Here is a 60410-nt window from a genome sequence, read left to right as displayed (position 1 = left end):
TAATAGCAAATAAATTGTTGGCACCCATGATGACCCAAATAAGGAACCATGGATTTATCAAAGCGCAAATATGTTTCATTCGAAACAAATTTCATGCATTGGGTTCTTTTATGAGATGTCGCAACTAAGAACAAATCTTGCAAGTTATAAAATATAATTTCAAAGCTATCACGTCGTCATGACATCACTAACAATTAGGCTACATTATGTGCATCTGTTCTCTGAGCATTTTTCAGAGGGATTCTACAGATGTAAAAGGTAATATTAGTCCTGCTGTTAGGTGATTGACCTGGTGTTCCAGAAATGAAACATGCAAAATGTGTAGTTAATAAAAAAAAATACAATCATAACTTTGTTAGTTACTTTTCACATCTCCATAGCATTACTTATACAGAGCTAATAGACAAAAAAATAGTTCAGGAAAGTTATATTCATTCGCCTTCAGTTGGGTCCTCAAACATTCAGAGAAAATGTACATCACTTTTTCAAGAGGCTGCAGCACACACAATCTCTGCATGCTGTGACTAACTCTGAGCACAATCTCCAGAAAACTGTGTGCAGTAAAATGTGCAGTGCTGTGGTGGCCTTAATCAGTAGGATATAAATAACTCCCATGGGTTGATTGCTGCTCAAATAATGGAATAGATAGGTTATAAAAATCTCCTGACTTATATGAGAAAAGAGTCCTTGTAATCACAACAAATCAATAAAGCAGTCTTAGTCTTAGAATGTTCAAGCTTTTAATAGTGTACTAGCAGCGATCTTTTTAGCGGCCCCTGAAAGGGAAAAAGACGCTATTAGTTTTGTGTGAAATGTCTGTCGTCCTGTTTAGATCTCGTAAACTAGAAAAGATAGTGAAAATCCGACATGCTAATATAATATTTTAGTCCATTCATATTTCTGATACAACGGCTACTTTTTTCTTTTCTAAAAGCGAAAAATCTAATTTTTTAAATAACTTATGCAAGCAGTTTTTTTCATAAAAATACACCACTTTTACAACTATTAATAGTAACAAATACGGGAGGTTTTTTTAGTAGGGGAGAATACAATAAACCATATTTTAAACACATTTATGCAAATGGTTTTTAAGACTTTTTGTTGGAAAATATTTTTTTTTTCATTTGTATTGCTACGTTATGTGAGTTCTGTTCTACTAACTACTATATTTACCCAAAAAATATGTTTACTTTTTTTTAAGAGAAAAAAATCTATTTACTATGCATATAAGTTGGACATAATTTAAAACAACAATTAATAAGTCGGTTTTCATATTGTCACGTGAACTGCAGTTTTGCGTTACTGCCATAGGACACTTAACTAAAGGAATGGAAATGTTTTTTTTAGGATTTCAAGAAGAGATTGACCCTTTACAAAACAATTCATTATAAGACATCAGTTAGGTCAGGTTCGCATATTGCTACAAATTCCCTTTCACCTATCCTTTGGTCTGCTGGACCGCTGGGGCAACACACAAGATCTGTCAACCTTCTTTCTCCTTTCTTCTCTGCAATTTGTCTTTGATAGAATTTAATTCTGATGTTCTTGCTGAAAATATTGATACCTGCCTAGGTGGACCACTTTGGGGGGCCGATTTTGAGTTTGTGTTTCCACACAAACTGTCTTTGTAACCTTGTTATAATTGTAATTAGCTAGGAAATTAACAAACAACATTAAAGCACTGGACAAAGAGATCAATGCAAAGATTCAGTATTAAAATTTCTTCTTTTAATAAAACAACAATGTTTGGTACTCTACAGTTTTTATTTCAACTTATCTCCCTTGCATTAGTACATTTTCAAAGCATTTCTCTTAAGGTAAAACATCTTCAATCCCAATGTCCAAACACACACACAGAGACCTCTCCTTAGTACATGTATAGAATCTCTTTTTACAGTCAGGTATCTAATAGTAGGCCACACAAAACATGTCAAAATAAAAGCATTTAAAGTTGAAAACCTTAGAGTGACTACAGTACATACATAGAGCTAGAACTAACAGTTTGGTAAACAACAATGAAGCAGAACCAGTTCAGAAGAAAAACCAAGAACCTAGGAGTCAGTTCCAACAAAGAAAAACTAGAAGTCAGTTCCAACAATGATGACAATGACAATATGTGTGTACCAAGTTGAATGTTCCAGAAGTAAAATGACAAGCGAATGTACATTGAAACAAATCCCAAGCTTTAATACAAGTAATAGGAGCAATTAATAATGAATGGAAAACAAAAATCTACACTCTAAAACCACATATCTATATAAAACACTCACACAAAAATGGGTCATTTGGGGGGGGTATTAAATCAATAGAAATGTTATTTAAATGAATGTGCATTATGCCAAAGCCCACACAAAGTAATGGTAGAATGGAAGTTTTCAAACACAAGTACATAAATGATGAGAAATGCATGCTCATTTTATAGCAGAAATGTTTTTGCTACTGTCAATAAGTAATGTCAGCAAATTAGAAATGAACTTAAGTCGCAGTTCACATGTATGGAAACAAAAACATGACAAGAATTATTGTGTGTGGGGGGGAACTCAGCGTGATAACTTTGGCAACGTCACTACTAACATGGGCTGATAGTGACCAGAGAAGATGATGGCTATTATGTGTTCACTGGACAAAATCTTCAAGGCAAATCTCAAATCAAAATCTCTTTAAGTTATAATATTTAACATTGGAAAATATTTTTATTAAGATGCATTCAATGTTTAAATGATTATGACTACAGCTCAATAAGAAGTTTAAAAAAAAAAGGACAAGAACAATAGATTTTTAACATTTTTTACAAAAAAGCTTAAGTTGAATAAAACTTAGACAATCAGCAAGACAAATGAAAACAAAAAAACTTTCTTACAGGATTTTTCAATTCATACACACACTTAAATATGTCTGGGTTTAATTGATTTTATTTTTTTCATCTTAATGTTTCAAAGTTATGATTAAATTTCAAATTTAAGATCAAATAGAAAATAATGATGTCACATATAAAGTTTACCCGTTCATGTATCGTACACTTCACAACGGTTGCTAGGGATAGAATGGGGGACAACTCCATTTCCCCCAATCTAGTCAACTGAAGACTATTAAGTGCAGGAGTAACAATGCCAGTGTTGACATCCGGCTCTTTGGAGCGCCATACTTAGGCCCTTCCACCATTTTCTCATCTCTTTCAAAACAGATGATAAGATGAGAGAAGAAGAAGATAATCTGTTTAAATCAGAATTAGTACAAGTGTTTGTTAGCATTATTTTGAGTTATTAAATAAATAGATTAGTTTTAAAACGCGGAGGTAGAAACAGCAACAAAAGTACATTGGACACAAGTTTGACAACTGATTGGTTGGTGTAGAAACTAAACCAATGACAGGTCAAATGTTGAGAAATGACATGGCATTTTCTTTTTCCTTTAAAAAAACAACAACAATACAAGAATTTGATAAATACTTACAATTAGAAATACTAGATTTTTTTCATAATTAAAATTATTTCTCATATTCATTCTTCAAAGACTTAATTAATTAATGTTGTTGAAGGGAATGAAATAAATAGAATACTGACATGTTTGAATTAAGCTCAAAAAGAATTTTTTTTAAAATTGCAAGATATCTAGCTGACTAGGGGAGACAATAGTTAGTTTATAATGCATGAGCCTTTAAATAGTGAAAAGTTGCACCTTATTGTCACAGATGTAAATGTCTACATCTCCAGATAGTTGATGTAATCTGATGGTAGCGTTTTTATGTAACGAAAACAATGTAATGGGGATTTTACACAAGCAGAACTGACAACTTGAGTTCCTGTTTGAATGTCAGGCAGCGATGACAGCTGCAAAGACTTCGAAGCATCCTTGAATCTTATAACTCAAACTCAAGACTCTTGGCATTCAAGCACTTCACCACGAGGCTATTATTAAATATGCTACATCAAATGTGTCCTCTATGTAAAAACTAAAGCCTGTGATAGTTTCTCCATGAAATAGCTTTAAAGAATAATTGCATTTCTGATTGGCACATAGTCCAACTCTCTCTATCTTCAATGACTAAGCAATATACTAACTGCACTGGAATGATAGCTAGAGTTTTGTTGTCTACAAGGACATCACAAGAGCCAAAACACTCATGCTATGAACCATTAAAATCTGCCCATGTGGAGTGTCATGAGAGAATGCTGACCATGTCCTTCACATCTGCATTCTTTACCAAGAGGCCCGAACAAGACACTGGCCCCAATACACCCCAATAGAAAGAAAACTATATGGAGAGCACCCTGATTTGAAAACCGCTGCGCAGTTCATCTTCTATAAGTCTAGTCATCTGAACGCTCCACCATTTAAGAATGAGAACGAGGAAGAAGACTTATGCTATCACCAGCACATTAGCCAATCAAAGTGTTTGCTGCTGCCTAAAACAATCAAAATGAAATGACCATGTGTATCCATTGTGTCACTAAATGAGTCATAAACAGAGAACCAATGATTCAGCTCCTGTTAAAGTGTCTAGGTGTATTTGTGCACAAGAATCAACATGAAAATATAATTACCTATTGTTTGAAATTAATTTTTCAAGACAATAAAATCATTCCCGACCGATAGAAATGGTTAGACTAAGAACCAATGTAAATGAATCAATGATAAAAATGATATTCAACAAAATAATGCATCCAAACCACTAAAACATTTGTAAACAAGTCGAAAATGTCGATGTTTAGGTATATAATGAAAGTAGAATCAAATGAAATGAAAGAGAATATAGTAAACAAGAGTTTCCTTTAAATTCAATATATTCATATTTTAAAAAATAATTTACACAATTTCTTAATTTAATGTAATTTGAAATACAATAATTCAATCTAAATAAAAAGTCAAACAAGACTTCTATGCATTAGACAGACAACCTAAACAAAGATGAAGAAATATTTATAGGGCAGCCATGTTCTAGCCAAGTACAATGGTATGGGAACAGAAAACAATGCAATGACGAAATATAAATGCAAATTTTGTTGAGATCTGTTTGAAGAGATTGCTGTACTGTCTGAACCTAGATCTAATCTTAGTTGTCCCAGAGTGTTTCCTACTTATGCTACCCATTGGGTTCTCCTGTTCCTACGACTTGAATGATTTCAATGTTTTTAAATCCTTGTTTTAAAATCACAACCATTGTAAGTGCATAAAATCTAGTTGTCTCCCTCTAAACATTGAGGCTATTTATATCTAGAGACTTTGCTTTTTAAAAAATTTAAACAGGGGAAAAAAAACAACAGTTTTTACATAAAAGACTTATTAAAATATGTTGCTCACAATAATAGAACACAGGAAAATTTACTATAAACATTCTTAAAATATATTGCCCCAAAAACTGAAAATCAAATATTTTATATTTATACTAAAGACATATAAATAAGCTCAATAAATAATCACTAAAAGAACCCTTTTATAATTCAAACTACATTGTCACTAAAAATAAAAAATGCAATATCTGCCAGTAATTAGCAAAAAGTAGAAGAAATTTGAACGAAATAAAACATGAAAGTAATGTCAGTTGAGATGCACTCGTAGTAATTGCCTGAACAGCTGGACAGATCCGCTTCATTCCTTTCATCTCATTTTACAATATACTTGGACATTATGGCTCCACCCTGTAGTGCGCAAAGCCTCTTCATTCCAAGTCCTAAAGCTTGAACTGACTTCCTTAATAGGGCCCTGAGTAGTGCGTCATACTCAGTACCATACCCTTATAAAATAAATCCCATTAAAAGGTTTAGCTTAAAAAAACAACAGTTTCTTAAATTATCCATGTTCCTTTCTTATTCTATACTTTCTTTCTACTTTAGATATCCACCCTCCTTGTAATGTAATTAAAAATCTATTTATTTTGCCAGCATTTGATTCTGAATGCTGGCCATTGTGCCAAAACTTGTTTTCTTTTGCTAACAAGTTCGTCAAGTTATTTAGTGTATTTCTTGATGTTTTTCTTGATCTCTACAATGTCCATTGACTAATTATGTCTACAGCACAACAGCAAAAATTATTCCACTTTCTTCTCCTCTGGCACCACCATGAGAAATCTCTGTAGAAATATCGTCATTTTGTCTGGAACAAAAAAAAAATTATTTAATTTATAGATAAAATATTTTATATCATAAAAATGTGCTTCTGTATCTTTTTTTAAATATAATTATATCCTAAACATATCATATGTTTATCTAGTCATGCATGTTAATTAGAGGCTCCAACTCTACTAATTGTTTTTCCTGACAGATTCAGGTAACCCATTATTCAATTTATTTAGAGATTCAACACTGAAGTAATCCACAACTCATGTACATATTTTAAATGCTGACAATATACAAGCATTAATTAGACCAAGTTTACAAAAGTGTAGACTGGAGTATCCCTCAACGTTTGTATTGTCTTTATTTATATTTGACATTCGGCTGAGATTTTATTTATTAATTATTGTAAAACTGAATATATTGATTCCACAATGATAAGATTATATCTTTAGACACAAATGAATTTTATGACTAGTGCATTGTAACATGTATAAAGTAATCAAGGATTAGCAACTATGATCAGAAACATGCCAGTTTCGGTCAAATACTGGCCTTACAATATTTGAACTAGAATACTGGCCTTACACTATTTGAACTAGAAGAATACTGGCCTTATAATATTTGAACTAGAAGAATACTGGCCTTATAATATTTGAACTAGAAGAATACTGGCCTTATAATATTTGAACTAGAATACTGGCCTTATGATATTTGAACTAGAATACTGGCCTTATGATATTTGAACTAGAATACTGGCCTTATGATATTTGAACTAGAATACTAGCCTTATAATATTTGAACTAGAATACTGGCCTTAGGATATTTCAAGTAAAGAGTGCTTACCCATGAAATTGGTGAACACCTTGGGCTTGGATGACCATGCAACAAAAATGAAGTAGACAGGTATGCCAGTACAAATGATAGCCACTCCAATACCTAAACATTGAGATGAAATCAAATGATATCACATACAGTGTTTTACAAGGACAACTTGCAATAAAATTTTAGCCTAACAGCTGAAATAATAATTAATATCTATTTTTACACTATTTATTGTATCTTAAGTTAAATAATATCATTTCTACTGTATTTATGTAATTATGCAATGAAAAATAATACAGAATAGAGATGCCTGATGATTGTAGGCAGAAAAGAGATGTCTGATGATTGCAGGCAGAAAAGAGATGCCTGGTTATTATGCAATGAAAAATAATACAGAAAAGAGATGCCTGATGATTGTAGGCAGAAAAGAGATGTCTGATGATTGCAGGCAGAAAAGATATGTCTGATGATTACAGACAGAAAAGAGATGTCTGATGATTGCAGGCAGAAAAGAGATGTCTGATGATTGCAGGCAGAAAAGAGATGTCTGATGATTGCAGGCAGAAAAGAGATGCCTGATGATTGCAGGCAGAAAAGAATTGTAGACAATAAGAGTTAACGTAGATGATGATATTGCTGCACCATGTTTTCATGAGCTCAGTGTGGGGAGACATCCCTAGACTAAGAACCAATGTAAATGTTTAGGCTAACAAGGAGAAGGCAAGAGCTTCTCAGGGTTAACACAGTGCAGAGTTTATTGCATGCCATGGGGATGTAAGTGAGGCCTGTTACCCCCATGACCCAAGCCTACCAGGTTTTTCTTGCAAAGGCCTTTTCCCAATCTGTCTACAGCCTTATCTGTCTACAGTAATGAGTGGAACTTAAGGGGGAAGTTCAGGTAATAGTTGGAATTAAATGAGCTCCCAATTGATGCGCACTCTAAGACGACAGTTCTGTCCCAGACAAAAAAAAAAGATAGCAGCAGAACTCAACAAGGAGCACCCACATTTTTTCTACAACAAAGAGCGCTGATGTTATCATGGTAAAAACAAATAAAAAATTCAATAACTACTTACCTGTCTCCATAGGGCTGGCATACAGCGGTAAAATAACCAAATATATTGTGACAATAGTGTAAATGATTGGCCAGGCCAGGTGAACCTGCAGAAAATATAGGGAATTTTTAACAAATCATATTACATTTCATATTATGATAAAAAAATATATAATGTTTTTACAATGAGCAATACTTCATGTTTGAAATAGTCAAGCATTAAAGGTACATCTATGACTTAATGGTTAAATACAAGAGCTCTTTGCCATATAAACTATCCAATAATAAACATTTGAAGTCCTATGTAAGACTTGTAAGTCTTTTTTAAAAAGTATTTCTTATATAATTGTAGAAGCTACATCATGTTTGATCTAGTTCTCAGAGTGTTCAAACAACTATGGATCACTAAAGAATTTGACATCAAAGGGAAAAAAAAGTAACAACTAGAAAGTCTTTATAAAACAATTAACCTCCAATGACAATGGTATACCCTAATCTAATCACTATCTCATTTCAAATTGAAAAGCAAGTTTGATAAAAGTATTTCAATTTTAGACTCTACAGTTAAACTATGATTAAAGAATTCAATCTTACTTTAATAGGCCTGTGCATATTGGGTCTCTTCCATCTTAAGTATAATAACACTACCACAGCCATGCCGATAGACAGCCATGTAGCAAAGCCTACATAGTTGATAAGGGCATAGATATCTGACGAGGCCAAATAACACAGTGACAGGGCACCCTGGTAACAGGAAATAAAAGTAATTCAATTTTATGTCAATATCATAGACTTAAATGTTATATCTAGACTGGACATGGAGATCTTGTAACACTACAAAAAATGTCGTGAAAATTTTTTTTTAAGTTGAAACAAGGCGTTGTTTTGTAAAGTAGCTAGAAGAAGTAAGATCTTTTTTTTTTCAAGCCTAACCTATGTAACATATAATTTAATTTCTCATCTCATCATTATGATAATTATTATTTTGCAATTTTTAGATACATAATCTAGAAAGATCTAGGTAATCAATCTATTTAAATGTACATAAGATGATTAAAATCAACAGACGTGAATTATTTCGATCTAGGATTTTTTGAAACATTATCTCAATGGAAACTAACAGGAAATGGCTTTATTTCATATATTTGCGTGAATATATAGTTCTGTGATTAATAGCCCATTCTAAAGAAAATCCGAGAAATCATTTTGCATTATTTCTAAACTTTGAAAACTAAAGATCATTAGTTATCTACGAAGGAAAAGATTAATTAGTGCGACTTCCCTTAGAGCTTGAAAAATAGTTACATACATAAAAATCTATATAAATAGATCTGTAAATCGATCAATTGCGGTTAAGAATTTGTTTCCGGTTTCCAGTCTAGATATAATATATTTGTCTATGGTCAATATTTTTAAAAAAGCAATTCAAACAAGCATTTATTTATTTTTTTTTAAAGTGCTACATAGATTAATTTCTTACATTGAATATAATGAAACAAAAAAGTCATTTTTCAAAGAGTAACTCTAGCAAGTCCATCTAGGGAAATTAAATAAATTACATTACGATACATCAAATACATGACAATTTGGTGAAGAATTTTAAAAAAGGCAATACTTACCATAAACAGACAAGCTGGCATGGGAGTTAATCTCTGAATCTGGACCATACTGAGAATCTGGGGCATGTGGCCTTCACGACCTCCAACGTAGAATAATCTAACCAAACATATATTCAAATGTAATTACTGGATAATTTATTTTTTATCAAGTATTGTGTGACCTAAGAAACTAAAAAAAAATTACATCAAAAATCTTTTTGCCAATTTTGTAGATTTGTTGAATATTTAGAAAAGTTATAGCTGATAAGTAAAGAACAATAACCCTTTCATGACTTGCAACTCAGTTAAAAATTAATTAAAATTTTTTTGGAAATAACCCATAATAATAGAAACTGATTTTTTGTTTTAAATGTTCAGATGTTCCTTCAGCTTTGAGAACAATTACAACCTAGTCCCAACCTCCAGCAAGAGGATGGGAGGACAGTAAAGGGCAGGGTTTAAACCCAGCACCATGGATACCACCAAATGAAAGTTCAGAGCACATATCTCATGACCAGGAAGCCACCCAGAAATTATTGTTTTGTCAGGACAAGCCTTAGGCATAGGTAAACTAGGCAGTTGCCTAGGGTCTCCGATTGGTGGGGCCCTTGCACAGGACTCTCTAAACACGTTTTTTTTTAGAAGAAATAATGAAACTTGTCCCTGGTGCTATTGTTGGAGTACTCCAGGTTTTAAATAAAATTGCGTCATTTATAATTTATTCACTGTTTATTTTTTATCTCTCTATTTCATTTCGGGTCACCCAATTCACTTCATTCGGGCCTCCAATATTCTAAGGCAGGCTCTGGTTTTGTTCTATAATCCTTGGAAATACAATGACAGCTCTAATCTCATGAAGAGAATCTCATACCTGGAAGTGGTGAAGAGGATTCCGTTGACGCCACCAAAAGTTGAGAGGGACACAAAGACAGGCATGCACCACCAGAACATACCATACAGGCGTTTGGAGAACATCTGCAGAGCAACATTGCAGTGATGATATCAACAAATGATTATATCAACAATTAATTATATCAACAAATGATTCTATCAACAATTAATTCTATGAACAAATGATTATATCAACAATTAATTCTATTAACAAATAAGTGGCCTGCAAGACTGATGGTAAAAATTCATTTCAAAGTGATCATGGGAGTGGGTAAGAATTATTTAGCTAACTGGGGCTCTATTGGCTCCATATAATGGAAAACAGTCCTAATCCTTCTGCCCTGATAAAAAAAAAAGTCATGACACAGGTCCTCATCATATTTTACTTGTAAATACTTATAAGCTGATATATAATCCATATCTTAAAAGTTGGTTGGTTAGAAGATTTAAGTTGGTAAGTGGGGGAAAAAAAAATAGGTCTTTACTTAGAGTCTTGGAAGACACACAAACATGATACAGTGACCATCTATATATGGGTTTTAGGTCTAAAAGAAAGCTTTTTTTTACTTAGAAATGCTGATACAACGTGAGGGATTCTTCATAAACAGAGTCTTCAGAATATCAAGTCTTAGAATCCAGAAGTATTGATAAACTAGCTATTTTAAAAATCAATGTTATTAAGCACTTTTTAGCACTTTCTTACTTTTTAGTTGGCAACAGTAATCTTTCAATATTGCATCCTTTGTCCATATATTACACTGTCCATTTATTTCAAAATCTTTCTTTTGTAATTTCTTAAATGTTTCTCTAGGGTTTCATCATATTGCACCCCATATTTCTTCATATCGTTTTCTCCCCCCCCCCCCCCACTCCTCTTGGTGTTTTTAATTATTTAAAGCATGGAAACCAGGCCTCAGAAATCAAACTATAAACAAAAAGCAGATTAATGTAACTTAAGTAGAAATATAGCCTATCAATCTTGACTTACCACTGCGACTGCGGCACCACCTAAGATCTCGTCTGGACTAACAGTTGTAAAGTAAGCAATGTTTGTCATGACATAGACAGCAGTCACCAAGATAATGGAGATCCAGATGGCTTTGGGCAGGTTTCTGAACATTACACAAATGTATCATTGATATGTGAAGGCAAATACAAATGTTAACTGACATACATTTTTATAACAAAATTAAGGATATTCTCTAGGCCATGAATTAGATGAATAAAAAAAGATATTTACTTGTAAGGGTTTTTCAGTTCTTCTATCACAAAGTTTAAGTAATTCCTGAAAAGAAAAAGGAAAATGGGATGTAAATAGAAATCTAGAGCTACACCCAGTGTTAACTCTTTCTCTCCTAACTGACGATACCAACGTTGATTCCACCAGAATGTGGTAAATAATTACGGAGAGAAAGAGTTAAGAAAAAAAAAGTTTTAAATTGTTGAATTATGAAAGTGTGTTTGAAGTGTTGAAGAGCAGGAGACCGCTTCAATCCAAAAGTTCTCCTTTTTGTTTATTTAATGTTTAAACACTAAAGGATATCATCAAACTAGGCTATTTCCAAATTTCTTGTTTTAAATACCGAAAAGAACTTTTAAATTCTTAATGAAAATAATAGGTCAATGATAAATTATTTGAGTGGTTTTTTTTTTTTGTTTTTTTTTTTTTGGCAAAAATAATTTCTCTTCTCTCTGTTACATTCTCACATTATTGAAATATTGTTTAGGATCTAAATATACTTTTATTTACAGTTTCAGACAACAAGGTTATGGAGATACCCCCCCCCCCCCAAAAAAAAAAAAAAAAAAAAGAAAAGCCTTCCTTATCTATGTTTCATCATACTTTCTTCATCATCTATTATTATATGTTACATGTCATGTTTATAATTTAATCTGTTTCAGTACTAAAAGTTTCAAACTCAGTTTAATTACTATTATTTCGAAGCTGTAATTTGTTGATATCTTGTAATTGCTTGAGAGAGAGAGAGAGAGAGAGAGAGAGAGAGAGAGAGAGAGAGATGCCATTTAAAATACACTTGAACCAGGTGCATTGTGGTAGAAATTTCTCTTGAACCACAAATTCCTAACAAAGATCGTCCTAGAGACGTTTATTACACTAGATGAAGATGTTAGATTGGATGGGTGATGATTACCACATTGGCCCAGCAGATTAAGAGAGAGGTAAGGTGTAATTAGTTTTTCAGAGAGATCGTCGGAATCTTTATTTATTATTTACGTTTTATGTTAACTTATACAGATCCTATACATTAGGCGATATAAAAAAGATTGATTCGGTATTTGGTGTGTGTGTGTGTGGGGGGGGGGAGATAACTCGAGTCAGCAGACGTGAGAAAGACATTCATTGGAGTTGAACAGGCTAGTCGAACTAATCTACTCCAATGACGTTAGCGCCACAGCTTGAGCTGTTCAAATCTTGTTCGTTTTAGGTTTGTGATTGCATAACATCGAACATCTCGCGTTCCCGCCCACTTATAGCATCAGTACTTTACCACACGCAGATCCATCAATCAATACTACCCCCCACCTCTTTTTCACTAACACGCCGTTGCTTGGCATTGCATCACCCTTGTTGTTATACCAAATGTAGGTCAACTCAAATAGGAAGCGACATAGCGCCAACTTTTTTTCCCCCTTCATTCCAACACTTTCATAGCAATTACATCAGATATAGCCATTCACGAAAGCCCCCAGAAAAATCTTCCCTAGGGGTTAAACCGGTATGACATGTTTCAGCACTGAACCATTGCGACCTCGCGAGACTGTCCCAACACACTAACTCCACGTGGTAGACGTGTAGTAGTGATACATTCAGCTCTCCACGCCCTTGACACACGCGGGGAGAGTATGTTACGAGCTCTCTCTGTTTATTAAAATACATCCGGTTCAGATGTCAAATCAGATTGTAGAAAAGACACTTGCTGCCGGGCAAGACGTTACGCCATTTATTAAAGGATTGCTTACTTCGTTTAAATAATATTTTTAGTGGTTCTCAACCCAGGGTTATGACCTCGCATTGGGGTCGAGTGAGGTCAACAATTCTCTAACATAAAATAAAAAAAAATTACCGCGTAAGAGTGATATGCTTTGCTTTATTAATTTACCGACATTCGTGTCTAGTAAAACTAAATACAGGATATCTGTGTTATAAGTTGCACTCCTCGTACTGTTACCGTTACATATATTTTCTGACAAGGTAATGTCAGCGGAGGAAACTATAACAGTAGTCCGCCCAATCTTAAGGAGTTAAGTTCCTTGTTAAGGAGTGACGCCATTTCCAAATTGTCTAATACCCTTGGCCACTTTCACGTTCTAATCAAGTCTGCAGACATCTTCCTTCATCAAACTCAGGCAGTCGTTGACTGTAGGAGAAATAATGAATGGCTTCTCCCAATACTTCTCCGGATCAATTATCAAAGGCAAAGCAAACATTAAAACATGTCTTTGACGGACTGGGCTATCAACACATGTTTTGATCAGCATGTGGTGACGCGCGCGCACACACAGACACACCAAGACGACATAACCAGGACTGTCAGTTGTATCAAAGCAGTTTGTAATAAATATAGATCCAGATCTAGTAGCACCTCCACTGAGGCTATGAATAGAATTTATTTTTTTAAACAAAACTAGTGACGTATATCCATATTTCAATAACGCATTTAGACTGTTTTTATTCAGCATGCAAGGCAATTAAAGCTATCCTGCTCTAGTGGCATGCGCTGTGGACTGTCGTTCCGTTGTACCCATAGTCCCAGGTTCGAACCCTGCCCGCTTCTTCACCCCGTGATTATTGGGTATCTATTTCTATGGCCGACGGTTAACGGTGATCCCATGTGTCCAGCACAAGATCTTAACGTTCCCCAACTAATATTAGGTACCTCTTAAGAGGTGCGTGGACTCGAGTGCCTAAAAAAAATATCCCGGGATTCGAACCCGAGATCCTATCGGTTGAGAATCCAAGCGCTTTACCACTCGGCCACCACGACCTGGGAGCTAAATACTATACAGCAAGCTATGTAAAGTGGCGGCCGCTTTAGAAGATTATTAATTCTTAACCCAAAAAATTCCAGAAGACGACGGAAACAGAGAGGCGTAGTGAGCAAAACGTGAGCCAGAGGCAAGGTACTTTATTGGCGCCCCCATTTACCATGAACATCACATAAAAATATAGGATAGCGCCTGGGGAATCGTGCCGCCCCCCCCTCACTACGCCTCTGGACGCAAAGGTGAGCAGTCCACATCGCTTAACCCACTACTTCATGGAACAAGCGCATTGCTATTTGTATTTAAAATATATTTATATATATATAGGCCTATCGTTTTATGAATAGATGCGATTTTGTAGGGAAGACATTGCATAGAGCTAGATCTAGTATGGGACCTGATTAGATCTAGGGCTATGTGTCTTAGTTACACTTTGTGTGTGTGTGTGTGCTTTCATCAAATTGCATCAGATATGACGTCATACGGTTCAATGGCAGAAGTAAGTTGGGAAATCTCCAATAATAAAGTTTGTTTTGTGTGTGGCGGCAAAGGGTAGTTGAAGTACTATGACCTATATATCTGTATCCTATGTCACAACTGGATATCATACCAGACCAGGATGTATTTAACAAATCCGTGACAGATAATTAAACATGCCCGGAGCTCTTCTTTTTATGGAATCCAACGTCTGCACGCGAAAGAAGAACAAAAAAAAAAATTCATACATTGGTTGAACGTAAACTTCTAATGGATTAACCCTTTAGCTGCCACGCGTAACAGGTACAAGATAGTATCTTCTAGGGCAATTAAATAGTTAAAAACTGTACTTAGAGAGAGTTAAACCTTTCATTATTCAAACGTTGAGAGGCTCCAGAGAAATAAAATGCGCATTTTTGTTCACATGATTAAATGAACGCTGTAATAGTTTAGACTTACCGATACTCGTGAGACATGATCTCTATCAACTTAAAGGGGGAAAACAAAATATAAAAAAGGAGGCTTATCTAAGGGGAAGAAATACACATTTACAGCCATATATCTCAATACTGTCAGATTTATTTACCCTATTTTATTTCGATATGATACAAATTGATTACCACTAATTAACTAATGTGTTTTAAAAAAAAATACTTGGTATTTCGTTAATAACATTTTACAATTGTGCGAAGTTTTTAACTTGATTGAAGTGTGAGAAATAGCGTGTTCAAAATGTGTACCAGACAGACGGAGAGAGTTAATATAAGCGTTGTAACTAGAACAAGATACGTTGGACCGAGGGAAAGAGTTAACATGAAAAGGAGAGAAAATTTCGTGCTGTTTCTTTAAGCCTATTCTAACTCGACTCTGTTCTGGCGCTAGAGCCAACACGATAGTCAAATAAAATGGCGGGAAAAACAAAAATTGTTGTGGTTTACGGCAGATCTATTTTTAAGAGTTATTGCGCTTAAAAATTGTGTGTGCGTGTGTCCCTTAGAGGAAGTTATTCTGTGTCGTCTGATTTCTATCGCCATTAGCCGCTGACCTTGACATTGACGTGTGGTGGGAGCCATGATCAAAGAGACTCCATACTATTAGAGACAATGAATTGCAAAATACACCTCGAGCTATTCACCCAGAAATTGACGAATATGAACTGACGTAAGCACAACAAAAAGATGTTGGATTACAGACACATAACATAAAGACAAGATCGAGATCCTTGTATGAAATGTACATTTCCTTCTAACAATGAATTAATTCAAGGAAATTTATTTCTTTAGATGTGTTTTTTACCCGTTTTGTCCTCAAATATTTTAATTGGACCAACACGGACAGTCGCGGATTAAGTAGTTCAGTTTATAACTCTGGCTATAGTGAAGTCTAGCTACCATACTAAGACTATAGAAAAACACATTTTTGGCAGTGCTCACTCACACATACTCTTCAGCAAAACAGCTTGGCGACAGTGCTACCTTACACGAACTCTATAGCAAAACATTCTGGTGACAGTGCTACCTTACATAGACTCTAAAGCAAACATTCTGGTGACAGTGCTACCTTACACAGACTCTAAAGCAAACATTCTGGTGACAGTGCTACCTTACACGAACTCTAAAGCAAACATTCTGGCGACAGTGCTACCTTACACGAACTCTATAGCAAAACATTTTGGTGACAGTGCTACCTTACACAGACTCTAAAGCAAACATTCTGGTGACAGTGCTACCTTACACAGACTCTAAAGCAAACATTCTGGTGACAGTGCTACCTTACACGAACTCTAAAGCAAACATTCTGGCGAAAGTGCTACCTTACACGAACTCTTACAGCAGAACAGTTTGGTGACAATGCTACCTTACAAAAACTGTATAGGTAAACAGTTTGGTGATGATGCTACCCTTACAGACTCTAGCAAAACAGTTTGGTGACAGTGCTACCTTACACAGACTCTAAAAGCAAAACAGTAAGAGGAGTGCATTCTATTTCTCTCGCCTATTACTTAATGTGGATACACTTATTTACATTTCGATGCGGACTTTGAGCCCCCCCCCCTTTTTTTTAAAAATAGTTTTAATCAGCAACCCCCCTCTCTCCTACACACACAAAGAAAAGTTCCAAAATAGAAATGTTCTTATGTCTGGACTGAACTGCTTTATCAAGCGCGTTCGTGCATGTCTGTTGACTTGAGGGGTTAGTCTAAGGACACGCCCCCATCCACGCGTCAACAGCATGAAATCATTTGAAGCTCAGTCAGGTGTTGAGAGGAATTGGGGCTTGATGGCTGTCCAGGCATTTCTTATATGTTGGGACTCAAACCTTTGGTCGACTGATCTCATAATTAAAGGAGAAAGACTTTTCTGTGCACTTAGTGTGTGTGTGTGTGGGGGGGGGGTCAATGCGTAGGTGTATATAAACTAACGCAGGAACACTATTATCGATTTGTTTATGCCTGCACATCAAGTGTGCTGTACACGTGTCTATCTCACAAGGCTCACGATTGGTCAAACTGTAACAGCCTACCTACTGAGTAAATATATTGAACGTGTACTGTGTACAATGATGGGGGGGGGGGGGGGTGGGGGGTGGAGGGGGGAGGGGGGCAAGGGGAGGTACAGTGTAGTAATTAAAAAAAAAAAGGGGGGGGGCAATCAATTCTTACACGTATGACAGAACTAATCCAAGAAGAGTATCCATTGTTATTAACAATTCAACGGTAGTTAAAGGCTTTGCTTATTCCTTACAGTGGTACAATAAACAAATAAAGAGTTTCTTGTACTATATTGCCCTCTAAGTTGTCCCATGTAACTAGAAACACGTACCCTCGCATGATTTCACTTTTTTTTTTAATGCACGTAGAGCAATGACGTCATTTGTTTATGCATTGTGTAATAATCTCTAACTTCATGCGTCTCAAACTCTTTAATAATAGTCTGACGACTGGGAAATCAAGTTAGGCTTTGGCACACGAATTAACCAGCTCACTCAATCCACAGAACCACTTTCTGAGAAGCCGTAACTATTGTAACCCAACTAAAAGGTCACATCGCGTACCGCTATCTAATTGTTTGGAGATCTAGATCTAAGTGTCTTCTGTTGCCACGCATCTTCAAGCTATTATTTAAGCGTCTGTAAGTTATGTCACAGCTATGGGGGGTATGGCGTTAGAGAGTATGTAATTCAGTATGTAATTACGTCATCAAGTTAAAGTATGTTTTAAATTTAATTTATGTGAGAGAGAAGGTCTCTTAAATTTCTTTGAAAAAAAAAAACATTAAAAAAAAAGTACAGCCATAAAGAGCTAAAAAAAATAATAAAATCTAGGGCGGTCCAGCAGAAACCAGGAAGGTCAAGGCTACTCACCAGCCATTGTAAGCAAATAATCCAGAATAGAAGGCTAAAGAGATCTCTCCTATATCCGTTTCTGTGTTGGCAAACGGCTCTTGGAAGTATTCGAACTCTCCTGTGAAAGAGATATAATTATTGTAAACTGCATGCAGAAAAGCAGACTAACGTAACATTTTTTTAGATGGCCAACTCACTTTAACAGTGGGCCTTTCAAAGCAAACTCAAAATGCCGCCATCTAAAATACAAATCCTTCATCATAGTGCATTTTGTACATGTGTATATTTATTATTATTTATATGTTTGCATTACCTATATCGTTATGCCCGTTTCGAAATGTACACAAACCCTTATAATTGTATTTAGATTAATTTTGCCAATGGCCACAGATCTCGACCGAGTCTAGAAGGCTTAGGATTATCATGTGATACACATACAGCCGCTACAACGTCTTGGGGTTTAACAGAATGACATGGGGTGGCAAAAGATGACCTTATGATATGTCCCTAGAGCAGTGTTTCCCAAACTGTGTTCTGCGGAACCCCAGTGTTACGCTAGGCCTGAATAAGTGTTCCGCGAACTACTGGAATCATTAACTAGTAGGCCACCACGTGAATTAATCTCTTTGAAAAAGAATCAAAGTGTTCCGCTAAATATGTGCGAAGTGTTCCGTTAAGGAAAAAGTTTGGGAAACATTGGGAAACCTTGGAGAATGCCATGTCATCCAAAGATGCAAAGGTTATCGACAACCCGACACTGGTCCCAAAATACTCCCAGTATAAAACAAGTCATCTGAAACCCTCCAGCGTCATAATGAGAAGGCAGAAGATGAAGTACAGAATGGTATGAGATTAAACAAGTAGAGAGATATATCTATGAAAAGGAACTGATGGATCACACAATTTGGAAAGACAATGTCAACAAGCTAAGCATTTCCCGTGTTTTGACGAACGCGCCAATTCATAATGAACTTTTAAGACAGCTGACGATTGGGCAGATGGAAATGTACAACTAGTAACGCGAAAGCCCCAGCTTTTACAATACCTCTTTTAAGTCAGAACTCCAGATGCTGGAGTGTGGAACCTGGACACGGATCTCAAAAACGGACAAACAATTTTTCTAGAAATTTAACAGTTGAAGAATATCGCTGAATAAAAAAAAATATTACCAGCTCGTTGGCCACACGATGAAAACTCTAATTTGATCGTTATAATTTTTTTAAAGTAAAAAAAAATAAAAAAAAATTAAATTTGGCTAGAGAATGTGGTCTAGATCTAGATACAGTATCGGTTTTGAAAGGCCTATCGCGTTTGGGAATTTCCGATAGTAAAGTATTATTGATTCAAGAGTTCAATAAATTAATGCTCAGAAAACATTTGCGCATCGTCTTCTAAGTCTAGATCTAAAGGCCTGTCATTGGAATATTAACCAATAAAGTGTAGCAGATCGATACATTCCGAAGGGGAAGGGAAGCAGGCTGAACATTTTTCCTTTGATTTTTAAACTGACTTCATTAGTTATCAAGAGAGGAAAATAAATCGCTCTACAAGATGTATTAAGGAGGTATTGTCTTTCATGAAAATGTACTTTTAATGTTTTCCTTGTTTCATACTAGAAATGTTCACCTTAAAAGACCCAAAATAAACCCAATACTATACGAAGTATGAACAAACGTCCAGAGACAAAGTGACCCATGAAGAGACTTACCTCGGCCCAGCTGAACGAAGCCAGTGATGATGATGAGACAGAGGGCAATCAGCTTGGCGTAGGTGAACACGTCCTGGACCCTTGTGGCCCACGTCACAGAGGCGCAGTTCACGAACGTGAGAATCACTGGGGACAGAGAAAAAGAAACATTACCAATGTGTTTTATTAAACAATCGTATGTGGGTTTAATGAAGGTTCTCTTCTCGTAGAGGGCAACCAGTTCTAGATTGTTATCATCTATTGACTCTTTCTCTCCTAATTGAGGATAGCATCTTTCCTTATACTACAGTATATTATTTTTTTTTTGGTTTATAGACATTAGATTGTGGTTATAAAAAGGGTATGCATTCCCATTTAATTCCATACCAAATAAAATATTGTCTGATAACAAAGTTATTGAAGTTTAATCATAACACGGAAGTGAACTACGAACGAGCCAAAAGAATAATTCTGTTGGATCATGGAAAATAATAACGGAGAGAAAGAGTTAATAAACAAGGGGGTGTACTTTTTCGCCCTCCCCGACCAAATGAATTAGGGCAATTTTCGGTATTGCATGCGTGTCTACACATCAAGACAAAAAAAAAAAAAAAACATTAACAAATAAATAAACGCAGTCGTAGTCTCATTTATCAATACCACAGAAGACACATGCATGTTTATTAATTATTTATTCTTTAAGTAAAATAGCATCATCATTCATATCATTCCATACTATCCTATTTTTTTCTGTATTTAAAAAAAAACAAACAAACAAGAGCAATAACTCTACGTAGAAGAATTATTCAAACCACGTGCCCTTGGCTTATCGATTGAGAGCGACACCTAACGATGTGTATACAAACATAAACAAGGGCACGCACAAACTAACCCAAACTGATAGCAATCTAAATAATCACTTCATTACAGACTCGAAGAAGGGGGCGAACTAAAATAAGTACAAACTAAGTCAATAAGTAGTCTTTGTGTTAATGGTTGTTCACGCAGACGTAGAGGACCAGAAAACACAGCCTTATTAAAAAACCAGTTCCGAGGAGCAAAATGAAGCGGGGGAGGGGGGGGGGAGAGGTCAAATACAACTAGTTGATTTGAAAGAGGACTCCACTGAAGGAGAAAAGGACTCAGCGGGGTGACAAGAGCCACGGAATTCTAAGTAATCTAAAACAATTAAAGCCGACCTTAGACTTGGACCAGTTCGCCTCTGGGAATTTTTTTTTTTTTTAATAATGTCTAGAAGGTGGTTGGTTAATTTGACGTCACACAAACAGACGGACACTAGAATGCTCTAAGCCTGGGAGTCCAAAACTATGCTTCCCGGGACCTTATTAACACAATATGAAATTTTTGTCTTTTAGTAATATAGATATTTCATTTTTTTTTTACTAGGTCCAATAGTATATTATAGAAAGGAGAATATTTCTATATGCTAAATTTTTCCCCACACACACAATCTTCTAAGATGTGAGAGTCATTGTTTGAATCAAGGAGTGGGTGGAAGTGTGGAGTCTGCCTGCAAGCTGGGTGATAGGAGAGAGAAAAGAAATCAATGAGGATTAAAGGCACATTTTTGTCCTCGCCAGGCGGCTCAGCTTTTCATAAGACATTATTACGGAAGTGACGTTCAGGGACGTTTCCATAATAAGAGAGCTCCAATAGCAGTGGACGTAAACAGACTGGCAGACGATATCAAATGAAATGTAGAGATCTAGATTTACTAAGAGCTGGCCTAATTACAGATAGCCATCAATACGAGAAATTGTTTGCAGGCGTTTCTGTGACGGTGACAACATAACCAGCCACTAAAGGAAGATGGTCCCATGAAGATGTATAATAATATATGTACTTTGATCAGTCACATTTCAATTCATGTACTTGTAAAATAATGTATGTACTTTGATCATTCACATTTCAATTCATGTACTTGTAAAATAATGTATGTACTTTGATCATTCACATTTCAATTCATGTACTTGTACAATAATGTATGTACTTTGATCATTCACATTTCAATTCATGTACTAGTACAATAATGTATGTACTTTGATCAGTCACATTTCAATTCATGTACTAGTACAATAATGTATGTACTTTGATCAGTCACATTTCAATTCATGTACTTGTACAATAATGTATGTACTTTGATCAGTCACATTTCAATTCATGTACTTGTACAATAATGTATGTACTTTGATCAGTCACATCTCAGTCAGTTCACGAAATTAGTATGCCACTATATTTGTACTTTGATCAGCGTTGTTTTTTTTGCATGATTCCATGTCTTTGATTTTTTTTTACAATAGCAAAGCAATGTCAAGGACAGCCACGATTGTATCAGTCAAACATTGACCTATATATAGACACGGCCAATGAACTAGAATAGATTGTTTTATTTAAAGGGGAGAGGTCATCAGCGAGTCTCAACATATCAAGTTCAGGAGTGACTAAATGTAGAATTGATACCTATTGCGCTTGGCTATAGCATACTAGAAGATAAAAAGACTACAACCAGAAACCATTGTCACAACAAGGGGACCACGGTAAGATCGATATGAAACAGAAGAGAGAGAGAGAGGGGGGGGGGGAGAGGGAGAGAGAAGCTGGTGATGTCTAGAGATTGTCGGCTGACACACCGCTACATTTCAATTAAGTCAGACCTCTTGTGTTGTGACTGGTTTGGTATAGAGAATCATTAAGTTTCGCACTGGGTTGGTATAGGCCAGGGCATCATTACGTTTCACAGTGGCTGAGAACTGAATTAATTAGCTGTGGGGACAGACATGCAGCTACATGGAAGTAATTACAGATAGCAGTTGCCTAGTAAATAAGTCACTTTCTCACGAAAACTCCACACGTAGTGTTTAATTGAAATAACTCCACATGTACAGTTTGAGTTAAGAATATTATATGTATATTGCAGAAATTCGTTAATTAAGATCTAGATAAACTTATGTTTATATAAAAATATAAAGTGGTGGGAACTAAAGAAGAAGGGGGGGGGGATACATTTACTCCCAGAGTCCTGAACTAGAGGGCGCTCCGTTAAAATCAAATCAACGGAGCGTGTGATATTTGTTTAAAGTGTTTGCAGCTTCCAAGCAGGATGGCATTATTGATTAGTGCCAGTGTGCACTGATGTCAGTCTGTACTGTCAGACCATACGAGACATCGCACACTGGACACGGATTTGTTTTTTTCTTTTGAATGACACCATTGTTTTTGTTTTTGACAAAATTAAAGTACAACAACATGCGACGAGCATTTTTTTAAAACTCGTTCATCATTGCACCTTCACCTATCCGTCGGTCTGCAGGGCACCACACACAAGATTTGTTGACCGTCCATTCTTTTTATGCTGTCTTCCCATCGCTTTTATTTTCTCTGTCTGCCTCTTCTTCTTTTCCTGGTACTGTTCCCTGAAGGAAGGTCTTTTGCGAGTGCTGAGGACCTTGTGATTTGGTCATAGAGTTAAAGTTTGCGTCTCTTTGACAGTAGTTAGGAAATTGAGATTTTATTACTACATATGTGGTTTCAGTAAATAAATAAATCTAAATTATATTTAAATCTAAACTGATGTATTTCCATCCAAGTTTTTTTTTTTCTGAGTGTTCAGTCCGCACAGTCGAGTACAGTGGCGTAGCTAGGGTGGGGGAAGGAGGGGGGAGAATTTGAAAAACCCCCAAAATGAGTGTTTTCACATTAAAAAATTAAATATTTCGCAAAATGCAAGGGCCCCCCGAAGAGGTCAAGCCCTCACCCCCAGGCCCCTGTACGATGGAAAACTCTTAGCTACGCCCCTGGTCGAGTATCACACTGAGTATGTGTTGTGTGTAAGTTAACTGTTTGAATTTAAATTCAGCATATTTAAAAAACAACAACTTTCAATCACTAAAAAATAATATGGAGGAAATAAAAAGTTTAAGACCCAGACGAGATGGATTTCGATTAGTTCCCCCCTTTTTCGTTTCCTATAAAAGTTGGCAACAAAGGGAGGCTATCTGTTCAATTAACTAGAGTGCTGCCGAATAGAAAACGTTTTCTCAAAGTTTCCCGCTAAACATTCAAAAAAATAAACTCTATAGACTTCACAGTGGATTCCTGTTTTACTCTTTCAGTGCGGGGGGTTACTCTCAGGGGGTAACTTTGCTAGCGCCGCTGGTAACCCTGATCACCTTGCAGATTTTAGTTCGCTTAGGAAAACTCAAAATTTTTTCAATCAGAAACAGTTGACAGAAACGAAACAAGTAATGATTATAAGACATCTGTGAAAGAACGGCACTACGCTAGATTTTTCGTTTTAAGTTTTAAGGCCTCATTCCCTTTGGTGCTACGAGAGACAGTCACGTGATAGCCATCTTTGCGCACCATGCTTAGCATTTCTACAGAGTGTTACGGCCAGCGTCACGTGACACGAGCTATTTATTGCCTCCGAAAGGTACTGAGTAATGATAAGATAATGATCACAAATATTTAATTGTGTGTTGGTCAATGTGCAAGGTCAACAACTTACAGCAGACGATAATGATGTCGAAGAAGAAAACTTTTTTAAAAACTTGTAATATAAATTATAAAATTGGAAACGATGTGAATGAATATACTGTTTTAGGATTAGGGTTACAATGACCCGGTACAAAGGCCGGTCATGGACGGATAGAAATGCCCACCCTCACTGTTTCTACCGGAAGTTTGTAACCCCCCCCCCCCCCCGATGTGTGCTAAGTAGTGTTCCTCTTTCAGACCTTGCAGGCCTCAGAGTTGGCTGAGCTAAACTTCACTTGCCAACATAAATATTTTTTTGAGATCATGAAGGAGAGATAAGCGTGAAATAAAAGGAACTTTTGTGTCAAATAAGAATAGTGTAAGCACAGCCAATGACGCAATACGTTTGTCGACTATCGTCTGCTGGACAAACCCAACTTCAATCAATTCTGGATTAGACAACAACAAAGTGGACTTTAAAAAAAAAAAGGAACGTATGCAACAAGAAGCATGGTATCGATTCTAATCTCCTGGCTTAAAGATCCCACTCAATACAGAAAGATTACAAAACGAACAGTATATAGAAAGACCTTATTTATAGCAAATATCGATACCGCACATTACCAAAGTTTTCTTGTTTCCTAAGTTGAAACAAAATATTATTCATGAGGCTGGCCCACGGAAACTGTAATGTCGTCTGCTGGACGGAGGAATCCCAGGAGATGGATGGACAGTTCGTGAGGAGTGCACAGACTTTCTTGGAGTTGGAAAAAAATATCTAACCGACACGGAATTCATCTTTTAATGCCCAATACAGTAATGTATGCATGTATGTGATCCGTAGCAATATCCAGAAAAGATAATATCACTTGGTGTAAGAGTCAATGCTGCTTTTTGTTAATACATTTCTTCTCAAAGATTCAAGTTTCTACAGTGAATAGTAGATATATCAAGAAAAATTAGAAATGAACAGTTTTTATGTATTTCCGCTAAGCGAAATATCGATCTGAAAACCTTTATGTAGAGAACTTGCTACAGGATCCGAAAATCGGTCTGTTCAGCTTAAAGGTTGTATGAAAAGTCTACTTTTGCAAGTTAATTATAGATGTAGAATTATCCAGTGCATGATTGCTTAATATATAGTACACACTGTGTTTTATGTTTTCGCATTTTACTTGAAGAATTAATAGTTTTGTTTGGTAAATTAGAATTCTGTTAGTTCTTCATCAAGATTCCCGGCATGCATTAGAAATTGGGTCATCAAATTTCACTTCTGAGAGCACCTTGGCGTATTCTCATCCATATTCAGTTGTAGAAGATACATTTACTGAAGAAATTATTCCCCTTACACTTACATATCATATGATAACATGTGCAGAATAAATAAACTAGGTGATTAACACACACACAAAATCAGTTTTATTTTGGGACTGGCTTTTAGGAAAAGGAAAAGAAAATTTTCTTTACAAATGGAATACTAAAAAAAATATATAGTTTTGTTTCGCAGTGTAGAAAATAATAACTTCATTTTTCCAGTCAATATGGCGGCCAATTGTGAAAATGAAAACACAAGCCAGGTTAGAATTTCTAATTAGAAATACAGCGATTAATGCCCCATCCTCGGGGCAGGATTTACTTATGGGCTACACAAGCTGTAGCTTAGGGCCCCCCAAGAAATATTCAGCACTGAATATGATATGGGGGCTTAATAATTGGGCCCAAAATGTCACATAGCTTTAGGGCCTTGACAAGTCTCAATACGGCACTGCCCATTCTCTTGTCAGTGCAAGTGTTACACACACTTCTCTATTCCACAACTCTTTAATCAATACAAGTACATCTTCAGTACACTTTTGATTAATACAACGTTATGGCACGATTAGGAATTACTGATTTGTTTCGTAAAAACAGGCAAAGTTTTGACCGTGAGACAATGACGCAACTAGTAAAAACAAGAACAGGAATTGAAGACATTCGACGGTTCCCTTCGTTATTAGTTAACTTATTCGACATTCAACATCAGCGTCGACTAACCCAGGGAGGAAAATATAAAAAAAAAAAGCTGGGAAACGTGAAGGCGGGGAGATGGGGGCAGACACAACGGCAACAAAACTGACCTAATTCTCTATCTTAACATTCCGCTATCAACAACTTTATTTATCAATTCATAATATCGCCCATTAAAAAAAAATGTCTGACTTGTTCCAAACATTGGTTGGATTCACAGACGAGACGATGCAGACGACACTATAATATTTTTTTTCCTAATTTCTTGGGAGTGAAGATTGCAAAATGCCCGGATTAGTTTAGTTCGCGGCAGAGCAATGGATGCCAAGGCAGGGACACTCACTACGCCCTGATATAGAACTCGGAGACGTGCTTTCAACCGGTGGGGAATGGGGCGTGGGAGGACTGATTAAGTCAATGTGTAAATAGCCACAAGCACGAATCAGCACGCGTAAATTAGGACCAGCTCGTGGGCAGGCATTAATAAAAGATTAAAGTGAGTCCAATTTTTGTTAAAGCTCTTTCATGCCTGATTCATTTAATTAGAAGTGCAGGCTTTAACTTAACTAAACAAAAATGAAGGCGCAGAGCAGTAATTAGAGCTTGACTGCTACTCCTCAAAGTCTTAGCACGTTTTGTGGTCACTTTTAATCTTTAGAGCGTGTAATGTCTTTCAAATTACTAGAGCAGACCCACCTTACACCGAAGTCTGGATGCGCCTTTATTTCATACACTTGCAGTGCATTCAAAATTGGGTTGCGATATCGGAAAAAGGGGGGGGGGGGGGGATTTCTTAACTCTTTCTCTCCGAACTGACGATACCAGCGTTGATTCTACCAGAATGTGGTAAATAATTACGGAGAGAAAGAGTTAAGATACATTATTTGTCTCTCCCCCCCCCCCCCCCCCCCAAATATATTACCACCACCTAAAATCTCATAACATTTTGGTAAGTTGGTTCAAACTTTCTTCAAGGCCACATTTGTACACACAGATAGACGTGCAGCTAATGAGGATGTGAATGATCTAATTAATTACTTGGTCAATCTGACAACATTTTTGTTAAATTTCCACTGTTTCTGTCCGTACAATAGAAGTAGATCCAACAGACTACTGCCCCGTCTGCTAGTGCCTTTTTGAGCCGTCAGCTACAATGTGTTGGACGTCCTGTGTGGCGCGAATATCTCATAGTCTGCATGTGCAGCGCAGAGATGGACCCCCCCGAGGCCAGTCATAACTTCCCTCCTAGACGTCTGCTCGGTCGTGTGGTGTAGACACTTTGGGGGCCCTAGTGTTGACACTTCGCAGAAAGGTCAGCCTCCCATCCAATCACGTTTGTTTCCCTCCTGCACACGTATTTAGAGAGTATGTCTTCCTCTTCTGACAGAAACCTAATCCTGCGTTTGCTCACGTAGTCCTTTGACCTACACCAAATGTAAAAGACGCCAATTAATAATAAATGAAAATAATGACCAAAGCCACTATCTGGATCTTGGTTTAACTTTTACTCCCAATCTAGGTATTAATTGTAAACAACAATAGAACATTGTTTCCACAATACAAAGAGATCATTGCGCGATCGTTCTCGTAACCAAACAACACCACAAGTTAATGCGCCAAAAACATTTGAAGCACATTCTTAAGCCGCATAATTATCCCCTAGATCTAGTTCACCGTGTCAGTCTCATTTATTTGCACACCAAAATTTCCGGGGAGTCCCGCTAGTTGAACTAACACCGTTTGTGGCATGCTGTCCCGAATCCCAACTCCCGAGCAAAAAAAAAAAAAAAAAAGAATCCACTATTAATTCATTATGTTTAGAATTTCGCTGCCATTTGAATTTCAGATTTCCGCAAATCATGCATAATGTAGTGGCCCGATCGTGTGATGTCTGACAGGGGTTACTTGGTTCAGGTCAAGTTGGCCTTTATCTAACTGGTGGATGGCCATGGAGTTTAAAACTTCAGCTAGTAAGAATAACTTATCAAAGTTCGCCTGAGGCCAACGTCATTCCAGGTCGCAGGAGGTCATCGCGACCGCCAAATGCGAATGACTTGGTGGGAGCTATAAAGCTCGCCGTTTAAGAACCATTGTTCGGTAATAACGTGTTCCATACATACAAGATGTTAAAATACAGCACATAGATCTACATAGGATTAAGAGATATAGCAAAGATGATAAAATACCGGTACAGCATGTAAATAATATTAAGAGATCTTATCTTATAAACTACAGACGTTACTTCAGAAGAGAAGATAATAAGGCGCGAAACGTGTCCGTTGTTAATCTAGTTGTACACGCTAATAAGAGACTTGAACTCTGATAGGTTGGTTATTCCATTTCATGCTCTAACGGCACTAAGAATAAAGGGCACTTGTACGAATAAGCCCCATTTGGGGCAGTTGTTTGAGACAAACATCTATAAAAAAGCTAACAAGATCCTCGAAATAAAGAATCACTCTTTGTGTCAGGATTTTGTGATTTTACCATCACAAAAGAGATACAAGACACCGATGGCAAAGACTAACAGACACAAACACTCTTGTGTTCCCCTGGCAATCAAATCATTAAATAAGAACAATCTGGTATAAACTCTGTCACATGTAAATTATGGCGTGAATGTACACTTTGGTTTCTTATAGTTAAAATGTTTTTGTTTGGTGTAATGCACAAATTGTAAGACAAATTTCCATAAGGACAATAAAGATTATTATTATTATTATTATTATTATAGAGCAATAAGAAATGAACATTTATCTAAGTGTCTTTCCGAGTATTTTGTTAGTTTTTATACTTTGACAAATAAAGTTAACTTTTTAGTCTTCTGTCCTGATAGAAGAGTAAAAAATGTAGCGCAGAAATAAGATAAAGCGATATTATTCTCATTTCAAGTGGGCGTTACAGCATGTATTTGGTAAAGCCCATATCACGTCAACAGAATGAATTATCAAATAAAAACACCGAAACGAAAAAAAGACGATGTTTTAGGACTCTCACCAGACGAGACTTAAGAGCAAATTTAACTTCGCTTTTTTTTTCGTTAAAGGCGCTCTTCTGTGTCGCAGTGGATTAATGTCTAGCGTTCATTGATTTCTTGTGTGTAATCTAATTACGCACTGAGAGTCGCGTCTTCAATAAACAATGGTCAAGACAAGCTGATGGCGCGCTAACCGTTCCTCGGGTCGGGAACGAGAACAGAAGTGCAAGACGAGGGGAAAAGACAAACCACTTCTTAACTCTTTCTCTTCGTAATTATTTACCACATTTTGGTGGAATCAACGCTGGTATCGTCAGTTCGGAGAGAAAGAGTTAACGGATAGACGCAGCTAAAACACCACGAGCGTGACACCGGAGAAGGCCAGAGTGTCAACAGACTGACCAGTCAGTGGCAGTGTGTTGACACACTCAGCGCTAAACATCCGGTCGTGACTTTTCCTAGGCTGGCTGACAAGAAACAAACAAATGGCGGTTAGGAAAACGCAAAGAAAAACAAAAACTATGCAGAAGTGCTGCACCAAACAAAGATATGATATTTTTCACGTAACCTCCTCCGATGAAAATGTTCTAACAAGGTATGAGCATATTAAATATACCCAGCTAAACCAATGCGCAGCTGATGTTTGGATATAGATGTAAATACATGTTTTACATTTAAGTTTTGTGAAGTGTGATAAATATCTAACAAATAAATGTTAAGGTGGGAATGGAATATGAGCCAGGTATAGACCACATCGCCAGTAATGTGACATGTATTTATTTACTAATGATCCAGAACCGAATTTTACAAATCGATACATTGCTAGTATTGTAAAATATTTACTGATTTATAATTTGGCGCCAAATAATTAGAAGAATGAATGGTAAGTATACATTACTCTAGACCAGGGGTTCTCAACCTGTGGGTCGCGACTTCCTTGGGGGTCGATTGACGATTTGCCAGGGGTCGCCAAAGACCATTGAAAAAAAATGGATTGTTACTGTCTATTCTTCTATAGCTGTGTGTGTGTGTGCGGAGGGAGGGTCGCGGCTAAGTTGGGGATTGTACAAAGGGGTCGCCGAGCATAAAGGTTGAGAACCGCTGCTCTAGACCATTGTTTCCCAAAGGTGGGCGCGGCAAGACTTTGGAGGGGGTACGCGTTGCACATCATTAACTATGCTGATTTTTAATACCTATTTTATTACGTTTTGTTAGTAAATTAAAGTGGGGGGGGGGGGGCAAGGGGTACTCGGCATTACACAAATTATAAAAGGGGTACACATAGTTCAAAAGTTTGGGAAACACTGATCTAGACTATACTGGTACTCGCTATAAAATCTACAACACAATTAAACTTATTTATCAGAATAGCTCTACTGAATTGTTTGGCGCACAAAGCTTGTCAACAGTTCATTCCTTTAGTAGGGCATCACTTACCTATACAAATTACAGCCAGGAGCGTAACTCCCAGCCCAGGTTGCTGGCACCCGGGAAACAGCGGCTCTATGACGTACTGGGCGAACGTTAGGGCGACTATGGCGGTGGTGCAAGGGCGGACAATGATGCACTCCACCCACAGGCGGATGAACGCCACGAACGGGCCAAACGCCTCGTACATGTACGCGTAGTCCGCCCCGGACCGAACGATGGAGGTCCCCAGCTCGGCATAGCAGTAGGCCCCGATCATGGAGTAGAGGCCGCACAGAAGCCAAATGATGATCGACATGCCCACGCTCCCGGCATGGGCCAACACGCCCCTGGGGCTCACGAAGATGCCCGAGCCGATGATGCAGCCGACGATGACGGTTACCCCGTTCAGCAAAGACAGCGTGGGTTTCAAACCGACCCCGCCGCTGCTGTCCTCCTCAGACTCGGCCTCCTTGGCCTTCGCGCCGTTCCTCTCCTGGAGAAGTGTTCCCATTGCAGGCTCGGCTTTGGCCATGGCTCTAGATCTAGTCCGATTCGTGTCCTTTTAATCCAATATTATTTAGAATCCAGTGGATGAAGTTATAATCCAAGCAGGACAATCCATGCTTTACCTAGACGATATCTTAATCCAAAAGCGAAATGTACCGAACAGAACAGCGCAATCCAGTGCACAAACCAAATTATTACAAGTAGTCTTTCAGGAACACAAATACGTTTAAGACACTCTACATCTACACCACGTGGATCCGGTGTAAGGCCTTAGTCTGTTAAAACGGTGCCTGTCATGCGCGACGCATCTACGTTACACACGCGCAACACATTAAGCCAGGGAATAAAAATGCAGCCGATGCAATGAATAGCTTACGGAACACATTCAGCAACACGGCACTGCCATACGGTCAGTGGGCACTCACGGCCAGGCAGTGACCGCAGACATGCAATACACGCGTAATTCCGTGACGTGGAGCACATAACGTTGTCCGTAATCCGACACTATCAGCTGCCGTTATCTCGGAAGGGGCGGGAACTTCATAAAGAGGACAGTGAGACAGACAACAGGAGAGGACAACGACGAAGTGGAAACGAGGTTACCACCAACAGACAGATGTTGTTTTTTCTCTCTATTATAATCATTTTTAGGTCACCTAGTCACGTGGGACGCTAGGCTATGTACTAGTGTAAAAAAAAATATATCACAGTACAAATTCTGTCTACAACACCGGCGTGTTTAATCAATTAGCGGCGAGGCCACGAAACATTTAACCCATGCTTTGATGCTGATTTGTTTGCTTGTGGATGAAAAACTAAATAAGCACGCCAATTAGTAATCAATTAAACCGAGAAATATCTTCTAAGTTAAACCCAGTCCCCCAAGTCAAACAACATTCGCTAAGTTACAACTTTTTCTTGCTATCAAGTATTCAAATCCTTTAAAGAAATGTGACCCTTACACGAGGAAGTCTAATGCATTCTAACGAAGCGATTAAACTATTAATTAGTTCTTCAAATGAAATTGAAGTTCAGATAATAAATGTAGCAAGAAATATATTATTGTGATATATAAATCACATTTCAATGTATACGCCTTTATTTAATTTGTTTTTATAGAATTAGGCCAAGGTCGTTGTTTGCATGCAAAGGTTGCAGAAGATGAAGGCCTTCTTGGCGCAAACTGATTTTTTTCCCCCTCTAGACAAGCGCAGGGCCGGATTTACCTATAGTATAGGCAGCACAACGTTTAACTGAGGGCCCCCAAGAAATATTTAGTACTGATATATAATACCTGGAATTATTAGGGTTCCAGAAGGGCAAAATATCTTAAATGTTAGGGCCTTTTCGAATCTAAATACCGGTATGATTACATAGCCATGGAATACTTTGATATCTACTCATTTGACTGGTTTTGAAGATAAAGTGGGTTAGAGTGATGGATTGTATAGCTAAATCACCAAGACAGTGGTGTCTTTTCTATTGATGGTATGAAGACTAAATCAATGGTGTTATTGAAACTTTGTGATCTAGCTCCTAATGGCTGCGTGGTCGTGCGCTAAGCGTGGAACTGTCTTTCAGTCGTCTCTATTGTCCCGGGTTCAGACCCTGCCCGATGTCATCCCCAGTCGTACTGCGGGAGGGGCTAGAATGTACATTATCTTTAATGACCATCCAAAACCAGTAACATAACATTCGACGGCTCGTCCAACCACACATACTGGCTTATCTCAGTTTAAGACCAAAACAGAGCTTACATTGAAACTTGAAATACTTTTTGAAAGAAAATAAACTGAAATGTTTGATTACACTTTCAAATTGATAAAAACTCTTAATACCTAACATACATTTTTGGAACATACAATATTATGATTTCACCCCCATTTTTAAAATAGCATTGCCGATACGTTGAGGCAGCCCGGAACAAATGAAAAACGGAAGCTGTACAATTTGGTGATAATGTCAATAAATAAACACATCAATCCTTTTTCTTATCACGTAGAGACTAAAGAGGTTACATCCGGTCAACAGAAATGACAAGTGATTCAGGAATCTTTACGCTCGACTTACATGCCTCACCCACAACTCTGGTAAGGAACTCGCTGACCAGGATGTTTACTTCTGGTGTTCTGTGTACTAAGACAATATCTACTACCGTGGCTACCACTGACACATGTTCCCACTAGGAAGTCTGCCTGGTCGTGTGGTTATGCGCTCTGGGCTGTCGCCTCTATGGTCTGAGGCTCGAACCCTTGCCTACTACTATCCACAGCAGTTCTAATGGACGTTTGGGCTACGATGTGATGATCTTCAATTCTTAACCAACAGCCGAAACTTCTTCTACTTATTGTCATAAGAGTAGAGTCTATGATTCCAACTGCGTGCCTGAACAAACTTCTGTCTGGGGAAGATCCAAGCAGATGTAAATTATTAAATACCTATTACCGATAGCTCATATCCCAAGGCGCTCTGAGGTCAATGGCCAAGCACACCAGGGAAACTCGCCATATTCGTTCTCTGTACCACATCAGCCGTGCAGGACTCAGCCATAAGAACGGTCATTTGAGGAAAGTGAGTGAATAGTGACATGTTCGTTGGGACTTTCTTCCATCCTCGCCAGTGCAATGGAATCGGTCCTCAGACACCCCAACGGGGTCTATTTTTTTTTTTTTTTTTTTTTTTTTTTTTTGCTTTCCTATTAGCTTAGTCGTCTCATCTAAGGACCGTTTCCACCCGAGAACCACTTTGAGGCCATCCGAAACATGGAAATGAAACGTACGTTTGAACCGATCCTCAGATCTAAATAATACGCAAACCGGGACAGTATCAGCTTCAACCATAGCAGCAAACAATAAACAAAACAAACAAAAAACATCTCATTCAAATAAATTAAAGAATCAACAGAACACATCTTACGAACACTTTCACCCCATGCCCCGGATTCTACAACGGTTTCTGTTGGGGGGAATGCACGAATTTAAATAAGAACCACGTGGTTACGCGACCTTTGAACTTAGCGGTCAAATCACCGGAAATACACTTTAAGATTGAAAGCCTCTTCAAAGGACACTGCCTCCGTTTTTTATTTAAATTTTATCTAGATCTTTGTATTCTTAAACTCTCAAAGAGCTAGACACACTACTGTTTCTCTTCCCCTTACCAATAATGGAGATCAATGTGTAGTTCATTGTTCTTTCCATCAGAAGGTATTGAAGACTGTTTAGAAGTCAAATAAATTAGCGCTAACTAAATGCTCAACATTATAAATTACCAAAAACTTCATGCCAAGAACAACTTTCTTCGGGCTCAAAACTAAAGTTTGAGACCCCGTCACATTATACAGATAATTTATGCAGATAGCGGTTGGATATTTAAACAGCTCTTAAAGAAAGTTGAAATATGTGATAACTGGTGTTAAAGAGATAACTCGTGCAAACTTAACAGCCATCCTTGAAGAGTAATCTTTCCTAGATAACAACAGAGGTGACCGTTTCAATGACCTCCCCCATTCGTTCCAGTTGTTATGTAATAATAGTTTGATCAAAAGGATGATTTCAGACTCAGCATTAAAAATATTAGTATTGATTATCGTTGTTCATAGTGGCCTTTGGGCAGAGACATCCGGACTGGTCAGTGCCACAGGAGAGTAGCACCGACAGGACTACAGCAGCGACGGACACAACCTAAAGATCTAATTCCATTGTTTGTGTGCGGAGTTGGGGGGTTGGGAAATGGGGAGGGGGGGGGGGACGGCATACCAGAGCTATCGGCCAATCAATCCTCGATGAAAGAAAAGAAATAGAGTGAACAAAATTGAATTAAGTCTGGCAAAACGAGTTCGGACAGAACAAAAAAAACAAGACACCGCGGATTCAATCAGGTTGTGGTAGGATTCACATATGGGGAGGGGTGTGTGTGGTAGTAGCAGACGAATACTTGTATTGATATCATTATGGTATACAATTGTTGATATCATTATAGCGTACACATGTTAAATATGTGATATCATTATAGCGTACACATGTTAAATATGTGATATCATTATAAACAACTTTCAAGTTTGAATGTTGCAATAGGCTTGGTATCTTGTAGTTGTGTGCTGGATATCTTGACTTTGACAGATTACTCAAAATGTTGGAGTTTCTTGTACGGGTGTATCAGATGCGTTTAAAACTATTAGGAATAGAAAAGAACTATCACACGAGCAAGATGAAAGACTTAGTTCAGACCGTTATATACATTGGATAAAGTTCAATGCATAAAGGCCCTTGTCTCTGTCTTAACTCTTACAGTGCGGCGTTACTCTCAGCAAGTAAATTCCGGAAAGCTTCATTTTTTTTTTTCCCTATCAAAATAATTTGCACTGAAAGAGTTAAGGGTGTTTATACATTGGGGATTGGGGTCCATTAGTGAACAAAACGATAGAACGACAACACGACACACCAAATGTTTAGAAATAATGAACACACGAAACATTGGAGATTTGTATTTATGGGAGCCAATCTCAAAGTAGCTACTAGCGTGTCGGTGTAACCAGTGTACGGAATATGGACGTTCTAATACAGCGGTTCTCAACCTTTTAAGCTAGGCGACCCCTTTTTTACTATCCCTCCACTCTGCGCGACCCCCCCCCCACACACACACATACAGCAATAGAAGAATAGACAAAATACAATCCATATTTTCGATGGTCTTAGGCGAAGCCTAAGACAAATCGTCAATCGACCCCTCAAGGGGTCGCGACCCACAGGTTGAGAACCCCTGTTCTAATAAGTGATACGCTACGAGTTTTAAAAATCACATAATATGCGTTCACTTTGTAGAAATGCAGAATCTTATTCCCAATTTTACCACAAATAGTTGGTAACTATAATCTTTTAATATCGCGTCCTTGACCTTTATTTTTTTTAATTTATTATAAAAGCTCTCTGAATTTTTCTTTACATTTTCCAAGAGTTCAAATCAGATAAGAACACAGATAAGATTGTGAAGGGAAACTCACAGGTGGACATCTTGGAACTGTTCAGGCGTTTTAACACAAGCAGAAATTTTCACGGCCTCCCCTACCCCCTTGACACAGCTACGCCTATGTCAACCTTCTCATGCCATCGAGAAAGATACAAAAGAAGAAGACCACGAAATGGCTCAATATGACAAGGAGGATTGTGGGATCGATACACTGCACTGGGCTTATGCGAGTGACTTCTGTCATCACCAATACCTCCATAATGTGGGGGCGGGGGGATGCCAGATTTTATTTTCCACCTGATATGATCAGAAGCACTTAGGGGCTAATGGAAGAAATAGTGAAATGGGGGAGGTTGTTTTTTTTTTATTATTTATTTTTACTACCTCCCTGGTTTTGACAGCGTCAAGTAGAGGGGGGGGGGCAGGCAGTTTGGTAGGTGGGTGATGGCGCTCTGGCCTGCCCCAGCACTAGGTGACATTAATGGGTAGTTTATTGTCCGACAGGTGTCACTTGTAAGTGTGAGCTGGTCGGTACAGGGGGGGGGGGGGACACTGCTCAGCTTTATACCTCCGAGGTAGGACCAGGTTTAACACCTGAATGATGGCGACACGCCAAGCACGATGGGATACGGTGAGCCATGCTGTTTAGTGACACAGCGCTCACTGCATTGACCTGAATATAGATTGTTTGTTAACCCTTGCACACCTGAGGGAAAGGTCGAACGCGATGATTTTATTGAACAGCACGCAAGAAGTAAGTGTCTGCGTTGCTTTAGCTACTTCGTAGAGCTAGGTATTAATAAAGTGAAGTCGCCCTCTGAGGACCCTCGCGTTTCGGATTACGTCACGCGGTGTTTAGAGCAAGAGCGTGGAAAGCCATTGGGAAAGGGGGGGGAGGTTTTCTGGCCCCCTCTTGCCCTTTCTTGACACATAAATTATAGATCAAACCACGACTTTTTTTACACCACGACCACGACTCTTTCTCTCCGTAATTATTTACCACATTCTGGTGGAATCAACGTTTGTATCGTCGGTTAGGACAGGGGTCGGCAACCTGCGGCTCGCGAGCCACATGCGGCTCTTTGCCTGTGAAGCTGCGGCTCTTTAGTTCCATTCGAAAATATTAATTATTTTATTGCCTGTGAAGCTGCGGCTCTTTAGTTCCATTCGAAAATATTAATTATTTTATAGAAACATTTTTTAAAATAGTTCTGAAATGTTTTAAAGAGCATTAGGCACCGATTCTATTTCTTAGCCACTTGTACTCGCTTTTCACCACATCCTTTCCCCGTGACACGCGTCGTCAATGTCGTCAGTCCGTCGGAAGCTCTCGAATTACTCAGTCGCGGGATGTTTTTATGTAGGTTTTAATTCTCTTTCGACGCAAGACCAATTGGCATTTTCACCACTCGATTTGGCTGTGACGTATAGTGTGTTGTTTTAAATAATTGAGTTTTAAGAACTTAGAAGGGATTATCTTCTCAAAGTTAGAAGCAATCTATCAGTAACGCTAATCTGGTAGACTTTGCGGTACCACTGGAAATTGCACAAAAAGGCAATCCATTTACAGATGGTGAGTATGTCAAGACTGCTTCCTGCAGGCATCTGAAGAACTGTTTCGTGATTTCAAAAAACAAACCATAAATCTTGAAAAAAAAAAGATTTGTCACTATTCGCTAAAACAGTGCAAGATAAAATATCTAAAATGTCTTCAAATGTAACATATTCAAGGGTGGAAGATATTCAGCTTCTGTCTTATCACTTGCTGTGGATGATTCTTGCGACATATACACAGGGTACAAGTTGCCCTTTCTGTCAGGAATATGTCTTCCCAAGTTCCAAAAGAAGAACTTCTAGAATTGCTACCACTCCCAAGACAAACTAAAGGGGAAGATAGAATGCCGTGCAAGAATACATTGAAGACAATAAGATCGATTTAAATAAAATCATTTCAAAAGCAACTTATGGAGCCAGAATATGACAGGAAAAAAAAGGGACAACAACGATTCTTCGAAACAAAATAAACCATGGAATTCTTACGTTTCACTACATAATACACCAAGTAGCGCTTTGTGCCCAAAACAATTCAGTCCGAAATAGTTAAGGTCATAAATTTGGTAATCAGGATTGTTAACAGCATCTTGTCAAAAGCCTTCTACCATCGTCAGTTTCAAGACTTCTTAAAAGAAATGGTGACTCGGTATTCCGACCTCCTTCTTCCCAATTAAGTGCGAGGGCTTTCCAAAGGTTGAAACGTTTTGCTTTGCCTTTGTGCTTGAATGAAATAAATACATTTCTAAATGAAAAAGGCGTTAACCACCCTGAATTAGAGAACGACTAATAGTTGCAAAAAGTTTACTTTATGGTGGATATAACAGAAAAGTTAAATAAGCTGAATCTAAAACTGCAAGGAAAGGGAAACATAGCCTATGTTTTGGTAGAAGAAATTGTTTTTTTTTTTTAATAAAAAAATAATTTTTTTTACAGAAGATATTCAGAGCAGTAAGTTACTTCATTTTCATGTCTAAAGCAGTATCGCGATAAAATCAGTTATAAAAAAAATCAAAGATGAGTTTCTTGACAGATTTGAGCAGTTCAAAACCAACAAAACTATTCAAGCATTCCTGGTGCACCATCTCAACACAAATAGTAACGAAATCTACATCAACACATATGATTTGATGCTGGATCAAATGCAATTACTCGATTTAAAAAGTAAAGCTTTGTGGGGTAGAAAGTTTAGAGTTAAAAAGCAAGTTGGAAGTGTTGGAGGTCTAGAAATGTAGTACGTAACGCAACAAAAAAATGGAAAGCTTTAAAAGGAATGCCGCGAGTTGATTCTGCGCATGGTATAATCTTCCAGATTTCTATAAAGTTGGTGAAGAAGTTGGCATTTGGAATGCTGACTATCTTTGGATTGACATATTCGTGCGAGCAAGCGTTCTCTGGCTGGAATATAATTAAAAGAGAAGTATGAAAACAACTAATACATGGAAATCCGGAGTTTCAAACTAAAAACAAGTTATGAGCCAAATTATCCAAACTATCTAAAACCTTTGCAAAGCCATCGCTCCCATTGCATTTATTTGCTCAATTGTTTTTTTTTATTGAAGAATAAATAGTGTGAGTACTATTTATAGTTGGCAGGCGAGAAAAAACGTTTGTGGCTCTTTTAAAACTTTGAAATTTTGTAAATTGTACTTTTTGGCTCTTACGACTCAGAAGGTTGCCGACCCCTGGGTTAGGAGAGAAAGAGTTAAAGTAAGTTGACGTGGTTTATGGGGTAGAAAAAAATATTTTCATTCACAACTTGTTTATTTTTTACCTCTACCCCTGTTCTAGAGCGCATGCGCGAGCTTATGATGTAACCCGGAGGAAAGTAGGGCGGATGTTTTTGGTTGTGTGTGTACGCTGAAGAGTTTCTGATGAAACCATGAGATGGTCTGACGTAATCCGAGTACATCAAAATGGTGAGAAACGTTGAAGAGAGACAAGCGGCAGACGTGAGACAGAAAGAACATGTTGAGTTAGGTTTTGTTTGAAGTATCATTCATTTGTGTTTTACATTATATCTACTTTCAAGTTTGAGTCTCTGTAACTTATAAATACAATTTGTATTCAGTCTGTTTAGAAAAAAAAGTTTGTTCAAGTCTATTTAACTAAGAATTTACTACGACTAGCTGTTTGGAGCAACAAACAAAAGACCGAATGTTGTACAAACTGTTTGGAGCAACAAAACAAAGACCGGATGTTGTACTAACTGTTTGGTGAAACAAGCCAAAGACCGAATGTTGTACTGTTTGGAGCAACAAGCCAAAGACCGGATGTTGTACAAACTGTTTGGAGCAACAAGCCAAAGACCGGATGTTTATACATACATTACTAACTACAGCTGCACAAGAAAGACACCAAAACCTTTTAGTATAGAGATATTTCATGTCTCGTCCTTGCTAATCTAAAACAAAACAAATCCATATTTATAAGAACCTGGCCTTTCTATTTGCATATTGTTTTTGAAAATTACAGTTCTATTTCCGCTTGGACCACAGGAATGATCACAATCGACCCGTTTCCGGCTACGTATTCACATAATCGGACGAAAGCTGTCAATCTCATAATTTATAATCAAAAAAATTTTCTAAGCTGAGATGTCAATGGCCGGGGGGTGGGGGAGGAGTTCTTCCAATAAATGTGTTTTAGATTCCCTCCCGTGATAGAAAGAAGATTGGGGGGGGGGGGGTATTTGCAGTCAGACGAACTTAATCTAAGCCACTAGATATGAAGGGTACTCGGCAATGACTTTGACTCTCGTAATAGACGATGCCTTGGCCTAGTTTCTGAGTGTGAAATCAATTATGGAATAACATTTGAAATTGGCCTGTAAAAACTTTTGCCCCATTGAAGTCAAGGATGAAAGACGGTTGCGTATAGTCAATGCAGGGGAAGGTCAAACAAAACTTGATTTTTTTGTGTTTATTTAGTTGTAGGTATTTGGGTTGGACGCTAGGAATATTTTTTTGTTTCTGTTCATTAAACACTAATTAAAGCTACGCGTGTCGATGATTCGCAGCGGCTACAGCGCATGCCCCCTTACTAAAGCATCCCTTGTGACCTAAAGGGCATCTGCTTCTATGGCCGACAGTTATAGACGGTGTCATGTGGCCAGCAAATCGACCATCCTCATTTACTATTCCCAACTAATGTCAGCACACCCATCAGATTTTGGTGGACTCAGGGGGGATCCTAAGAATCCCGAAATTCAAAATCCCAGTCTTCACCGGGATTCGACCCCGAGACCAAAAAACGCTTTCCCACTCCGCCACTATCTAAAGCCCCAGACACACGGACCCAACCCAGTTAGCCCCAGGCCACCAACAAAAGCGTCGCTACATGTGTGGTGAAATGAATGATTGCCCACAGGATGGTGGGGTGGGGTGGATGAGATGCTGACGTTGCAGACCGACTAGGTTCAAGCCCGATCAACCCCACGATAAAAGCTCAAGACGAAGGTCAAAGTTCAAGTGACAACCGCACAGCAATAAAAATTAAAGATACAATTTTGTTGTCACGCAGGTAAAGCAGGTCCACGGACTCCATATTTTAAATGGTAGACAGTCGGAGGCGACCTTAACAGTAAGCGGAGAGCCCTGGGCGAGTGTCTGGCGAGTGTCAGGCATAACCTTTAATCTAACTCCAATACCATGCACTGAACCATTATCTTCAAATACAAAATACAAAAATCTAATAAAATACTCAGAAAGACACAATCGTCGTTCCATATGCTAGGACAAATCTGTACAAATGCGCCTTCTTCCCTAGTTCTATTAGAGCATGGAATGGGTTGCCTGAGCCAGCCAAGAGAAATTAAGTCATTGGTCAAAATGCATGACTAGATGCGTGACGCGTAGGACGTAATCATCTTCTTTTCGGAAGTAGTGTCTGTATTATATAAGATAAGACATAGCTTTCATAGTTATTGGTATAGATGTAGGAAAGGTTTCATACGCATTGAATAATAAGTCCACTCTATTTAAGGAGACCCGTTTTCTAATAAATCACTACACTGTAGTTCAGTCACCCGCCCCTCACCGCCTTACATTATGGAGATATTGGTAATGACAGAAGTCAGTCGAATAAGCCCAGCGAAGTGTATCGATCCCACAATCCTCCTGACCATATTGAGCTTTTTTTTGTGTGTGATCTTATGTCTTAATGGTCACTATTGGTTAAGTCAAAATAGATTGAATGGCAGAAGACAGTATTTCTATAGGATGGGCTGATGGTTACATAAAAAAATAATATTTAAATCGTTACTTCAAAAAAGAAGGTGATTACGTCCTACGCGTCATGCATCTAGTCATGCATGTTAATTAATGACTTAAATTTTGCCAAGTCACTGGTTTTCCTGGCTGACTCTGGCAACCCATTCCATGCTCTAATAGCGCTAGGGAAGAAGGAGCATTTGTACAAATTTGTCCTAGCATATGGAACGAGGAATGTGCCTTTATCTTTGTGTCTTTCTGAGTATTTCACTATTTCACCTCACCCTGTGTCGATAGTGATACTTACATTGCGTCTTTTTTATGGTATTAACAATTAATATTTCATCAATTTTAGGTGGATTACCCTATGCATAGAATTCAATTTCCTAACAAGAAAAATATTTAAAAAAAACAAAACAAAAAAAAAACCACCAAAGCTTAAATTATGTGTAGTTGTATCAATTAGTTTGGATCGGTCATATAATTAAATTTGTAATAGAGCTAGTGTAATCTAGACTAACAATAACCCTAATAAATCTGGGCGATTGAAAAAAAAAATTAACCAATTGTTTTTTGTTTAGCGCAATGTCATGATTTCGGCTTTCTCAATGCGCTAAGATCCTCTCACTTGTCTGGACCACTTGGGAAAAAAGGGGGGGGGGAGAAGGGGATATCTCGGTAATGTTGCAGTGATCGCTTTAAAAAAAAAGTACACTACTTGAATTCGAGTTCAGGGCTCAAGCCTTCTCAAAAAGACTGATTCAACTTCGCCACTACATCTGTCAAGAACAATTTCGGTACCAAACAAAATAATTAATGACCTATAGTTAAATGGTTATTTTTTTTTAAATATTGATTCTTGTGTTGTCAGGTAGTTTTACCAGACAGACGGACAGACAGGTAGAGTTGATAGAAACTTTTACAAAAAGTCATTTCGGCTAAAAAGACCGAAGTTTTGAGTCGGGTTTTTAGAACGCAACATCATGATCTTTCTATTTATTTTTTTTTTTATTAGAAGTTTTTAAGCTAAAACGTAATATCCAACAGTTCAAAGACTTGCTTGTAAATATTTTGATCATTACAGATCTATTTAAGGCGTGAAGAAATCTGTCACTAAAATCTGCAGCGCATGCGCCCTGGGGAGGCAATAAACAGAAGTCCAACTTCAAACACACACGAGGACTCGGGCTAATGGCTTCCCACAAATCACCGGTCACATGACATTAGAGGGACGTCTTTGTACATACACCATAAAAAAAAATATATATGTGTGTGTTTACAAGGACAGACAAACAACAAAATAGATAGCTACAGGGGCAGAGAAATGGCTTTTAAATGTATTCATTTATTCACATATAGTAGACTCGTGGTTTACTCATATAATGTGCTGCACGCACCACGTCGCCCCCTTCACATACACATATAATTAATTGTGTTACGCGTCACCTAATTCTAGGGATTAGTCGAGAGATTTTTCATCGAGATGGTACAACGATTTTGATTGGTTCGATAAACAGACACATTCGACTTCCTTTTCTAGATTTGAATCATGGGACTGACTTTTTTTTTCTCTCATCAGTATACAATTAATAATGGATTAACATTTTGCTGTCAACTAGACATACAAACTGTTTCTTTGGCCAATGGTTATTATTATTATTATTATAGCTCTTATATAGCGCTACTTTCATGCTTATAGCATGCTCAGAGCGCTTTGGTCCAATCTCATTTGGTTAACGACCAACCGCCTGTACTTTCACTAAGTCAGGTACCCATTAGAGTTGGGTGGAGTCACGGGCGCCCTAAAATTTCAGAAGTTCAAAATTTCAGTCTTCACCGAGATTCGAACCCAGGACCCCAGGTTCGAAAGACAAGTGCTTAATCACTCAGCTACCGGGCTCCCTCTGAGTCTACCCGGCTCTAGTGGGTATCTGACATTTGTTGGGGGAAATAAAGGCGGTTGGTCATTGTGCTGGCTACATGGCACCCTTGTTAACCGTGGGCCACAGAAACAGATGACCTTTAATAGGGGCGAAAGGTGAAAAAAAAATGCAAAACATGTACAGAAAATTGCTATTTAGACAATTACCTAAGTGGGAAGCGTGGTCGAGAGGCTAAGTGCACTTGAACTTGGCTTGGCTACCTAGAAGGGGGCTCGAGGTTCGACACCTAAAGGCAGCACGGAAAACCAACTCCTAGATACCCCCTCCCCCGATCCACAAATGAGATTGGACCAAAGCGCTCTGAGCATGCTATAAGCATGAAAGTAGCACTATATAAAAGCTATAATAATAATATAGCGCCAATTGACACTAGTTTATACGGTGAGTGTTCCATTGTGTTGACGTCGGCAATGACACGACCTCTTAGCGGTGACCTAATGGCAGTGACCAAACCCACCTCCACACACACGCCACACACTTTGACATTTCGGCTCGTAGCCCTGTACCAAAATGTTCTCACGTGAAAAACTCGAAAGGATTAAAATTTACAGCAGAAAGGTTCAGAGATTGTCGGCGGCCTAACTAAAAGTGACAAAGAACAAACTAGAGAAGTGTAACTTTTGGGTCACCTTACAAAATTTGAAGTCAAAAGAGGATTTAAAAAATTAAAGATAAATGTGTATCACTATATTATTATTATAAATATAACATTATATTATTATAACATAACTACTTATATAAACAAGCAACGGCTTGCAAGTGAAAGCTCTCCTGTAATGAAGCCAGTAAACTATCAAGCGAACGGCCCATAAGGCCTAACACTTCGATGTTATAGGCTTTTTTTAAAAAAAATAGCGGCTTGTATCTCATCAAACTTTTGTTAGCAGAGATGACCACGGCGACTCCACCTCACCTATCAGACTGAATTCTGTAATGGGCGCCCTAGTCCCCCGCCACACACACGCACACTGCCACACGGATAAAGCTAGATCTAATTAGATCTGCACTATCGCCTCTGTCCCAGTAAACTACGTGTCACCATTCATCATGAGCCTTTTTGAACTGGGCAGGGGCACATCACTCTATCTATCTAGATACCGGTATATAAAAAGTTTATTTTTTAAATATATTTAGTCAAGAATGGACGTGCTTGCATTAGGCGTACCTCTTGCCCCCCCCCCCCCCCCCATTTTTACTACGCAATTGATTTCAATGTTAAATTGTAATCTAAACTAAAAAGAGCAAAAATTTTTATTTTTTTTAAATCTTTTTTTCCCCCTTAAAAACATATCTAAGGGGAAGAACTCCGCATTTACAACTAAATCTCTCAATAACGTAGAAGTTATTTCCATCCTTCGTTATCGAGCAAAATAATTAATTATCCATAATTAATTGAATAATTGGAGGTTTTTTTTTATTGATTCATGTCTTTTTTTGATTGAATTGAATAATTGGAGGTTTTTTTTAAATTGATTCATGTCTTTTTCTTTAGGCCAATGAATGATTGTGCCAGGTTTCAACTTGATTCGAGAATGGGTCTGAGAGAAATAAAGTTAACATACATTTTACCAGGCAGACAGACAGACTGCGTTGAAACAAGTTTTGTAATAAAATAAAAATATCGTGGCATTAAAAAAAAATGTGTCGAACAATTATTTTGCATTTTGAAGTATTTGTTTTTATCCAGACCTCCCCCCCCCTCCCCCACCAAAAAAAAAAACAAAACAAAAAAACACCAGTGTGGTTTAGGACACTTACTGCATCATCATTAACCTAACCAATGGCGGGGGAGGGGGCAACTGAGACAATAATGGTTACCATTTTTATACTGTGTGTGTGTTTGTGTGTGCAGGTGATGAGAACATCCCTTCACGTGTCATCAGAGGTGTTGAAAAAGAAAAAAAATGTGGTGTTGAAAACGTTGATAATGTTCAGTTAACGAAAACACACACGTAGGTGTGACCTCAGCCTGAGTTACCTTTTGGTCAATGGTTTGGTAACTTAAATGTCTAAGCCCAATAAGTGCAGGTGTCTATGGTCTATACATCGCACAGAGTCTAAACTGAAATGCAGAGATGCCTACATGCCAAAATGGAAAAGTGTATTTCCCTAAATATAAAGAATTATACTCAGAAAAGACTAAAATCATTCATACACGAAAAGCAGCAATTGTAAAATATACACGGCATGATTTGTGGGAGTATAAAGTAAGTACATTTTGTCATGATATTTACACATTCATTCTTTGTCATTATTCTGGTTTCTAATGCTTGAATTTGTTTTAGAAAACAAATAGATGTGGAGCCAAGGTAGAGTATGTAAGCAAGTTAATGAACGTACTTACATCATACAAGGCGAAATTGGTTTCAAGTAACAAAGGAACAGACGACATACGACCAGACACCTCTAACAATATAGACATTTCTCCAGACAGAGAAAGAAAGGGTAATTCTGCAGGAGTTGAAGGGGCAGCCATCTTTGTTATTGTTTAGACTGTAATCTTGTATCTTGGGTTTTCTCTCCGATTTGGGTTTTTGTTTGTTTATATTTTTGAAGGTAAAAAAATATGCTAGATCTAGCTATACCGGTATCATCTAGTCCTAATAAGTCTATTAATTATTAGACTCATAATCTAACTGCTAGAACTAGACTAATTACTATATTAATATGACAAGGTTCTTAAAGGCAATAAAGGTCAATTATAATTTTTGGTAATAAACTGTGCTAATATTTATTGTAGGCCTAGCAAGCCCTAGTTAAATTTAGATTCTCTATATCAGACTAAGTCAGAATAGATATAGACAATATTTAACAATGAAAAAGAAGACAGAACAATAAGAAACGTATTGTATTGAAACCAAGTCAAAATTGAAAGAATAGCATTGCTTTGAAAACAGAAGTAATGTTAATTCTTGGTATTTTTTAAGACACTATCTTGGGATTTCTTTGGAACATAAACAATAACAAAATGGTAACAAAGATGGCTGCCCCTTGAACTCCTGCAGAATTACCGAAAGTACTTTTGGTGACATTTTCCCAGACATAGAGAATGAGTGTAGTAACGGTCCATCACACACCCAAGACACTCATCAGTACTCTCTGCGACCTAGAGCTACTCTCCAGATACCTTCAAGATATGGGGACTATGCTTAAGAAGAACTGTACATATTTACTGTTGTAAATAGTTTTGTTGATTTGATTGTATTTTTTATTATTTTTTTAGGGAGGAGAGGGGATGTTGGTGGAATGTTACGCCCCCTTTTAGTAACTCACATAATATTGTATATTACCTCCCTTTTTAGGTATATTGTATATAGTAGGAAGGGTTAAGCCCATTCATAGGGGACACTACTCTGTCTGCCAAGATGGCTGATTTAAGAAACTAGTTATCTGTTTATATTATGAAAGACCTATCTTAACACAATCCACGAGACTTGAAATAAACCTGACATATTGAAAGGAACGCTTTATTTGCATCAGCAAGATCTAGATCTAGTAAATATGTTACATCTTCGCGCGACAGCGCGCTAAAAAAGACACACCGATCTAGTGGTAGGCCTAGATCTTATCTGATCATTTCCAGGCATTGACGCACTAATCTACATAAATGATTTGCAAAAAGATGTTTTATTTCAATTTTAATTTTGAGAGGGAAATTTGTAGATGGTTAACCGAACTCGCGTAATTTCGTGTCCATTTGCGTATAAAATACACAAGATGCATACGTGTAAGCAACTCAGGAAAATGTTTGACCGTTTGTTTGGAATGTATTTTGGGATGCCATCGTGTCCATTACGACTTAGTTGTATTACCCTTCCCACCAACCCTATAAATCCCACCCACACCCCTTAATCAAAACAACTTGTATAAATCTAAATCCGTCTAGATGTTCGCCCAGGGCCAGACTGACCAATGTGACTACGCCTTGGAAAAGGTCCTCCCCCCCCCCCCATGACGAGTTCATAGAATAATGTCGCCAAGGGTACTAATCTTGCTTAACGGGAGACCCAGTCTTGACAATGGGTTCTTAATTAGGGATGAGGTCACGAAGGTCAGGGTCCACACACAAAACGAATTAACACGCTCGCACAATATTCACAACGGCAACGTCGGTTCAATAAAAACAAATGTGGGTCACTGTGTGGTCAGTTTAATAAATGGCTAGGCCCGTGTGTTAATATAACTAATATGAAGAGGATGTGGTGTAGCCAGCACTATGACAAGTCAACTTTGCTTTCCCTCGGATGACACCAGGTAACCAACCGTCAATTATTATAATTATAGCTTTTATATAGCGCTAATTTCATGCTTATAGCACGCTCAGAGCGCTTTGGTCCAATCTCATTTGTGGACCAGTGGGGGGGGGGGAGGGGGTATCTAGGAGTTGGTTTTCCGTGCTGCCTTTAGGCGCTCAGTAAACACAACTCTGCCCGAGTCGGGTGTCGAACCTCGAGCCCCCTTCTAGGTAGCCAAGACAATCCAAGTTCAAGCGAACTTAGCCTCTAGACCACGCTTCCCACCAATGGATGAACACAGCCCATACCTACAGTGCAGAGTAAAAAATACAAAAAATAGATACCTCCATTAAGACTCGAACCTTTGCCCCTTGCAGCACTACTGCCACTGAAGTCTCAGGATTAAGGAGACGAAATTGTAAATGTGCAATACTTAAGGGGAAAAAAAAGTGTTTATTTAAATGTCATGCCCAGACATGATGGTTCAATAGCAATGGCGGCATTTAAAAAACAAAACAAACAAACGTCGTTAAAACAGGTTAACAAGAGGGATTTGTTTGTTGTTGTTTTTTCTTCAAATCCGCATCATATCAAGATATACATTGTCTACAGAAGTCCAACGTTTTATGAAACGTGACCAAGAAATAATCGATTTATTACAGGACGCTAAAAGACTAGACTACATGTAGACTTTCATCTTAGGAAGTTATCTTTTACAGAAAGTATATGTCAACATCACGTGACCTGGTTTAGAGCCAATGTGCTGAGCCTGGAGCCAATATGACGACATTGTTGCCATATTGAGTCTGTGAAGCCAATATGGAAAAGCTTCGATTGGAAATGTATGAAGAGCCAATGTGGTTATAATTTCAGACTCTCTACAACTGAGGTCCTTTTGCCCCATTTGGAAACACCCATCCACCTTTTTTTTTTTTTACCAATCTAGTGCATACAGAGATTAGATGTCAACGACAGTGCCAATTTTTAGTGTTGAAATTTTCTGAGACGACCGCCTTGAAATTTTCGCCAAGTTTCCACGCCCCAGTAGCCGCCTCTACTGCGGCGTCGTTTTAATGTCCTCTCCAAGCCAATGGGGTTATCAAAGCTCTCAACTTAATGAAAGGATTAAGATAACCAGCATAACAAATGAATTCAATTAACGCGCGTAAAAATGAGCTAGTTGACTTTATCTTAGCATGCTTGTAAAAGGGGGGGGGGGGGAGAGGGGAGATACGAACACTGTAACTATTAACTCCAAAAAGTGGTGCGGGAAGGCACGCACTGCAGGCATGACGCCGCATGTTTGGTCCTACTGTCCAGCCGCGCCAAACACTAATGATGTCAAGGTGGACCAACTGACGCTGGCTGGAGCAACCTAGTGAAACCTTGTAGCAGGGACAGAGTTAACACAATCGCGTGTCACCAAGTCCAAAATTGGGCTATAAATAGGCCTAACGTTGTTAATGGGCCATGTTGCATCAAGTGATTGTGTACTGCTTACGTTTCAAACATTTAGAGCAGGGGTTCTCAACCTGTGGATCGCGACCCCTTTGGGGGGGGGGGGGTCGATTGACGATTTGCCAGGGGTCGCCTAAGACCATCAAAAATATGGATTGTTATTGTCTGCTCTTCTATTGCTGTATGTGTGTGTGTAAGGGGGGAGGGGTCGCGGCAAAGTGAGGAATTGTAAAAAGGGATCGCCGAGCTTAAAAAGGTTGAGAACCGCTGATTTAGAGCTAATAACTTAGCTAAGCATTAACTCAGCAATTATATTAGAAGAGTCTTTTTTTTTCTTCTTCGTTCTCATAACCAATCATAGGGTCTACGATGACTTGCGCTGTGTTTTTAAAGTCTTTCGTCTCTATACAGTTTGTGTCCATGGAAAGGATATAGTGGGGGGCCATATTTCGACAGTGGGGTGGATCTGCCCTCCCCATTGACGCCCAAAGGTGTCTGTCTTACGAACAACATAAATGACTAAGTCAAACAATGGTATTCATGTAAATTACGAAAACTATAGGTCGAGTATGCGTACAAGTGACAAGGGAGAGAGTGCATATGGACGTGAACAAGAACGATAAATGCGAAGCGTATCGTCTAAATTTCTTTACTGCCCTTGGATGCACGCCCTTGGTATGTGTTTACTGAAATAAATGGCTTGCCTTATGCAACACTTTGTTGAGAGGACATTCTAGTACTTTATTTTACTAAGCTAGGTTAATTGACATTTCTATTGGACAGTGGTCCTAAAAACGTGGGGAGTCAATGTATCCTCGCGTGAGTAGCAGGGTATTATATTATATCTAAGTACCTTTTTTTTTTTGAAATGATAAGGCTGTGGGTTGAGCCTTTGAATTACTGTATGATGCCACGGAACTTGATCTAATGGTTGACATGATTGGCTTTGGAAAATTAAGTTGATTTGTTTTTTATTGTTACTGCTGAGTATAACGCGCCTTTCCTATAGCCTGCTTACTGGGTTTGGTTCAATCTCTTTTTGTGGTAATGTGTGGGGTGTGTGTGTGTGTGGGGGGGGGGGGGGGGTTTCTGGGGGTTCCCGTGATGCTTTGGGTTGCTCATCAAACACAACTCAGGTAGAGTCAAATCTCAATTGAGGAACTCCTGGTCTACACCGGGATTTGAACTAGAGCCTCTCTGTTAGACAGCCAAGTGGTTTATGTCGTGAAGCTAGCTAAAACTAATGCATATCGTGAATGAAACATGCAGTGGACCTCAATCACCAATCGTAAGCAAACAACATTTAGCCACGTGATAATATTGATAAAACAATGAAAATTACGTATCACGTGACAGCCTTTATGGATTGCGTAATTTGTATAGAAGAGATAGAGAACCACGTGGCAAAATGTTGTTTGTTTACAATTGGTGAATGAGGTCCATTGATTTGAGAACTCGGGATGGAACTAATCAGTTTGGCTGATGGCGTCAGTAAAAATTTTTTTTTTTTAAATCTTTGTCTAACCTACTTACAAAAATGTGTATTTATCTTAGCTTTTTTTTTTTCTTCATGTGTATAGTAAATGAGTATACTTCATAAAAATAACTTATAGCTTTAATGGCCGCGTTCTCTCCAATGTTAAAGAAAGCAAATGAAAACTATTTTTAGGACAATATAAACACCCCTTCGACAAATCAACAGAGTAAATGTGTAAGTTAATCAAATTAAGATTTCGCTACTGCATTACTGAAAAGGTCAGTTGCTCGGGACACGCAGAACCTAGTCTCCTCTTGTTGTATCAAATGTATATCGTAAATGTGCCCAGACGCAGCACGTTTAACGGAATAATACTGCATTTGACGTCATCAAATCACGCGCGTCAGCACACAGACACATACACACAAATATGGGATGCAATGCAAACAGAGCACACAGTGAGTTCTCGCGTCTTTTTTAACCCACCACCTCCCAACCAAACACTCCTCGGCTACTCTAGTAACACATTTAAGTGACACTCTTCATTCAAAGAAATGGGTCATTATGTTATATTATTAATGTAGATATATAATTAAAGCTTCTGAACCTACAAGATGCAGAGTTCAAGGCCAGCGATACAACGAAACGCAACAACAAAAACTATGGCCCTCAACTGACGAAAAGAAGGTCGACCAAGGCCGTAACATGGAAATAAATTATTGTTATAAACAGATTGGCAGTTTAAAAGGATAAAAATTAATGTAACAGTAGACTATAGAATCTAGGTTAGAAATATGTAAAACCATTATAGAGCTACATTCTATAGTTATGTACCTACATTGATCTATATACAGATCTAGATTATTCTAGATCTATGCTAAAATAGGACGATCCATCATTTGATAGGTCTAACCCAGTGTTTCCCAAACTGTGTTCCGCTGAACCCTAGTGTTCCGCGAGGCCTGAATAGGTGTTCCACGAGCTACTGAAATAATTTAACTAGGAAACCATCGCGTGAATTAATATCCCCCCCCCCCTAAAAAAAAAAAAAAAAAACCACAGTGTTCCGGTAAATACTCAGAATATGCGAAGTGTTCCGTAAAAGAACAAATTAAGGAAACACTGAATTATACGTTAAGGAAGGAAACACTGACTTATAAGCGATAGTTAAAAATAGTATAATAAAATACCAGAATGAAAATGAAATGAAAGGCGAATTATTTATGGCATGTGTAAACAGACAGAATGGTTGTATGTGATAGGGTCCTAGTTCTAGTCAGTGTGTGCTCTTGGACTTTTTTTTTTCTCTCTTTTAAAACCATTTCTAAATGCGCCACTTCTTATTAATAGTGAATTCTAGATTTGAGTTCGTGTTAACTTTCTAGGACAAGAAGACTTGTTTTAAATAGCCCAAAGCTCATTGAAGCGAGAAACATCTTGCATAGAGATGCACGATTCTAAAACCTAGATTTAGATGTTCAACATTTGTTTATAGGCTCTTGGACTTTTCACTCTTTTTTCTCACTTTCAAAACCATTTCTAAATGCGCCACTTCTTATTAAAGTGAATTCTAGATTTGAGTTCGTGTTAACTTTCTAGGACAAGAAGACTTGTTTTAAGAAGCCCAAAGATGACAGAAGTGAGAAACATCTTGCATAGATGCACAATTCTAAAACCTAGATTTAGAGTCCAATATTTGTTTATGGCACATTTATTTAGGTCCAAGTCAATAACACCGTATATTCATATAAGCTTAAATTTTCTTAAATTGATTTTGATATTTGATAACTGTAGCTACTTTTACCATAATCTTAAGAGTGGAGACTGTTTTACAAATAGTAGGGCAGCAACATAAGGACAAATGACCACTGCATGATGTTTACTGTATTAGTCTAGTCAGTATAGACAAATGGCCACATGATCTTTGTCAAGTCTGTAAGGACAAATGACCACATGATCTTTGTCTTTGTCAAGTCTGTAAGGACAATTGACCACTGCATGATCACAGTCTGGTCTGTAAAGATAAATGACCACTGTCTAGTCTGAAAGCATCATAACATAAAAATAGGGGGGAGGGGGGCACAGTAATTTATAAATAATGTCTAGCTAGGGAGGCCAAATCCAGGAATCAAGATAAAAACTGCAAATTGTAGCTCCGCTTATCAGAAACATCTGTTGCTTATTTATCTATACAAAAATATTTTCAGCAAATACAAGTTTTAGCAGGAAAGCATGCCAAGAATTTTAAGCTTGCGGTTAATATCAGTTAACAATATAAAGACCATGCCTGCCTAACAATATAAAGACCATGCCTGCCTAACAATTTAAAGACCATGTCTGCCTAACAATTTAAAGACCATGCCTGCCTAACAATTTAAAGACCATGTCTGCCTAACAATATAAAGTAAAGACCATGTCTGCCTAACAATATAAAGACCATGCCTGCCTCACAATTTAAAGACCATGCCTGCCTAACAATATAAAGACCATATCTGCCTAACAATATAAATACCATGTCTACCTAACAATATAAAGACCATGCTTGCCTAACAATATAAAGACCATGTCTGCCTAACAATATAAAGACCATGTCTGCCTAACAATAAAAAGACCATGTCTGCCTAACAATTTTAAAGACCATGCCTGCCTAACAATTTTAAAGACCATGCCTGCCTAACAATATAAAGACCATGTCTGCCTAACAATTTTAAAGACCATGCCTGCCTAACAATTTTAAAGACCATGCCTGCCTAAGAATATAAAGACCATGCCTGCCTAACAATATATAGACCATGTCTGCCTAACAATATAAAGACCATGTCTGCCTAACAATTTAAAGACCATGCCTAACAATTTGAATTTCAATAAAGAGAAAATTATAAATTCTAAATAAGATAAATGATTTGTTTTTTTTTTTCAAGTCAAGTTTTCAAGAAAAATCTACAATAATTGACAAATAGGCCTTTTATATTTCTTTTATATTTATTTATAATGCATTTTTTAAAAATAATACAATGGCACCCTATGTGGATGTTCATTTGTGGTTTGCAGTGAAAGCATGTAAAAGCTAATTTATAATTCTTTGTCATAAAAAGTATTTTTTTTTGGTCATTATTCAATAAGGCTTTTCAAAGACTGATCAAGCAGTGGCGTAACAAAAATATCAAGTTTTTTTTAACAATTAGGTTTATATAATTTATACGGTGAATTCACTGTGATGTATGGATAGACAGAAACATCTTCATAAAAAAAAAAACAATTACTTACATATGCAGATCACAGCAAGAAGTCTAACTGCAACTTCTGGCTGGTCACAGTCAGGGAACAAGGGCTCAATGACGTAATAAGCAAACGTGAGAGCCACGATCGCCTGAGAGCATGGACGTACGATCATACACTCCACCCAGAGCCTAAGGAAAGCCAGGAAAGGTCCGAACGCCTCAAAGATGTAAGCATAGTCAGCACCAGACCTCACAATCGAGGTGCCCAGTTCGCAGTAACAGAAAGCACCAATCATGGAGTACACGCCGGACAGAAGCCAAACTATAAGGGACATTCCAACACTGCCAGAACCTTTCAGGACACCTTTTGGGCTGACAAAAATGCCGGAACCAATAATACTTCCAACAATGACTGTGATTCCATTAAGAAGGGATAGATTCTGTTTCAGCACGATTCCACCTTCATTGCCATTCTCCTTCCCTTCCTGCTTCTCTACCATCGGCTCCATCTCGAGCTTCTTTGCTGACGATTCCTTGGGCATAGAGTCATCCATTTTTTTTTAAAATTATGTTTTGATCAGAATGCAATAATTTTCTAATCTGGTAAATGAAGTGCAAAAACTGTTTGTTATCTCAAACAGACTTTATAAACTCTGGCCAGTGCTGGAATGCATATATCCATTCAGGTGATAATTAGGTCAGGTCAGGTACTCTTTTACCTGTAAAACATAATGACAAAGATATGTTATTAAAGAAGAATATTAGTATAGTTTTACAAAACACTAAGCATAACAAAAAAAATATTATTTGTGATTTTAAGAAATATTTCTTTAGAAAAAAAAAAAAAAAAAAAGCAGCTTATGTTAAGCATACTTGTATCAATTAGTTTGGATAAGTCATGCAATTAAATTTGTAATAGATCTTGACTGACAATAAAAAAGCATGTTATAAAATTATTTTTAAAAAGGGGGGAATGACCTGAATTTGAATCCATGGCTCAAGCCTTCTTTTGTTTCTCAAGACAACATGCTAACCTATATACTAGTAGAGAGCTTATGAACATGGAAGATTATATAGTTATCTATTTGTTTCTATAGTCTCTTCCTATTTTTCAGGTTTGTGTTCACTAAGACTCAGACGATGTGCTATAAAGGGGACTAATTCAGCTTAAATACCATCACTTCAGTCAATCACAATGATGCCCTTGTTCGAGATACCAAACAAATAATTATCTACCAATAGTTAATAAACTAATTGTTGTTGTTTTTTTAAATTGATTCTTGCGTTGTCAGGTAAAAGAAATAATTGTGCAAAATTTCAGCATGCTCCAAGATTGGATGTGGGTGAAGTCATGTGTATAAACGTTTTACCAGACAAGACAGACAGACAGAGTGGAGTTGATATAAGCTTTGTAAAAAAGTTTTTTTTTATCTTATTATTAATAAAGTTAAAAAACAAAACTTAGTTCAATTAAAACTACATGAAAAGTTCATGATTAATTAAAGTAACTAAAGTAAAGTTCCCCTTTCAGACCTTGTAGTCTATAGGTCATCTGATTCTGTGGCCTACAGTTAACAAGGGTGTCATGTGGCCAGCACAACGACCAACTGCCTTTACTTTTAATGAACTAATGTCAGGTACCCATTAGAGCTGGGTGGACTCAGAGGCGCCCAAAGATCCCGAAATAAAAAATCCCAGTCTTCACCAGGATTTGAACCCCCGACCCCTCATGATTAATTGACAGTCAGATTTGAACCATTATTACTGAGTGACCCCAGGAGATAAAAGTTGAGATGTCATTTTTATTCAATATTTCAGTGTATGCCTAGATACTTTATTCATTTGTATCATCACTGATGTGGTGTATTGGAATCTTCAAGCAAAAAAGTTCCCTAACTAGATGTTCCTTGCATGATACAGCTTTAGAACATTATTTTACAAACTTCAAGTTTTAATTTTAAATATTAGATGTGTACTTCATTTAAAGACGTTTGATAGGGAAAAAATAACCAGGGATGCTATAAAATATGAAACAATTTAGTTACTGAAATGCTAAGAATGGAGTCACAAGATAATGTCAACAAAACGAACTTTATCAATTCAATGTCATGTATAAAAACAACACTACAGTGGAGTCATTTTAAACAAATATGTTGATGAATGCCATTATAGTGAAAAACAATTGACAGGTAATCTAGATCTGTAACTATTCTATGAAGATCTAGGTCAGGCTACCAAAAACAAAAAGCGGGCAGAAGCAAGTGTAGGTTATTATAACATAAACATGATAATCTAGGGACTATCTAACATGTATTTATCTCCTATTTTGAAGAAACGTCTGTAATCTATCAGAAAGTTTAATCAGTTAAATGGTATAATGATGTTTGTTTGTAAAATGTTTTGTTTTATGGTATAATGATAATGGAGTAATATAAATTTCTTGATTATTTAGATCTACATTCTATTTACATAGTCTGACATAATTAAATCTTATAATCCACTACATGACTACCATCATATTCAATGGGAAATTTTATGCATTATCATCTTTACAGCCTCTAGAGACACTAATTTAAATTTTCAATCATGTTGGAATGTTGTCCCCAAGAAAAAAAAAGCAAAGAAGTTTATTCTAAATCTAACAACTAAATCCCTAAATAAGGATCACAATAAATGATACTAGAGTCTATAGTAAACACTAACCATGCGAACATGGCCTGACTAGCTGATGATGCAATGGGTTGCAAACCTATGGCTATATATAGACTCTAGTAGTCTCTAGGTCTACAAAATCCCTGGTCCCTGGTAACCCCATTCATTAATTAACTTAATTCATTCACTTCTGCTTGCACTAAGTGGTCATTTAAACTATTATTTAATTCTAAACTAGTAAAGGAGGTATTATTTAAGCAGATCAATCCACTATCGGCGCCCTAAACTAGATCTACTTATAGATCTAGTATCTATTTAGACTCGAGAAAGTGTCTTAATATTAACAAACTTGGCCTAGATTCTATCTAGGTCTACACAAAGCTGTCAAGCACGAGTGATTTTTTAAAGTTAAACTATCAGAATCAGTCATCTGGTTTATTGTTATTTATAACCGACAATTCTTCGATACATAAGATAGGTACAGAATCTATTAATCTAGCTTTCCAGGATAGGTCTGACTCTAGACCCATGTGATTGACGGCTTTAAGATAAATTCTAAGTTACACTAAAAAGTAGATTCTAGATCTAGAAAGAAATAATAAGTTTTAAGTTAGTCAAGTAGCCTATCGAAATCGGAGTAAATAAGATCTATAATAATAATAATAATAATATTAAAAAATCTCAATATTGGTAATATTCGTTAAGCAACTGGTTTACTATAAAAATAGATCTTTTACAAAAATTAGTTTAACATAATAAATAATTCTACTTACAGTTGGCTTATAGATCTAAGGCCATGTGCTCCGGTTAGTGTGTATACTGCTCGACACCAATCCCGCTTTTACGCGGCGAGTGGGTGAAATGAATGAAGCTTAGTCCCTCCCTCTCTTGAGTATCGCGTTGGAGAACGAGGGGCCATGAGATCGGCGGATTGTTAGTAGAGATCAAACTACGACCATTCTAGACAGGCAGAAGTAACATGCCGTTTTTTTTTTTTTAAATTGGTATTTAAAAATAGAGATATTTTCTCAATGCTAATTTAACATTAGCACAGGGCCGGATTTAAGTATATGGAGGCCCCTACACTCTTTCGTAAACTTTAACAAAGATCCACTTAGGAATAATAGTACTTATAGGCCTTCTATATAAAAGCATGCTATATTTTAGAAGAAAGAAATATAGACCTAGTACTTGTAAGTTTAATCTCACTCTCCTTTTTTTCTAAGTATTTAATATGCATATTTTAGTTTCAAAAGTGTTGTTTTTTTTTAAATTTGTAGATGGCATAAGACGCGTAGGACGTAATCATCTTCTTTTTTGGAGTAACGTCTGTATCATATAAGATAAAATAGACGCCCTGCCGTAAATCCGGAGCTATACCGGAATTTACATATTTGAGCATGCTACAACTGCAAGCGGACATTGTTACTACCCGAGGTAAGATTCAAAGTGTTAGCGCTTAAAATGAGGGGGGAAATATACTTAAATGTATCTGACCCGTCGAAATTATTATATATTTTACTCTTTTGTGAAGGCCCCTTTCTTGTGAATCCACCGGGCTGTAACACTGTCTTCCCTCCCTTAAATCCGGCCCTGCATCAGCCTATATCAGTTTGATACAATTAAAGGTATATTCAAAAATTTCAAAGAATCTCAGTTTTTTGTATTATTATTATAATTTTGCGTTCTAATGATGGTTGCCTGGTCGTGTGGTATGCGCTTCCTACTGTCTTCTCGATTATTCCGAGTTCGAACCCTACCCGCTTCAATCCCCTGCCATCAAAGGGGGTATGGGCTAGGGCGTAACAATCTTATTCCTTAAGCTAGGACAAATTCGTACAAGTGCATCTTCTTCGATAGTGCTATTAGATAATTGAATGGAAAACCAATGACTTTGCAGAGTTTAAGTCATTGATTAACATGTAAGACTAGATTGACCTAGGGACGTGATCTTCTTTTTTTTTTTTTAAAGTGACGTCTGTATTTTATAAGATAAGATAACATTTGAAAAATTCAAACAATCTCGGTCTGACCGAGTAAGGAACGAACGAGTTTTTGTACCGCTCTGTTCTTGTCTTGATTGACAGAAATCGCCCACTTCGGGACGACTTGACGTAGTTATGATGGAGCAGGTGGCTGTTGTCTTCCAAGATTTTCGCTTTTTTTTTTTAGACATTTTTGTTCAAAATGTTCCTTTAAGGGGAGGTATCCCTAGAGTTCCTTTAAATATGGTTATGTTGTGCGTGTGATTTTTTGATGCCCTTATTATAATGTTTTCTAGGCGGCGCTACTGTTTCGATGACGCGTTAAAGTTGCCTTGCCAACAAGTTAATCCGTAGGCCTATGTTAGCAGATTTTTGTATAGTCGCGCCGTAACAATTATCTAAGATCTTCCTATGTAGTTTAAAGCTATTTAGTTTATATAGTTTAAATAGCTAAATAATTACCTAGATGCTATATTTAAATAGGGTTAGATGCTATTAAAGTACTAATTGAGTAGACGAATATCCAATACATAATGTATTGTAGGCTACATCCGTGTCCAATCCTGAAATAACCGGTCATTAAACCGGAGTTTTCCACTTTTATGAAATGAATAGGCCTACTTATAAAGTTAATGGTGATGACAACTTTCGCAAGCTAAAATCACCTAAGTTAGCGGCATCGAAGAGAGTCGAACTGAATCCAGCTTCCCACGCTATTCTGTTGTTGATCAATGTATAAACTCGTATATTCGGACCATAGGCTAAATTATGCAGTCACGCTAAGGCCTAATAGACCTCATTCACCAATCGTAAACAAACATTTAGCCACGTGATTCTCTATCTCTCGTATACAAATTACGTAATCCATAAAGGCTGTCACGTGATACTTGTTTTGTTTTCATTGTTTTATCAATATTATCACGTGGCTAAATATTGTTTGTTTACGATTGGTGATAACATTTGAAGATAACAATGAAAAGTAACAGGGGGAAAACAAAAACACTAAGACAATGCCTTTATCTCACTGGATTCTAATTGTTGACTTGTGAATGTAGTTTGTTGTTTGCTTATGATTTGTGTAGGTCTGGGTGATAAGTGGTGGTTGACTTTTTTTTAAAGTACAAAAATGGAAAACAGATGAGTTTGACTAGAAACAAGGTTATTTTACGGGACGACAGCGGCATTTAATATTTGTAAGTAATATTTGTGAGTCTAATAATGATGATGACAATGAAAATTAGAAAAAAAAAATTCTAAGCGGAAGTAGCTCAAGATGATCTATCGGTGAAATCACTGCGCGAATGTAAAGTATTGTAAAAGTTATTTTCCCGCTTCTTTTCCTTAGTCAAAGGTACCGTACTATATCGTCGTGGGAC

General features: G+C 37.5%; 1 protein-coding gene across 2 annotated transcripts; it reads right to left on the bottom strand.

Annotated features, from left to right (window-relative positions):
* Positions 1–3486: 3486 nt before the first annotated feature.
* Positions 3487–59732, bottom strand: LOC106068441 (Y+L amino acid transporter 2-like). Of its 2 annotated transcripts, XM_056040081.1 has the most exons (13): positions 59497–59732; positions 57823–58009; positions 54444–55116; positions 19957–20082; positions 18267–18366; positions 11662–11706; positions 11410–11533; positions 10402–10505; positions 9552–9648; positions 8527–8676; positions 7955–8039; positions 6900–6992; positions 3487–6093 (listed from the first exon to the last, which is right to left on the bottom strand). In XM_056040081.1, the coding sequence occupies exons 3-13, from the start codon at positions 54949–54951 to the stop codon at positions 6029–6031; spliced, it is 1497 nt and encodes a 498-aa protein (XP_055896056.1). In that variant the 5' UTR covers positions 54952–55116; positions 57823–58009; positions 59497–59732; the 3' UTR covers positions 3487–6028. The 2 variants fall into 2 exon arrangements, with proteins under 2 accessions (XP_055896056.1, XP_055896057.1); XM_056040082.1 differs by lacking the exons at positions 54444–55116; positions 57823–58009; positions 59497–59732 and adding an exon at positions 30854–31946.
* Between the last annotated feature and the right edge of the window lie 678 nt (positions 59733–60410).

This window comes from Biomphalaria glabrata, chromosome 9 (assembly GCF_947242115.1).
Source record: "Biomphalaria glabrata chromosome 9, xgBioGlab47.1, whole genome shotgun sequence".
Lineage (NCBI taxonomy): Eukaryota > Metazoa > Mollusca > Gastropoda > Planorbidae > Biomphalaria > Biomphalaria glabrata.
The sequence above is the reverse complement of the archived record's forward strand: the minus strand, read 5'-3'. Positions and strand labels throughout refer to the sequence as shown.

Coding starts and splice junctions, on each gene's coding strand:
- LOC106068441 (XM_056040081.1), bottom strand. CDS start 54,951: ATGGATGACTCTATGCCCAAGGAATCGTCAGCAAAGAAGCTCGAGATG. Junction 11,534..11,661: donor GAACTGAAAAACCCTTACAA/GTAAATATCTTT, acceptor TGTAATGTTCAG/AAACCTGCCCAAAGCCATCT. Junction 6,993..7,954: donor TGCCAGCCCTATGGAGACAG/GTAAGTAGTTAT, acceptor CTCAATGTTTAG/GTATTGGAGTGGCTATCATT.